Source organism: Amblyraja radiata, chromosome 4 (genome assembly GCF_010909765.2).
Source record: "Amblyraja radiata isolate CabotCenter1 chromosome 4, sAmbRad1.1.pri, whole genome shotgun sequence".
Lineage (NCBI taxonomy): Eukaryota > Metazoa > Chordata > Chondrichthyes > Rajiformes > Rajidae > Amblyraja > Amblyraja radiata.
Window position 1 is genome coordinate 101,264,058 of NC_045959.1, and position 72,089 is coordinate 101,336,146.

Sequence of the window (72,089 nt, forward strand, 5' to 3'; positions counted from 1 at the left end):
ACCCAGGAGGCCAAAGGGTCTACAGTATTTCCATTGTGCATCTTTAAGCTAAGATACCTAAAGAAATTTTGCAATCTTTTGCAATTGTTTGCCAAATTTGACCAGAGTTGGAATAACTCCACAACTCTAGATCATGTGGAAAGCAGGAATTGCTAACATTATTGACGTTGATGCAGATATTAGGACCGATGTTTCATAGAAACAGAGAAAGTCATGCCCATAATATTTGAAAGCCATTCAACAGGATTTTGGAGCATGTCATCTCCAATAATTTAATGACATTTTATGGGATGAAGTTGTATAAGAAGAAAACAACACAATATTGTACAATGAGTTCGTAAGTTAGAGGGTATATTTGGGAGAGAGAGAGGAACCCATTGCCACAGAGGACTGTGGAGGCCAAGTAAGTGGATATTTTTAAGGCAGAGATAGACAAATTCTTGATTAGAACGGGTGTCAAGGTTTATGGGGAGAAGGCAGGAAAATGGGATTAGGAGGCAGAGATCAGCCATGATTGAATGGTGGTCGACTCGATGGGCCGAATGGCCCAATTCTACTCCTATAACTTGTGAACGTGGCATTTTAAACTAATTCTCTGTTAAAATTACACTATTCTAATATATCTCTACAAAGAACTCATGGGTACTTAGTTACTTAGTTTTGCTCTAACAGGTATTATTACTGGAAATAGATCTGGGATTTACTGTTCAAGAAGGAACTGCAGATGCTGGAAGATCGAAGGTACACAAAAATGCTGGAGAAACTCAGCGGGTGCAGCAGCATCTATGGAGCGAAGGAAATAGGCGACGTTTCGGCCCGAAACGTCGCCTATTTCTTTCGCTCCATAGATGCTGCTGCACCCGCTGAGTTTCTCCAGCATTTTCGTGTACCTCTGGGATTTACTCATTTTTTTTAAAGGTGAAGAACAATATATTTTCTTCATTTCTCTTCAATACACTTCATAACAGTTTATTAACATCAATGACTTCCTGGTTGGGTATAACAACCAGGCACAATACCAATTTTATCACATTCATCCACAACATGCCGTGATTACAATAATGAAATATCCAAATGGTGAGCTTCATTATCTTTACTCACTCTGTCATAAATACACCCACTATCGTACAAACTCACTCTAAAATATTATCAATTCAACATGGACGAGTTCTGAACCCCTGGCAGTTTTCATGCCGGGGTTATTCATTGAGCATCGATTGCTCCAAACTCTTCTTCTGGCACCTTCGAGGATTCAGAGGAAACCCGAATTCTTCTGGTTTAGGAGATCATAAGGGGCAACTCCATTCTGTTTCTATACTGAATGCTTAAGGTGACCACTGTGATGAAACGTTCCGATGATAACGTTTATGTTACGTTAATAGATTTTCCTCCAAGAACGTATATACAGGTAGAAAGGAAGCATTGTATTCCTCTTCTGAAGACTAGGATGAAATAGATCGAAATCCACTTTACGAATTTTGTTCAAATAATCATCAAGAATAACCTATGAAAAAGAAGTTCGATGTGTTAAAAAAAAAATCCAAGTTCTCGTCGAAAGTACAAATCATCCCCGAACCTCCTCAACAGGTAGCACAGTAGCACAGCAGAAGAGTTGCTGCCCTACAGCGCCAGAGACCTGGGTTTGATCCCGACTACAGATGCTGTCTGTACGGAGTTTGTACGTTCTCCCTGTGACCGTGTGGGTTTACTCCAGTTGCTCTGGTTTCCTCCCACACTCCAAAGACGTAGAGGTTTGGAGGTCAATTGGCTTCTGTAAATTGTCCCTGGGGTGTGGGATAAAACTAGTGTACGTGTGATCAGGGTCAGTTTGGACTCGGGACGAACAGCCTGTTTCCACGCTATATCTCTAAACTAAACTAATGATACCATGACAATACCTTCACTTGAACAGCTGCAGTTAAAAAGACACCTCATGACTATCTGCCCAAGAGCAATTCCAAGCAATATCTACATTCTGTGAGCAAGTTATTAATAATACATTGTTTATAAGACTTTATTGGAATCCATCATGCACTTGCAACGTAAAGTTGACAAAGCTATATAAATGAGCATACAACAGCTAACACGAACTTGGACAAAGAGGTAGGCTTTATGAGCACAGCAAAGAATTGGAGATGAAGTGGTTTAGGAATGTAATTCTAAACCTTTGTCAGTTAGAGTCATTGAGTCATAAAGTGTGGAAACAAGTCCTTTGGCCCAACTTGCCCACACCGGCCAATATGTCCCAGCTACACTATTCCTGCCGACGTTTGGTCCATATCCCTCCAAACCTGTCCTATTCATGTTGCTGTTCAACTGTTTCTTAAATGTTGGGATAGTCCCAGCCTCAACTACCTCCTCTGGCAGCTTGTTCCATACACCCAGCACCCTTTGTGTGAAAACTTTACCCCTCAGATTCGTGTTAAATCTTTTCCCATTCACCTTGAACCTATGTCCTCTGGTCTTCAATTCCCCTACTCAAGGCAAGAGACTCTGTGCATCTACCCGATCTATTCCTTTCATGATTTTATATACCTCTATAAGATCACCCCTCATCACCAAAGTTCCTAACGGATAAATAAAGTTCATTGAATTGAATTGAATCCACCTGCGCTCCAACAAATAGAGTCCCAGCCTCCCAGCTCAACCTCTCCCTCTAGTCTGAAGAAGAGTCTCACCCCGAAACGTCACCTTATTTCGCTCCATAGATGCTGCCTCACCCGTTGAGTTTCTCCAGCATTTTTGTCTACCTTTGATTTTTCCAGCATCTGCAGTTCTTTCTTAAACATCTCCCTATAGCTCAGACCCTCGAGTCCTGGTAACATCATCGTAAATCTTCTTTGTACCCTTTCCAGCTTGACAACATCTTACCTCTAATATGGTGCCCAGAACACAATACTCTAAATGCGGCCTAACCAATGTCTAAAGAAGGGCCTCGACCCGAAACGTCACCTATTACTTCGCTCCATAGATGCTGCCTCACCCGCTGAGTTTCTCCAGCATTTTTGTCTACCTAATCAATGTCTTATATAACTGCAACATGACCAACATAATTCGAATTCCACAGTACCTTAATTGGTACATGTGACAATAAACTGACCTTGAAACCTCCCAAGAGGTAAACAAGACCACGAATAATAAATCAGATTGAAGGGCAGAAATTTTAAAGGATATCATCGGATGCCAGGCAGCTGCTTGTTGGCAGTTAGGGATGATCATCAATTTGAAATTGAAAAACAGAATTTCAAAAATCATGCCTCTGTTTACCCAAGTGTGGACACAGGAAGGAGAAAGCAGGTGGTGGTTGAGTGAGCGGAACTTACAACAAAGACAGACACAAAATGCTGGACTAACTCAGCGGGTCAGGCAGCATCTCTGGAGAAAAGGAATGGATGGATGACGTTTCGGGTTGAGACCGTTCTTCAGACTGAGTCAGGCGAGGGGGAGATACAGAGATAAGGAAGTGTAAGGTGTGAGAATGAGACATCAAAGGGGATGGAGATCGAGGAAAACGTTGAATAGATCATTGTTGGCTAGGAGAAGGTAACAACAAAGCAAGCAGAGATGAAGTAATCAGGGATAGTCAGACTGGTTGAAGAACTGGGAAGGGGAGGGGATGGAAACAGAGGAAAAGCAAGGGTTACTTGAAGTTAGAGAAGTCAATATTCATATTGCCGGGGTGTAACACGGGAAGGTAAAACAAAGCAGCAATGAGAGTGCAATAGGATTAGCCTGGAGGAATCTGTAGACTTAGATGAAGATTTCAGTGGAAGGTCGTGGGATGGCGGAGTAACAAATATGGAATTAGACTATATTAGATACATATATACATGGTGTATAATTCAGTTCAATAAGAGACAGTTGGCAGGAAGGGAGATGAGAATCAGCAGCCAGGGAAGAGAAACTGTCCTAGGCACTTAAAATGGCCTCCTGATATTTCTGAAGAAGGGCCTCGACCCGAAACGTCACCTATTCCTTTTCTTCAGAGATTCTGCCTGACCCGCTGAGTTACTCCAGATTTTTGTGTCTGACTTTGGTTTAAATCAGCATCTGCAGTTCGTCCCTCCACTCCCTGACATTTAGGTGAGATGAGCAATTTGATCATTTAAACAGTCAGTGGAGGAGGCAAGAGGGATGGTGATGAGGTCGAGTTGGAGGTCAGTGCTCGTTTATGATAATGCGCTCAAGCAGCGGCACTTGAACAGGAGAGCAATGACAGTTTTCTGACACCAGAGTTAACAGTTTATAAATGAAAATGAGAAGTTATTGCAGGTAAAAGTAGAAACAAAGAACTGCAGATGCTGGGAGTAAAGAAAGAAATAGATACTCCATAGATGCTGCTGCATCCACTGAGTTTCTCCAGCATTTTTGTGTGCCTTCGATTTTCCAGCATCTGCAGTTCCTTCTTGAACACTGGGAGTAAAGAAGTTGGGAGGTCATGTTGCAGTTGCATAAGACTTTGGTGAGACCGCATTTAGAGTATTGTGTTCAGTTCTGGGCACCGTGTTATAGGAAAGATATTGTCAAGCTTGAAAGGGTTCAGAGAAGATTTACGAGGATGTTGCCAGGACTAGAGGGTCTGAGCTATAGGGAGAGGTTGAGTAGGCTGGGTTTCTATTCCTTGAAGTGCAGGAGGATGAGTGAGGGGCTTGAGGTGTATAAAATCATGAGTGGAATAGATCGGGTAGATGCACAGAATCTCTTGCCCAGAGTAGGTGAATCGAGGACCAGAGGACATAAGTTCAAGGTGAAGGGGAAAAGATTTAATAGGAATCTGAGGGGTAACATTTTCACACAAAGGGTGGTGGGTGCATGGAACAAGCTGCCAGAGCAGGTCGTTGAGGCTGGGACTGTCCCAACATTTAAGAAACAGTTGGACAGGTACATGGATAGGACATGTTTGGAGGGATATGGACCAAGGTGGGACTAGTGTAGCTGGGACATGTTGGCCAGTGTGGACAAGTTGGGCCGAAGGGCCTGTTTCTGCATTTTCTCACTCTATGACTCTATGCTGTTTAATACACAAAGAAAGACAAAGTGTTGTCAAGTTCCATTGTCCGTACAACTTGTCGTTACCACAGCCAACAATGGACCATTGTGGGCTCCAGCTTTCCTTGATTATCGTTTTTTTTGCATATCTTCCATTCATTTTTCCTAGTACCATCTTTATCTCTTATTCCCCTCTCCCCTCACTCTCAGTCTGAAGGGTCTCAACCCGAAACATCACCTGTTCCTTTTCCCCAGAGATGCTGCCTGAGTTACTCTAGCTTTTTGTGTCTGCGTGAGCAACTCAGCAGGTCAGGCAGTATCTCTGGAGAACATGGATTTTCTGCAAATAACTTTGGCTACCACTAAATTGGTAAGAATAGAACAATCCCTTAACATTGCCCAGTTAGTTTAGTTTAGTTTATTGTCACGTGGTACAGTGAAAAGCTTTTATAGCTTGCTAACCAGTCAGCAGAAAGACAAAACATGATCACAATTGGACAGATACGTGATAAGGGAATACCGCTTCGTGCAAGATAAAGCCAGTAAAGTCTGATGAAGGATTAGTCAGAGGATCACCAATGAGGTAGATGATAGTTCGGGACTGCTCTCTGGTTGTGGTCGGATGATTCAGTTGCCTGATAACAGCTGGGAAGAAACTGTCCCTGAATCTGGAGGTGTGCGTTTTCACACTTCTATACGTTTGGGAGAGGGGAGAAGAAGGAGTGGCCAGGGTGCGACTCGTCCTTGATTATGTTGCTGGCCTTGCCGAGGCAGTGTGAGGTAAAATTGGAGTCAATGGAAGGGAGGTTGGTTTGTGTGATGGTCTGGGCTGCGTCCACAATTTGTTACAATTTCTCGCGGTCTTGGATGGAGCTGTTCCCAAACCAAGCCGGGATGCATCCCGATAAAATGGAGCATCTATGGAGCATCTGTAGAAGTTGGTGAGAGTTGGAGGGGACATGCCAAACTTCCTAAGCCTTCTAAGGAACTGATGCCTGCTGAAATGACACTGGAGAAGAATGATACATCCTGATTGCTTCAAAGGTTCCAAACTGGATCAAGGTGACAAACAGATCTTGACAAAGGTTATTAGTTATCGCGGCAAGAGCAGAAAACTGATTGGACTTTCAGGAAAGATCGGAACAAACATTTAAAAGATATCTGGATAAATCCTTAAAGTGTACAAAGCACAGGACAGTGGACCACTAGCTGGGATGTAGATGTGTGGCATAGTGGCACGGCTGGTAAATCTGCTGCCTCACAGTGCCAGAGACCCAAGTTCAATCCTGACCTAGGGTGCTATCATTGTGGAGTTTGCACGTTCTCCCTGTGACTGCCTGGGTTTCCTCCCACATTCAAAAGACGTGCGGGCTTGCAGGTTAATTGACCTTTTAAAATTGCTCCTAGTGTTAGGGAGTGTACGAGAAAGTGGGATAACACGGCAGTGTGAACGGCTTGGTGATCAGCGGTCGGCATGGACTCAGTGGACTGAAGGGCCTGTTTTCGTTCTATATCACTAAAGTGTACCTTTCATTGAAAACAAGAGCTTATAACTATGTATCTTTCAATCAATTGGACCTGGGAGCTGTGGCACATACGAGGAACAATAAAATGAAGTAGAGAAATAATTTGTTTAAGAAAAAACTGCAGATGCTGGAAAATCGGAGGTAGACAAAAATGCTGGAGAAACTCAGTGGGTGAGGCAGCATCTATGGAGCGAAGGAATAGGCAATGTTTCGAGTCGAGACCCTTCTTCAGACTGATGTGAGGGTGGGGGCGGAAAGAAGAAAGGAAGAGGCGGAGACAGTGGGCTGAGGGAGAGCTGGGAAGGGGAGGAGAAAGTAGGGACTACCTGAAATTGGAGAACTCAATGTTCATACCGCTGGGGTGCAAACTGCCCAAGTGAAATATGAGGCGCTGCTCCTCCAATTTACAGTGGGACTCACCATTATAGAATTAATGGTCAGAGATAAAAAACTTACCGTTTGTATAAATGCCGGGCAAGCCCTCAAAGGGACATTTTTACAGAAGGATCTGGCCTGTAACAAATAAAGTTATTCAGGAATATTTCATCTGTTAGTGATAACAATTACAGTAGATTCAATCAAGTTAAATGGAAATAAAGAAAAAAGTAAGGAAAGAATAAATTGAGTGATTGAAAAAACTGATTTGGGAAGATATTGAAAGGGGGGGGATAGAAAGTGAAAACCAGAAATACATGGCAATATCAGTGATAGGAGTAGAATTAGGCCATTCGGCCCATCAAGTCTACTCCGCCATTCAATCATGGCTGATCTCTCTCTCTCCCTCCTAACCCCATTCTCCTGCTTTCTCCCCATAACCCCTGACACCCGTACCAATCAAGAATCTATCTATCTCTGCCATAAAAATATCCACTGACTTGGCCTCCACAGCCGTCTGTGGCAAAGAATCCACAGGTTCATCACCCACTGACTAAAGAAATTTCTCCTCATCTCCTTCCGAGAAGAAAGTCCTTTAATTCTGAGGCTGTGCCCTCTAGTCCTAGACTCTCCCGCTAGTGGAAACATCCTCTCCACATCCATTCTGTCCAAGCCTTTCTCTATTCTAAAGAGTGTCCCACAACCAAAGGCAGGGAGAGATAAAAATGAATAATATAACAAAGGTAAGAAATACATACGTGTTCAAGGTGAACATGAGCCTGACTTGCCACGTCAAATACCACATCCCTCACATGCTTTCCACGATTCCCTCGAATGAAATCCTCTTGCGATGCACCATGCTGGAAGAATTAAATCAAAGCAAATGGAACAGTAAGTAAAGTCAAATTAGAGCACAATAGACAATAGGTGCAGGAGTAGGCCATTCGAACCTTCGAGCCAGCACCGCCATTCAATGTGATCATGGCTGATTATCCCCAATCAGTACCCCGTTCCTACCTTCTCCCCATATCCCCTGACTCCGCTACCTTTAAGAGCACTATCTGGCTCTCTGTTGAAAGTATCCAGAGAACCGGCCTCCTGAGGCAGCGAATTCCACAGACTCACAACTCTGTGAGAAAAAGTGTTTCCTCGTCTCCGTTCTAAATGGCTGCTTACCCCTTATTCTTAAACTACGGCCCCTGGTTCTGGACTCCCCCAACATCGGGAACGTGTTTCCTGCCTCTAGCATGTTAAAACCCTTGATAATCTTATATGTTTCAATAAGATGCCCTCTCATCCTTCTAAACTCCAGAGTATACAAGCCCAGCCACTATATTCTCTCAGCATATGACAGTCCCGCCATCCCGGGAATTAACCTTGTAAACCAACACAGTACTAAGAATATTCTTCTGATAAGTGGTCACTGATCTTAAGTACTGTTTCTCGTTCCACAGATGCTCCCTCATCTGCTGAATCCCAACAAAAGTGAGATAAAATAGAACGAGTGTGAATAGGTGAATGATGGCCTGTGTGGACACAGTGGGGCCCAAGGGCCTGTTTCCATCCTGTATCTCTAAACCAAATTAATCCAGAGACTATTTCCTTACGATTCTTGTAACTAGAGGTGTCCTGAGATGAATTTAAAATCCACGACCCATTGATCTGTAAGTAAATACGGTCCCCTTGAGAGAATGAAACTAATTATTTGTACAGAAGATAGACAGAAAATGCTGGAGTAACTCAGCGAGGCAGGCAGCATCTCGGGAGAAAAGGAATTAAGCCATTTAGAACGGAGACGAGGAAACATTCGCACAGAATGGTGTGTGGAATTCTCTGCCTCAGAGGGCGGTGGAGGCCGGTTCTCTGGATACTTTCAAGAGAGAGCTAGATAGGGCTCTTAAAAATAGCAGAGTCAGGGGATAAGGGGGAGAAGGCAGGAACGGGGTACTGATTGGGGATGATCAGCCATGATCACATTGAATGGCGGTGCTGGCTCGAAGAGCCAAATGGCCTACTCCTGCACCTATTGTTCTTTTGTCTATTGTATAAGTGTCGTTTTGGGTCAAGACCCTGAACGTCATCTTCGGTGAAAACCAGCATCTGCAGTTCCTTCTCACACAAATTATTTGTACCATTCTTTCAGCATTCATCTTGCTCAAAATACTAAGATGATGAATTATTTTCCAAAAAGTGAAACTATGTAAATTTACCAGCAGACAAATGTCCAACGGAAGGTAAACTTTGCGTCGCATACAGTGATGGGGAGCTGCCCGTAGACACGTCACTATTCCCTGAGCTTTTCCAATATGGCTGGCTGCGTGGTCAGCATGGATATCCCTTACACCTGCAAGAGAAACGGATACAGTCACGTACTGACATGAATCACCAAAGTTGGGTGCAGTTGAAAACAAAGTCTGATAACTTCCAGACAGAGACTGTAACTTCCTTCTGCAGTTGTACAGAGCCCTAGTGAGACCACACCTGGAGTATTGTGTGCAGTTTTGGTCCCCTAATTTGAGGAAGGACATTCTTGCTATTGAGGGAGTGCAGCGTAGATTTACAAGGTAAATTCCCGGGATGGCGGGACTGTCATAAGCTGAGAGAATGGAGCAGCTGGGCTTGCAGACTCTGGAGTTTAGAAGGATGAGAGGATATCTCATTGAAACATATAAGATTGTTAAGGACTTGGACACACTCGAGGCAGGAAACATGTTCCCGATGTTGGGGGAGTCCAGAACCAGGGGCCACAGTTTAAGAGAGTGGCGAGTCTGTGGAATTCTCTGCCTCAGAGGGCGGTGGAGGCAGGTTCTCTGGATGCTTTCAAGAGAGAGCTAGATAGGGCTCTTAAAATAGCTGAGTCAGGGGATATGGGGAGAAGGCAAGAACGGGGTACTGATTGGGGATGATCAGCCATGATCACATTGAATGGCGGTGCTGGCTCGAAGGGCCAAATGGCCTACTCCTGCACCTATTGTCTATTGAGATAGTTTCTTCCCAGCGCAGGATCAGACAACTGAACAGTCTTCTTCAACTTGACAACAGCAGGTACAACTGCAACGTTTAAGAAACATTTAGACAGGCACATGGATAGAACAGGGTTAGAGGGATATGGACCAAATGCAGGCAGGTGGGACTTGCGTAAATGGGACTTGTTGGTCGGTGCAGGCAAGTTTGGTCAAAGGACCCGTTTTCACGCTGTGCGACTCAGACGCTAAATATCAATCCTGACCTCCCATCTACCACAGTGGAGACTTTCAAACTTTCTTTAATTGGACTTTACCTTGCACTAAACGTTAGACCTTTTATCCTGTATCGGTACACCGTGGATGACTTGATTGTAACCATGTATAGTCTTTTCGCAGACTGGATAACATGCAACAAAACGCTTTTCACTGTACCTCGGTACCCGTGACTATAATACATAGATCCATAGACAATAGGTGCAGGAGTAGGCCATTCGGCCCTTCGAGCCAGCACCGCCAATGAATGTGATCATGGCTGCTCATTCTCAATCAGTACCCCGTTCCTGCCTTCTCCCTATATCCCTTGATTCTGCTAGCCCAAATCTATCCAACTCTCTTTTGAATAATAAATTAAAATATAACTTAATATAATAATATAATACAATACAGAAGTTTAGTTTAGTTTACTGTCACGTGTACCGAGGTACAGTGAGAAGCTCTTTTGTTGCGTGCTAACCAGTCAGCGGAAAGACAATACACAATTACAATTGAGACAATTGTATCTCCTCCCGCCTAGATTACTGCAACTCTCTTTACATCAGCCAATCTTCCCTGTCCCGCCTGCAACTGGTCCAAAATGCCGCAGCGAGACTCCTGACGGGCACCCGAAAAAGGGACCACATCACCCCGATCCTGGCCTCTCTCCACTGGCTCCCGGTGCGGTTCTGTATACATTTCAAGTCCCTCCTCTATGTCTACAAAGCCCTCAATGGGCTTGCCCCCTCCTACATTAAAAGTCTTCTCACCCACCACTCCACCTCCAGGTCCCTCAGATCGGCCGACTTGGGGTTGCTGAATATCCCACGGTCTAGGCATAAGCTTAGGGGTGACTGCGCCTTTGCGGTTGCAGCTCCTAGACTGTGGAACAGCATCCCCCTTCCCATCAGAACTGCCCCCTCCATCGACTCCTTTAAGTCAAGACTAAAATCTTATCTATACTCCCAAGCCTTTCCTGACGTCCACTGAGCGAGGGTTATATGTATATATGTATGTAGTTTGTTTGTTTATACTATTCTTATAACAAATGTAAAGCACTTTGGCCAACGAGAGTTGTTTTTTAAATGTGCTATATAAATAAATGTGACTTGACTTGACTTGACAATACAATAGGATAGCATGCCCTGAACATTTTATAAGTTTTCCTGTATCAGTTTTACAAATAAAGTTGTAAATGACTTGGGTATGCTTTTGCCTTCAGTAGATGAAGGCACCGCTATAACATCTGCCTTTCCTTTTTCTTCTTGGCAATCAGTGGTTGCATAGACAAGGCGAGACTATTACAATGGTCCAAAATGTCAGGCGTCTAGATTGTACTAAGGATTTGTTTTTTTTTGTTCCCGCTAGTATTGGGGTTACCGGCTTTGAGTTTATTTGTTTTTTTATATACTTTTCTACGGGTATTCTGTTCACAGTACTGTTGTGCTGCTGCAAGTATGAATTTCATTGTCCCGTTAACAGTACATGTGATAATTAAACACTCTTGACTCTCTTGCAAGGGCAGCGCGCAGATACTCAAGTCTGCGTCGCAACACGTACAGAGATTTGATTCTGACCGTCGGTTTTGTGTGCGGTGCTTGTCTCCGTGTGGGTTTGCTGTGGACGTACCAGTTGTCCAAAGAAGTGTCGTTTGTTAAGTTAATTGGCTAATGCAAATTACTCAAGTATAGGTTTTAAATAGATGAGGTTCAGCAACACAAGCACAATCAGGCTGCAAACGACTTTGTTTTTATACAAAAACAATTTTATCTAGAAAATTGGGTGGCACAGTAGTAGTGATACTGCCTCGCAGCGATAAGAGACCTGGGTTCGATCCTGACTACGGGTGCTGTCAGTACGGAGTTTGTACGTTCTCCCCGTGACCAGGTACATTTTCTCCGGTTTCCTCCCACACTCCAAAGACATACTGTTTGGTAGGTTAATTGGCTTTGGTAAATTGTAAATCGACCCAAGTGTGTAGGATAGTGTTAGTGTGTAAGTTATCACTGGTCGTCGCGGACTTGGTGGGTTGAAGGGTCTGTTTCCGCGCTGTATCTCCAAAGTCTAAAATTTGGTCTCCTTACATAATAAAAAAACTCAGTCAAATAATCAGTGCACCAAAGTTGTAAACAGTATCCTTACCTAATACTTCCAAGAGGAGGTAGATGAATGATGACTGAGTATTCTCTGCAGAGGCTTCTAGCTCTTGGATATTTTTATAAGCTTTCTCATTCAGGTTCTTTTCCTGAAATTTACAGTTGAGGAATACACTTAATTTGAATGATTCTGTCGTTCACCTAAAATAAAAATACATTGCTACAGACTATCACAGTAGGCCCCCCTCGGTCATGACTGACCATGGGTGATGCATCCCGGTCGGATGCAAGCCTGGGCGATGTCATATGGAGGACAGGCTGTTGCCCATGCAGCACGTCCCCCCCTCTCCACGTCGCTGATCGATCCAAAGGAACAGCAGGGCCGTTACAGTTTGGCACCAGCGCCGTCGCAGGAGCTGCCAGAGCGAGGTTGTAGACAACGACTAACTGCCTTAGGGGCTCCGACCCCGGATTTTTCTTGGTTTACTCCTGGAGCCTTTTCCATGACTGGATATGGCCACAAGGCAGTGGAGGTTTTAAATCAGAGTTTTCCCTCTCCTAGATGGACTGCCTTCCCAGGCTGACGAGCCCCAGACTGGTGGGGGCGGGAGCGTCTACCTTCCCGTGCAGGTCTACAGCACCTGCCCACTGCCCACACAGACTATCAATTTCTTATTATCAATATATTATTCTGTCCAAGCCCCAAATTACTTACAGTTGGCATGCCATTTTTACCCTTAGTTGTTGAGCTTAGAGCATGAACAATTTGCAACAGTGAAGCAGTTCATTAATTATTTGGTATTTGTTTTAGCTGCACACACGTCAAAGTGAGGCAATTATCCTGCCCCTCTATTTATGATCCAATGACTTGGCCGCCAACGTCATCTGTGGCAATTAATGAGTTTGAACGTTCATTATATGCTAACCCACTCATTCCTGGATTCATTGTAAACTATGCTTTACTCACCACTCCCTCAGCATGTCCTGCCACCTTCAAAACAACTCTGCACATATTCATGCAGATCTCTGTATTCCCAATGAAACCTGAGCCATTCAATCTGGACCTTGCCACTTTTCTATCAGTATCCTTGTCAATGTTAATTTGGCATCTTTGCCGCTTTTAAAATATCTTCCTCCACTCTCAGGCATCAAAAGAGCAATCAATTGAAATGTTCTTCTCTGTGCTATTACCAAAATGCTTTAAAATGTTCTCTATTTCCATCCTGGGATAAATAAAGTTCTATCGTATCGTTTTGTGTCGTCATATCCGTGACAGATTAAAAAGAGCTGTGTGTGTGTGTGTATGTGTGTGTGTGTGTGTGTGTGTGTGTGTGTGTGTGTGTGTGTGTGGGTGTGTGTGTGTGTGTGTGTGTGTGTGTGTGTGTGTGTGTGGGGTGTGTGTGTGTGTGTGTGGTGTGTGTGTGTGTGGGGGGTGTGTGTGTGTGGGGGGTGTGTGTGTGGGGGTGTGTGTGTGTGTGTGTGTGTGTGTGTGTGTGTGTGTGTGTGTGTGTGTGTGTGTGTGTGTGTGTGTGTGTGTGTGTGTGTGTTGCGGCGGCCGGCTCACCGACTTACTTGCTCATGAGGACGAGATTAAGGACGAGCTAGAGGTCCTCCATTTCGTGGCATAGCAGAAGATGTCATCAGACTTGAAGACTCAGGAACATAACTTACAACCTTTAACTATTCTGTCGCATCAAACACGAGGTTCATCTTTCCAAAGGTACATCAAGGTAAAAATATCGTTCAGACCGTAAGGTCCGAATGACAATAAAGGTATTCAATTCAATTCAATGAAGGTAAAAAGAGGACTTACCCGCTCATCTATAATTCTCAGAAACCATCGCTTGGTCAGCTTGTGTTTTCTTATTGCCTGGCAATGGCAAAAACAGACATCTTAAGGGTGCAAGCATAATAACTTCCTTTTCTAAAGTAATGGCAATAAATGTGTGCAATTTTCCTAACATCGTGCATACACACCAATGCTGAATTTTCCACCTTTATTATTTTGCACTGGCTAACATATTAAGGAATTTAATGAAGAAAAATCTTCATCAAGTTTTTGTCAACAACATCCACATTACACGTAAAACGGGTGGAACGCTGGCACAGCGGTAGAGTTGCTGCCCTACGGCGCTAACAGCACCAGAGACCCGGGTTCGGTCCCGACTACAGGTGCTGTCTGTACGGAGTTTGTACGTTCTCCCTGTGACCTGAGTGGGTTTTCTCCAAGATCTTAAAAATAGGGTTCTTAAAAATAGCGGAGTCAGGGGATATGGGGAGAAGGCAGGAACGGGATACTGATTGGGGCTGATCAGCCATGATCACATTGAATGGCGGTGCTGGCTCGAAGGGCCGAATGGCCTACCTATTGTCTATTGTCTATCTTCAGTTTCCTCCCACACTCCAAAGACGTACAGATTTGTCGGTTAATTGCCTTGGTATAATTCTGACTGTCCCTAATATGTGTAGGATAGCGTTAATGTGCGGGGATCGCTGGTCTGGGCGGACTCGGTGGGCCGAAGGGCCTGTTTCCACGCTGTATCTCTAAAATAAACTAATCTAAACGTGCCACATTGTAGGAATAGTTAATTCACTGGATGATAGAGCTTTTTTATTGTTTACAGGGTATGGATTATCCTGGCAATGCCAGTACTTATTGTCAATTCCTTGTCACCCCTGAACTGAGGAGACAATACAGGGACAATACAGAGGTGTGTCTAGAGTCTGCAGTGACTAGTGGGGTGCCGCAAGGATCAGTGCTGGGACCCCAGTTATTTCCAATATATAATAACGATTTAGACAAAGGAATTAACTGTAACATCTCCAAATTTGAGGATGACACAAAGCTAGGTGTCAATGTGAGCTGCAAGGAGGATTTTATGAGGCTGCAGGATGACTTGGATTGCTTGGGCAGTGGGCAGAAGCATGTGGATAAATGTGAGGTTATCCATTTTAGTGGCAAGAACAGGAAGGCATATTGTTATTTGAATGCTTGCAGATTAGGAAAATGGGAGGTGCAACAAGACCTAGGTGTCCTTGTACATCAGTCACTGAAAGTACCCATGCAGGTAAAGCAGGAAGTGAAGAAAGATAATGATATGTTGGCCTTCATAGTGAGAGGATTTGAGTATAGGAGCAAGGAGGACCGATTGCAGGTGTGAGACTGCGCCTGGAGTATTGTGTGCAATTTTGGTCTCTTAATTTGAGGAAGGACTTTCTTGCTATTGACGGAGTGCAGAGCAGGTACATCAAGTTAATTCCCGGGATGACGGGACTAACATATGATTAAAGAATAGATCAACTGGGCTCATATACACTGGAGTTTAGTAGGATGAGAGGATATCTTACAGAAACATTAAAAATTCTTAAGGGATTGGACAGGCTAGATGCAGGAAAAATGTTCCCCATGTTGGGGGAATCCTGAACCAGGACTCCGCCAACAATTTAGGAATAAGGGGTAGGCAATTTACGACTAAGACGAGGAAAAACCTTTTCAGCCAGAGAGTTGTGAATCTATGGAATTCTCTGCCACAGATGGCAGTGGAGGCCAATTCACTGGATGTATTCAAGAGAGAGTTACAGTCCATTCAGAAAGTATTCAGGCCCCTTCACTTTTTCCACATTTTGTTACGTTACAGCCTTATTTTAAAATTGATTAAATTATTTTTTTCTTATCATTAATCTACACACAATACCCCAGAATTAAGAAGCAAAAACTGGTGTTCAGAAATGTTTGCAAAGTAATTAAAAAGAAATAACTGAAATATCACATTTACATAAATATTCAGACCCTTTGCTATGACACTCAAAATTGAGCTTCGGTTCATCCTGTTTCCATTGATTATCCTCGAGATGTTTCTACAACTTGATTGGTGTCCACCAGTGCTAAATTAAATTGATGGGACATGATTTGGAAAGGCACACACCTGTCTATATAAGGTCCCACAGTTGACAGTGCATGTCAGAGCAAAAACCAAGCCATGAAGACGAAGGAATTGTCCGTAGACCTCCGAGACAGGATTGTGTCGAGACACAGGTCTGGGGAAGGGTATAAAGCAATTTCTGCAGCATTGCAGGTCCCGAAGAGCACAGTGGTCTCCGTCATTCTTAAATGGAAGAACTTTGGAACCACCAGGACTCTTCATAGAGCTGGCCGCCCGGCCAAACTGAGCAATCGGGGGAGAAGGGCCTTGGTCAGGGAGGCGACCAAGAACCTGATGGTCACTCTGTCAGAGGTCCTTTGTGGAGATGGGAGAACCTTCCAGAAGGATAACTATATCTGCAGCATTCCACCAATCAGGCCTTTATGGTAGAGTGGCCAGACGGAAGCCACTCCTCAGTAAAAGGGACATGACAGCCCGCTTGGAGTTTGCCAAAAGGTGCCTAAAGGATTCTTAGACCATGAGAAACAAGATTCTCTGGTCTGATGAAACCAAGATTGAACTCTGGCCTGAATGCCAAGCGTCACGTCTGGAGGAAACCAGGCACCACTCATCACCTAGCCAATACCATACCTACGGTGAAGCATGGTGGTGGCAGCATCATGTTGTGGGGATTTTTTCAGCGGCAGCAATTGGGAGACTAGTCAGGACCGAGGGAAAGATAAACTGAGCAAAGTACAGAGAGATCCTGGATGAGATCCAGAGCGTTCAGGACCTCAGACTGGGGCGGAGGTTCACCTTCCAACAGGACAATGACCCTAAGCACACAGCCAAGCCAACACAGGAGTGGCTTTGTGACAAGTCTGTGAATGTCCTTGAGTGGCCCAGCCAGACCCCAGACTTGAACCTAATCGAACATTTCTGGAGGGACCTGAAAATAGCTGTGCATCGACGCTCCCCATCCAACCTGACAGAGCTTGAGAGGATCTGCAGAGAAGAATGGGAGAAACTACCCAAATACAGGTGTGCCAAGCTTGTAGCATCATAACGATGATGACTTGAGGCTGTAATCGCTGCCAAAGGTGCCTCAACAAAGTACTGAGGAAAGGGTCTGAATACTTATGTAAATGTGATATTTCAGTTATTTCTTTTTAATTACTTTGCAAAGATTTCTAGACACCTGTTTTCACTTTTTTATTATGGGGTATTGTGTGTAGATTGATGATTTAAAAAATTGAATTTAAACCATTTTAGAATAAGGCTGTAACGTATGAAGGGGTCTGAATACTTTCTGAATGCACTGTAGATATAGCTCTTAGGGCTAACGGAATCAATGGATATTGGGAGAAAGCAGGAACAGGCTACTGATTGTGGATGATCAGCCATGATCATATTGAATCGCGGTGATGGCTCGAAGGGCCGAATGGCCTACTCCTGCAACTATTTTCTATGAGTCACTGTAGGCCAGACCAGGAAAAACTTGCAGCTGCTGTTACTATGGTACCACAGTTCATGTTCTAGGAGCAGAATTAGGCCATTCGGCCCATCAAGTCTACTCCGCCATTCAGTCATGGCTGATTTATCTATCCCTCTCAACCCCATTCTCCTGCCTTCTCCACATAACCCCTGACACGGGTACAAATATCCTCCAGGCCTTGCTGCTGCAGCCACTGTGGAAAGCAAAGCAGTCTGAGTCACTACAATGCAGCAAGTCCCAAGTGCTGGCCCACTGCCTTTTTCAAAGATTGTTAATGTCAATAGACATTGAACTTGTTAGTGTCAATAGACATTGAACTGTTTTTAAACTCCTCTAATAAGTGACATCAAATGATTGAAATAGATTTAATTTCAAAAACTGTTCTTAATTGCTATCACATCTAATACGTTTTAAGTAAAATAAAGAAACCTCCAATTCACAGCAGCTGTGCCTGGTCCTAAATGGGAAATGGTGACAAGCAGAATCCAGAAATCTTGTGTCTTGTATTTTAAAATTGTATATATTTCATGAAAAGTTTTGAAAGACTCGGCCCAGAACAGCTCAAAAAATTAATCAAAGTAGCCAAAGCAAGGAGACGCTGTCCTTTTAGCTAATCACAGGCAGAGAAATAAGAGCTATTCTACTTACTAAAAAAACCTATGCAGAACATGTTAATTAAAAATGGATTTACCTTCCATAACTCTAAGGCAATAGGCTGGTGAGGAGGGTTATCATTATAAACATCCTCTATGAGTTGCCTCCAAAACTGCATCCTCATGAGACCCATTGTATTCTGGGATACAACATCTTGCACCTTACAGGAGGAAAGCAAGAAACAAGGAATTAGGAACATTTGTGTTGCACAGGGTGACGTTTTTATTTAAGTAAACCACATTCTTGTGTTTTTTTTATATACTGTTTACAAACTGCCACACATTGAGCACAGGAAGTCATCATCAAGTATACTCAACCTTACATGACCTCTAGTCCTAGACTCTCCCACTAGTGGAAACATCCGCTCCACATCCACTCTATCCAAGCCTTTCACTATTCTGTACGTTTCGATGAGGTCTCTCCTCATTCTTCTAAACTCCAGCGAGTCCAGGCCCAGTGCCGACAAACGTTCATCATATGTTAACCCACTCTGTGGAATTCTTGGTGGAGGCTGGTTCTCTGGATACTTTCAAGAGAGAGCTAGATAGGGCTCTTAAAAATAGCTGAGTCAGGGGATATAGGGAGAAGGCAGGAACGGGGTACTGATTGTGGATGATCAGCCATGATCACATTGAATGGCGGTGCTGACTCAAAGGGCCGAATGGCCTACTCCTGCACCTATTGTCTATTGTCATTCCTGGGATCATTCTTGTAAACCTCCTCTAGACCCTCTCGAGAACCAGCGCATCCTTCCTCGGATACGGTGCCCAAAATTGCTCGCAATTTTAGTTTATTGTCACTTGTACACAGGTACAGTAAAAAGCTTTGAGGGAGTGCAGCGTAGGTTTACAAGGTTAATTCCCGGGATGGCGGAACTGTCATATGCTGAGAGAATGGAGCGGCTGGGCTTGTACACTCTGGAGTTTAGAAGGTTGAGAAGGAATCTTATTGAAACATATAAGAATATTAAGGGTTTGGACACACTGGAGGCAGGAAACATGTTCCCGAGGTTGAGGGAGTCCAGAACCAGGGTCCACAGTTTAAGAATAAGGGGTAAGGTATTTAGAACGGGACGAGGAAATACTTTTTCACACAGAGAGTGTTGAGTCTGTGGAATTCTCTGCCTCAGAGGGAGGTGGAGGCCTGTTCTCTGGATACTTTCAAGAGAGAGCTAGATAGGGCTCTAAAAGATAACGGAGTCAGGGGATATGGGGAGAAGGCAGGAACGGGGTACTGATTGGAGATGATCAGCCATGATCACATTGAATGGCGGCGCTGGCTCGAGGGGCCGAATGACCTACTCTTGCACCTACTGTCTATTGAAAGCACATCTGAAGGAACATCATGCTATTCGTAAAACACCACTCCGAAGGGAGAATCATGTGTTTTACAAACACACACATTTGCAGGAGCTATTCGGATCACTTGCCTGAGCCAACTCCACATTGAAGGCTCGCAGTGCAAAAACTGAGCGGCGATATTCTGAAGAGAGCAGCAGAGACGATAGGAAACCTTCATGGTCTCGATTTCTACGTGAGGAAATAAAAACATTGATTCAATCATTAGAAAATCAAGGAAATGCCACCACAAAAGTTATGATGGGACCTGAAGTTCTGAACAAAAATAGAAAATGCGGGAAACACTCAGTCGATCGGGCAACATGTATGGGGTGAGAAAATGAAGAGCGAATCCTTCGGATCAAAGAGCCTTCATCAAGACAGGGAAGCCAGAGGAACAAAAGTCTTCCAGTTTTATTTAACTCACTCCCCGCGCCCCAGCTGAACTTGCACCCATTCTTCCCATCTCACAAAATGTCATCCTCTGCAATCCATCAATCCTTCTGTCTCCCATCTTGCTTTCTCTGGCCTTTCTACCAACCATCTGCCTATCAAACCCCGTCCCCTTGCCCGTGTCCACCTATTACTTGCCATGGTTAGTCCTAACTTTCCCCTCTCTTCCAGCTTTCTTCCCCCTCACCAGTCTGAAGAACGGTCCTGACCCCATGTTCCCGATGTTGGGGGAGTCCAGAACCAGGGGCCACAGTTTAAGAATAAGGGGTAAGTCATTTAGAACGGAGACGAGGAAACACTTTTTCTCACAGAGAGTGGTGAGTCTGTGGAATTCTCTGCCTCAGAGGGCGGCGGAGGCCGGTTCTCTGGATACTTTCAAGAGAGCTAGATTGGGCTCTTAAAGATAGCGGAGTCAGGGGATATGGGGAGAAGGCAGGAACGGGGTACTGATTGGGGATGATCAGCCATGATCACATTGAATGGTGGTGCTGGCTAGAAGGGTCGAATGGCCCACTCCTGCACCTATTGTCTATTGTCTAAACCAGCATCTGCAGTTCCTTCCAACACATTCCGAGCTGGAGGTTGCATTTGGTGCAAGTGGCTGCACCTCTGCTCTGGGGAACACTGGCCAACAGAGACATTGCGACCTCTGCCTCTTATGCCTCGACTTCCTGGATGAAAGAATCATGAATAGAAAATAAACTGCAGATGCTGGTTTAGACAATAGACAATAGGTCTAAAACATGATCTTCAGCGATGCTGCCTGACCCAGAGTTACTGCAGCAGTTTGTGTACTTTTGTGTAAACCAACATCTGCATTTCCTTGTATCTACCTCCTCCTGCAACTCATTCCATATACCCTCCACCATCTGAGTGAAAAAGTGGCCCCTCAGGCTCCCATTAAATCTTCCCCCTCTCACCTTAAACATACACCCTCTTCATTCTGAAGAAGGGTTTCGGCCTATTTCCTTCGCTCCATAGATGCTGCTGCACCCGCTGAGTTTCTCCAGCATTTTTGTCTACCACCCTCTTCATTCCCCTACTCTAGGTAAAAGACTCTGTGCATTTACCCTATTTGTTACTTGCGAGCAGAATACTAAGGCAAATTAAGGGAGGGGGGGTGAAGGGTGAGGGGTGTGGGGGTGAAGGGTGTGGGAGGGGTGTGGGGGGTGAAGGGTGTGGGGTGTGGGAGGGGTGAAGGGTGGGGGGGTGAAGGGTGTGGGGTGAGGGGTGTGTGTGGGGGGTGAAGGGTGTGGGAGGGGTGAAGGGTGTGGGGGTGAAGGGTGTGGGGTGTGAAGTGAAGGGTGTGGGGGTGAGGGGTGGGGGGGTGAAGTGAGGTGGTGGTGAGGGGGTGAAGGGTGGGGAGGGGTGAGGGATGGGTGGGTGGGGGGAGTGATGTGGGAGGGAAGGGTGGGGGTGAGGGTGGGGTGGGGGTGGGTGGGTGGGTTGGGTGGGGGGGTGAGGGGTGGGGGTGGTGAAGGGTTGTGAGGGTGAGGGATGGTGGGTGAAGGGTGGTGAGGGTTGGGGGTGGTGAAGGGTGGGAGGGTGAGGGGTGAGGGGTGGGGTGGGGGGTGGGGGGGGGTGAAGGGTGAGGGGTGGGGGGTGAGGTGTTGGGGTGAGGGGTGAAGGGTGAGGTGTTGGGGTGGGGGGTGAGGGGTGGGGGGTGAAGGGTGGGGGCCGGGTGCCCTGGTCCTGACCTGACCAGCTGCAGGCAGTAGCTGTGCTCGTGCTCGCGCGCCGCCGCCGCCGCCCCGGTGTTTGACGCCGCGAGCACGCGCGCCGCCCCGGCCCCGCCCCCGCCCAGCAGCCGGTGACGTAGTGCGAGGACGCGCCCGGGCCTCCCGCGCGCCGCCGCCGCCGCCGCTGCCATCGTCCCGGCCCGCCGGTCAAACCCCTCCCCTGCCCTGCCCTGCCCCCGTGGTCCGTCCGCTCCAACCCTCCGCACGGAAACAAGAGGCGCTCACAAAGATTCCCTTCTCCTTTTCCCCTTTATCCCTCCTTCTTCTCCCCACTTCATCTCCCCTCTTCTTCTCCCCCCGTCTCTCCTCTTCTCCCTCACCTCCTCCTTCCCTCTCCCTCCTCCTTCCCTCTCCCTCCTTCTTCCCTCCTTGTTTCCACACTGTATGACCCAAAACATTAATTATTTTTCTATCCACAAATGTAAATTAATTGGCTTCAGTACAAATTATAAATTATCCATAGTGTATAGGATAGTGCCACTGTGTGGAGATCTCTGGTCGGTGCGGACTCGGTGGGCTGAAGGGCCTGTTTCGATCTGTTTCTCTAAACTAAACACTGGAGGACGGAACTGCGAATGCTGGTTTACACCAAGGATAGACACAAAGTGACGGAGTAACTCAGTGGGACAGGCAGCATTTCTGGAGAGACCCTTTCGGGTTGAGACCCTTCCTCAGACTGAGAATCAGGGGAGAGACACAGAGATATGGAAGTGGAACGTGTGAAAACAAGACATCAAATGGGACGAGATTCAATGAAAATGTAGAATAGATCATTGTTAGCAAAGCGAAGGTCATAGAGTGATACAGTATGGAAGCAGGCCCTTCGGCCTACCGCTACATTCGGTCCCAGCTACATTAGTCCCACATGCCTGCGCTTGGTCCATATCCCTCGAAACTTGTCCTATCCATCTTCTTCTTTCGTGTGGCGTGCACAGCCTAAAGTTGTTGGACAACTTGTTCTATTTGATCTTCCGTCTGTGCACGTCGAGTTGATTGCATTAGTCGAAACAGGGCGGACCACGTGAAGGTTGCAATCTTCCACCCCGTCCTATCCATGTACCTGTCTAACTGTTTCTTAAATGTTGGGAAAGTCCCAGCCTCAACTACCTCCTCTGACATCTTGTTCCATACATCCACCACCCTTTGTGTGGAAAAAGTTACCCCTCAAATTCCTATTAAATCTTTTCCCCTTCACTTGAACCTATGTAATTTGGTCCTTGATTCTCCTACTCTGGGCAAGAGACTCTGTGCATCTACCCGATCTATCCCTCTCATGATTTTGTACACCTCTACAAGATCACCCCTCCTCCTCCTGCGCTCTAAGAAATAGAGACCCAGCCTACTTAACCAGTCTGAAGAAGGGTTTCGGCCCGAAACGTTGCTTATTTCCTTCGCTCCATAGATGCTGCCTCACCCGCTGAGTTTCTCCAGAATTTTTGTCTACCTACTTAACCTCTCCCTGTAGCTCACGCCCTCTAGTCCTGGCAACATCCTCATAAATCTTCTCTGAACCCTTACAAGTTCGACTATGTCTTATCGAAGGTGAGAACGAAGCAAACAGATAAAATTTAATCAGGGGGACAAATCAGGCTGGACGGAGAACTTGCATGGGGAAGGGATGGAGAGAGAGAAGTTAAAGAAGTCAATATACTGAACAGGGGTCTCGACCCGTAACGTCACCCATCCCTTCTCTCCACAGATGCTGCCTGTCCCGCTGAGTTACTCCAGCATGTTGTGACTGCCTTCAGTGTAAACCAGCATCTGTAGTCCCTTCCAAAGATAATCTTTGGTCCCTTCCCAACAGTTGCTTTGATACTGGGGGCCACGTGACACCAGGGACTGTCAGTGATCACGTGACGACAGGACAACGTCTGTGGTCACGTGACACCAGGGACTGTCAGTGATCACGTGACGACAGGACAACATCTGTGGTCACGTGACACCAGGGACTGTCAGTGATCACGTGACGACAGGACAACATCTGTGGTCACGTGACGGGGGTGGGTGGAGCTGGTGCTGCGGCCGTGTGACGTTGGGCATTGCGGCCACGTGATGGGGCGGGTTTGCGGGCGATGCGCCCACGTGATGCGGGGGCGGGGCGTGCGATGAGACCACGTGACGGGCGGCGGGCGCCGCGGGCACGTGACGGGGGGGGGGGGGCGGAGGCGGACTGTCGGGGACGAGCGAGGCGACGCGACGCGAGGATGGCGGTTGGCGGCGGCCGCGCGGCTGCCGTCCGCTGTCGGTCCTCACCGGCGAAGGGCCGTCGCCGCCGGCCGTGCGTCACCGGGCTGGCCTTGGGCCTGCTGTCCGTCTTCTGCACCGGCGGCGGGGTTGTGAACGGGTGAGTGCTCCTCCGCCCCCCCACACTTGTTGAAGTTGGGTGAATGAAGTGTGTGGGCGGCCCCGCGGGTGGTCAGTCAGTGGCTCAATGGGTCACAAGTTCACAATTAGACCATTCGGCCCATCAGTAGACAATAGGTACAGGAGCAGGCCATTCGGCCCTTCGAGCCAGCACCGCCATTCTATGTGATCACGGCTGATCATCCCCAATCAGTACCCTGTTCCTGCCTTCTCCCCATATAGAATAGAATAGCCTTTTATTGTCATCCAGACCGAAGTCTGAACGAAATTTAAGCAGTCATACATATAATATAATACAATACAATAAAAAACAACAATAAACACATATTAACATCCACCACAGTGAGTCCACCCAACATCTCCTCACTGTGATGGAGGCAAAAGTCTTAGGGCTGCAGTCTCTTCCCTCCTCTTCTCCTTCTGCGCTGAGGCGATACCCCCCGGGCGATGTTAAAACCTGTCCTCGCGGCTCAAACACCGCGGCCCGGGGTAGTCGAAGCTGCCGCTCATCAGACCTGCTGATGCAGCCGCTGGCCCGCGGCCGAACCCCCGGTCTCAGGCCACCGCCGCCAGAACTGCCATCCCAGCCCCCGGAGCATCGTTCCAGCCCCGAGCCGGATCGCCCTCACGTGAGTGCTGCCACCGTCTCAGCCTCGCGCCATGCCGCCGCTCCTCCCTCGCGCCAGGCCACCCCGACCGGGCGCCGCTCCTTCCTCAGGCTGGGCCGCCCCGACCCGCCCCTGACTCCGCTATCTTTAAGAGCCCTATCAAGCTCTCTCTTGAAAGCATCCATCGAACCGGCCTCCACCGTTCTTGATCTGACCTATAAGGTCTGTTGTCCTGGCGGCATTGTGGATAGGATAGGTTTAGAGGGATATGGGCCAAAACAGCATGTGGGACTGGTATAGATGGGACATGTTGGTTATCTAAAGTGAAACTGAATTGTATTGTATTCAAATTTATTGTCATTGTCTCAATTAGAGACAACGAAATGAATTTCCCTTTACAGTCAGTATCATAAAAATTAATAAATAATAAAACATATTAAAAATAAAATAGAATTTAAAAAAAAGCACAAACACAGAAAGTCCACGACACAACATAACACAATGGCACCAAGGTGAGGAAGGCACCATAGTCCAGCAAGCCTCCCCTCCGATCTCCCCAGATATTCACCCGTGGTCGGGGTCTTCCAAGCACCCGCAGTCGCCACCCCGGGCGGCCCGATGCTCAGGCCCTCTCGCCGGGCTGATGAACTGGGCATGTGAAAGTTGGGCTGAAGGGCCTGGGTTTGTGCTGTTTACTCTAATACATTACACTAAGATAGTACACAAGAGTTGCCACATTTCTGACACCAATTGCAACCTTCAAGTTCAGAGTTGTTAACAATGTTAGTCTTAACATGGCCAAAGATGGACACAAAAAGCTGTAGTATCTCAGAGGGACCGGCAGCATCTCTGGAGAGAAAGAATGGGTGACGTTTTGGGTCGAGGCCCTTCTTCAGACTGATCTTTCGAAACGTCACCCATTCCTTCTCTCCAGAGACGCTGCCTGTCCTGCTGAGTTGCTCCAGCATTTTATGTCTACCTTCGATTTAAACCAGCATCTGCAGTTCTTTCCTACACATGTTATTCCTGGCAGCGCGGGAGGCTGTGGGATGATCTTGTAGTTGAGGTAGTTGCTATCGCAACGCTTAAGAAATAAGGCATGTGGGACTAGTGTAGATGGGGCATGTGGTTTGGTGTGGGCAAGTTGGGTCGAAGGGCCTTAAAGGTGTACTGAACTGGTGGTCAACACTACACATTATCCAAAATATGGATTAGCATTTTTTTTAAATAACTAAAATCAGGTGCAGTAAACTGAAGCATCAGGTATGAAGAAAGTTGAGACACAATGAACTGCAGATGCTAGAATATTAAGCAAAGCAAAAAGCGCAGTTCCTTGTGCCTCTGTCACCTAACTGTTTGTAAATTCTATATACTGATGCATGAAAATGTGCTCTTGGTATCACGGCGGCTTAATCGAATGTTGTTGAATTTTGGCTACTTATTACATATGCATTGATGATTTTACTTTACACGAAAAAATCATTATTTATATAAAGCTTACAAATATGGAATACAGAAGATTCAAGTGAGTATGTTTTATAACAAGTCATGTTTCCTTGATGTTAAGTTATCATTTATGGACACACAAGCAAGTGCAGATGATTGGATTTTGAGCATCGGTAATTTTCATTTACAACTTTAAAACAAAAAGATCATGGGGTTTTAACTGATTTTTTCAAATCAATCAGTGCTCAAATCCTGCAAGGTACTAAACTGTGGGCCTTTTTTGTAAATGTAAATGTGCGTTTGGAGCACCAAACTAAGTTCCACCGAGGCATGAACCCTCGTCACTTGCTTACTTTGTCCCACACATCCCACCTCCCTAGTCTTATCTAGCCAGTCAACCTTTTCTCCAGAGATGCTGTCTGGCCCGCTGAATTACTCCACCTTTTTGTGTCTGTCCCTGATTTTTCTTTCTTCCCTTCCAGCCACTATCCTTTTAGCTTCATGGAGAGATACAGCTTGGAAACAGGCCCTTCGGCCCAACTTGCCCACACCGGCCAACATGTCCCAGCTACACTAGTCCAACCTGCCTGCGCTTGGTCCATATCCCTTCAAACCTCTCCTATCCATGTACCTGTCTAACTGTTTCTTAAACGTTGGGATAGTACCAGCCTCAACTACCGCCTGTGGCAGCTTGTTCCATACACCCACCACCCTTTGTGTGAAAAAGTTACCCCTCAGATTCCTCTTAAATCTTTTCCCTTTAACCTTAAAGCTAAGTCCTCTGGTCCTCGATTCACCTACTCTGGGAAAGAGATTCTGTGCATCTACCCGATCTATTCGTCTCAAGATTTTGTACTATATAAGATCACCCCTCATCCTCCTGCGCTCCAAGGAATAGAGACCTAGGCTACTTGACCTCTCCCTATAACTCACTCTCTCTAGTCCTGGCAACATTCTTGTAAATCTCTTCTGAACCCTTTCAAGCTTGACAATATCTTTCCTATAACATGCCCAGAACTGAACATAATATTCTTAATGCGGTCTCACCAAAGTCTTATACAACTGCAACATGACCTCCCAACTTCTCTACTCAATACTCTGACTGACGAAGACAAATGTGCCAAAAGCCTTTTTGACCACCCTTATCTGCCTGCGACTCGACCTTTAAGGAACCATACACCTGCACTCCTAGATCCCTCTGCTCTACAACACTCCCCAGAGGCCTACCATTTACTGTGTAGGTTCAGCCCATGTTAGATATCCCAAAATGCAACACCTCACATTTCTCTGTTTTAAATTCCATTAATCATTCCTCAGCCCACCTGGCCAATCGATCCAGATCCTGCTGCAATGTTTCACAACCATCTTCACTTTCTGCAAAACCACTCACTTTTGTATCATCAGCAAACTTGCTAATCTTGCCCTGCATGTTCTCATCCAAATCATTGATGTAGATGACAAACAGTAATGGGCCCACCCTGAGGCACACCACTAATCACAAACCTCCAGTCCAAGAAGCAACCATCCACCATCACCCTCTGCTTCCTTCTATGGAGCCAATTTGCTATCCATTCAGCTATCTCTCCTTGGATCCCATGCGGTCTAACCTTCCAGAGCAGCCTACCATGCAGAACCCTGTCAAATGCCTTACTGAAATCCATGTACACAACAACTACAGCTCTGTCCTCATCGACCTTTTTGGTCACGTCTTCAAAAAAATCTATCAGGTTTTCTATATTTCATTCCCCATTTTTCTTGTCAGATTCCACATTTAGTCTCCACTTCACCAGTCTTCGCTACTATCTCCACCCATCTGGCAGTCAACATCCTCACTTGAATCCACCAATCGCTTGCCAATTCCTGCTCTGTCCCTTCCCTAGACTCTCCCAGCTTCCTTACCTCTCCTGCATTAGTCTGTGGAAGGATCCTTCATGAAACATCATCTATCCATTTCTCTCCACAGATGCTGCTTGACCCGCTGAGTTCTTCCAGCACTTTGTTATGCTCAAGATAACAGTGTCAGCAGTCTCTTGTGACTCCATTTTGGTTATCTGTTTAACTGAATTTTTTCCAGCTGTTCCAGCGATCTGTCTTAACTAAAGGCTCAAGTAATTTTCTGACTTGGTTAAACAGACTGCAATTTCCAGTTTCCAGTCCCCCACCACCATTCTGAGAGAACCTGCTTCCAAATATAGAATGTTTTCAGCATCCTGCAATATTTATTAACCTAACTCTGCTCCATAAGCAGAGGGAACTGCTTTCCTTTAAAGTAACTGCTCCCTCTAGTATTATTGTCGCACTCCTCTCAAACAAAAAAAGTTTTGAACACCACTTTTACACTAACTTCACCATCTGCCAGAAATTATACAAATCCATTTCCGGCAACTGAACTGAGTGCCACCTTTAATCCGGAAGGAATTACGAAAGCACACTTGAAATTATCTCCCCCCCCACCCCGAACTCCCCCTGAAAATGCAGTTCCCAGGCTAGGTGAAACGGCTGATTACCTCCGGGGACTTTCGCGGTAGGTCAAATTTGCCAGCTGGGCCGGGGCTCTGAATCACCGGCAGACCCCTTCCCATAGCCGACTTCCGCGGCCGACTTTGCGGGCCAGTATCTCGGCCCCCCCAAAGCCATGACCTCTATTGATCACAATAGACAGGCTCTGGGACCAAGGGTGCCGGAAAATCAGCGATGGACCAGGAAAAGAACAAGGTTTTTGTTTGACATAAAATCCACACTCTGGAGGCGTGAAAAGGTTCCCGAAATCTAAGAGTAAGCAGCAAATAATTGAACTGAATGGGAAAGAAAAGGAGAAAACTGCTAATCATATTTAATCTAAATCTCCTTGTTCTCTTCATTTCTTTCCAATCTTGTGATTGGATTGAAACAGTTTATTTTTTATCTCTAACCTTGCAGCCATCCTCAGAAGGCACAGTGTAAATTTATTTTGATAAATGTATCGCTTGTTTTGACATAAAACAATTTTTTTAGTCATAACATATTTTTATCTCCTTTGCAGGACATACTTAAACGATCTGTTTCCGTATTACCCTTTGGAACATGGCTCACGGCATGCTCATCGATACATCAGAGATTTCCAGCCTGTAATATTTGGGAACGTTACACATGAGACGTGGCCTGCAGATAAATCCACTGATCTTCCGGTTGCTCAATCGACTGTGTTCGTGTCAAAGTTTCACACCAACGAGGGAAAGCCTAAAACAGTCACCGGCTACTTCACCTTTGTGAATAGTCCACTGAAAACCGTCTCCATTTTGGAACCACTGAAACCTGGAGGGTGCAGTCACCCGTACATTGCAACAGTGCAAGAATCCGCAAGATCCAGGAAGTGTTTAGTGGCACAAAATGGTGGCTTCTTTGACACAGACACGGGACGGTGCTTGGGTAATGTTGTGAGTGATGGAAAACTCGTACAAAACGCAATGGGAATTCAAAATGCACAATTTGGAATCAAGAAGGATGGCACTTTAGTATTTGGGTAAGAAACAAAGTAAATCTGATGTGGTATTCATTAAATGTATTATAACTAACAGGAGCAGAATTAGGCCATTTGGCCCATCAAGTCTACTCTGCCATTCAATCATTGGCTGATCTATCTCTCCCTCCTAACCCCATAATATGTACTATGACGTTACAGTATGTTAGAATATATTTATATGATAATATACATTTTGATATAGGTAGACACAAAATGCTGGAGTAACTCAGCGGGACAGGCAGCAAATCTGGAGAGAAGGAATTGGTAATGTTTCGGGTCGAGACCCGAAATGTCACCCATTCCTTCTCACCAGAGATGCTGCCTGTCTCGCTGTGTTACTCCAGCATTTTGTGTCTACCTTTGATTTAAACCGGCATCTGCAATTCTTTCCTACACACTATGATATAGGTACACATGTCTGATTTTACACAATTATATTTATTGGGTTGTTACATTTTCAAGTAGTCAATGTTTTTCAAGAAGCCAGCGATAGCATGTGTGTGTTAAAATACTGATGGAACCTAAGTACCAGAGGCAGAAGTAGGACGTGGTCATAAGGAATAGGGGTAGAATTAGACCATTCGGCCCATCAAGTCTACTCTGCCATTCAATCAAGGCTAATCTATCTCTCCCTCCTAACCCCATTCTCCTGCTTTCTCCCCATAACCACTGATACATGTACTAATCAAGAATCTATCTATTTCTGCCTTCAAAATATCTACAGCCTTCTATGGCAAAGAATTCCACAGATTCACCAGCCTCAGACTAAAGACCATGGTTAGACAAAAATGCTGGAGAATCTCAGTGGGTGAGGCAGCATCTTATGGAGCGAAAGAATAGGTGACGTTTCGGGTCGAGACCCTTCTTCAGACTGATGTGGGGGTGGGGCGGGAAGAAGAAAGGAAGATGCGGAGACAGTGGGCTGTGAGAGAGCTGGGGAGGGGAAGGAAGGGGAAAGCAAGGACTACCTGAAATTGGAGAAGTCAATGTTCATACCGCTGGGGTGTAAACCACCCAAGCGAAATATGAGGTGCTGCTCCTCTAATTTCCGGTGGGACTCACTGGTCATGGTGGAGGCCCAGGACAGAAAGGTCTGATTCGGAATGGGAGAGGTAGTTGAAGTGCTGAGCCACCGGGAGATCAGTTTGGTTAATGCGAACTGAGCGGAGGTGTTGGGCGAAGCGATCGCCAAGCCTGCTCTTGGTCTCACCGATGTAGAGCAGATGACACCTAGAACAGCGGATGCAATAGATGAGGTTGAACGAGGTGCAGGTGAACCTCTGCCACACCTGGAAAGACTGCTTGGGTCCTTGGATGGAGTCGAAGGGAGAGGTAAAGCGACAAGTGTAGCATTTCCTGCGGTTGCAGGATCACCAAGCCTATGCATGGTCTCACCGATGTAGAGCAGTTGACACCTAGAGCAGTGGATGCAGTAGATGAGGTTGGAGGAGGTGCAGGTGAACCTCTGCCACACCTGGAAAGACTGCTTGGGTCCTTGGATGGAGTCAAGGGGGGAGGTAAAGTGAAGTGTAGCTTTTTCTGCGGTTGCAAGGGAAAGTACCTGGGGAGGGGGTGGTTTGGGTGGGAAGGGACGAATTGACCAGGGAGTTACCGAGGCAGCGGTCTCTGCAGAAAGCCGAAAGGGGAGTAGATGGGAAGATGTGGCCAGTGGTGGGATCCCATTGGAGGTGGCGAAAATGACGGAGGATTATGTGACGGCTGGTAGGGTGGAAGGTGAGGACAAGGGGGATTCTGTCCTTGTTACGAGTGGGGGGATGGGGAGTGAGAGCCGAACTATGGGATATGGGAGACCCTGGTGAGAGCCTCATCTATAGTCGAAGAGGGGAACCTCCGTTCCCTAAAGAATGAGGACATCTCCGATGCCCTGGTTTGGAACACCTCATCCTGGGTGCAGATGCGGCGTAGATGGAGGAATTGGGAGCAGGGGATAGAGTCCTTACAGGAAGCAGGGTGGGAAGAAGTGTAGTCCAGATAGCCATGGGAGTCAGTGGGTTTGTAGTAGATGTCGGTCAGTAGTCTGTTACCTGCGATGGAGATAGTGAGGTCTAGAAACGATAGGGAGATGTCAGAAATGGCCCAGGTGAATTTGAGTGCTGGATGGAAGTTAGTGATGAAATGGATGAAGTCAGTGAGATCTGCATGGGTGCAGGAGGTAGCACCAATGCAGTCGTCAATGTAGCGGAGGTAGAGTTCGGGGATAGGGCCACGGTATGCCTCGAACAAGGATTGTTCGACGTACCCTACAAAGAGGCAGGCATAGCTGGGGCCCATGCGCGTGCCCAAAGCTACGCCTTGGATTTGGACGTTGTAAAGACCATGGTTAAGTCTGTGCCTCATGCCCGACTTTGCTCTCCGATCTTCATCCCCTTTAATCCTCTTGGTATTTGTAAATCCAGTGATCTCAGCCTTGAATATGTTCAATGATTGAGAATCCACAGTCCCTCAATAGAATTTCAAATATTTATAACTTGTGTAATTACATTTTCATTCACCTCAGTCTCAAACATCAATGTATGGCACAACACGGTGGCGTAGCAGTAGAGTTGCTGCCTTCCAACGCCAGAGACCCAGATTCCATCCTGACCACGGTGCTGTCTGTAGGGAGTTTGTACGCTCTCCCCATTGCCTGCGTGAGTTTTTCCCGGGTGCACCTGTTTCCTGCCACACTCCAAAGACGTACAAGATTGTAGGTTCATTGGCTTGGTATAATTGTAAATTGTCCCTAGTGTGTGTAGGATAGTGTTAGTATTGTTGGTCGGCATGGGCTCAGTGGGCCGAAGGGCCTGTTTCTGCACTGTATCTCTAAACTAAACCATCATCCTGAGGCACAGCCTGCTAGTTGTGGATTCGCCAACCTGAGGAAACGCCTCTGAGTTGATGAGGTCACATATTCTATTTGAACAGTGGCAATTTTTCACCGTCTTGTGTTATGTAAAATATGTTTGTTCTAATTTGACTATCTTCATTTACTCTGCATTTTCCCTCTCATAAGCAATCTAGTGGGGTAACATGTTTCACCATAGTATTGGCAATCTTGAAGGAGAATCAGATTGCATATTTCCGATATTGATAATACATTGCTTGATGTATTAACAGAAGAAATAGCATGATCTCATCTCTACCGTCCACGTCAGTATCATTTTTCTGCCTTAACCAATTTTTTGAGTTTAGTTTCATTTATTTTCTTGTGTACCTTTGTTGGTGCTAAGAAAAACCTTTGTTGCGTGCTAACCAGTCAGTGGAAAGACAGTACAGAATTACAATCGAGCAATTCACATTGTACAGATACATGATAAAGGGAATAACATGAATAACGTTCAGTGCAAGATAAAGTCCAGTAAAGTCCGATCAAAGATCGTCCGAGGGGCTCCAATGAGGTGGCCGGTAGCTCAGGATCATTCTCTAGTTGATGATTGGACAGTTCAGTTGCCAGGGTGTGGTTTTGTACAATTTCAATGAGACAACTTTATACTTGTACTCAGATTCTTTGCAATAAACTCCATTGTATCATTTGTTTTTCAAATAGCTTCTTGAATCTGTGTGTTAACTTTTTAAGTCATGTGCAATAACATCCAGGTCCCTTTAAACCCTTACAAACTTTGCAAACTTGCACAGATTATGAAAAATGCTTTTACTATGACTTCACTCTATCCCTTTCATATTCTATCTTCTGTGCCTTCAATCACTCACTCAGCTATCTGTTTCACCTTGAAGCCACTCTGCATCAATTTCTCAACTCGCACTGCCATCCGGCTTTAGAAACATAGAAAAATAGTGCAGGAGTAGGCAATTTGGCCCTTCGAACCAGCACCGCCATTCAATATGATCATGGCTGATCATTTAAAATCAGTACCCCGTTTTATATGTTTCTATAACATCCCCTCTCATCCTTCTAAATTCCAGTGAAAACAAGCCCAGTAGACCCATTCTTTCATCATATGTCAGTCCCACCATCCCGGGAATAAACCTGGTGAACCTACGCTGCACTCCCTCAATAGCAATAATGTCCTTCCTCAAATTAGGTGATCAAAATTGCACACAATACTCCAGGTGCGGTCTTGCCAGGGCACTGTACAACTGCAGTAGGACCTCCTTGCTCCTAAACTCAATATGCAATTAGCTATCGTCACTGTCTGCTGTACCTGCATGCTTACTTTCAGTGACTGATGTACAAGCACACCCAGGTCTTGTTGTACCTCCCCTTTTCCTAATCTGACACCACTCAGATAATAATATGCCTTCCTGTTCTTGCCATGAAAGTGGATATCCTCACATTTATCCACATTATACTGCATTTGTCATGCATCTGCCCACTCACCCAACCTTTCCAAGTCACCCTACAGCCTCATAGCATACTCATCGCAGCTCACACTGCCACCCAGCTTTGTGTCATCCGCAAACTTGGACATGTCACATTTGATTCCCTTGTCTAAACCGTTAATATATATTGAAAATGACTGGGGTCCCAGCACCGAGCCTTGCGGCACCCCACTAGTCACTGCCTGCCATTCTGAAAAGGACCCGTTAATTCCTATTCTTTGCTTCCTGTCTGCCAACCAGTTCTCTATCCATTTCAATACCCTACCCCCAATACCATGTGCTCTAATTTTGCACACTAATCTCTTGTGTGGGACCTTGTCAAAGGGTTTTTGAAAGTCCAGATACTGGCTCTCCCTTATCCATTCTACTTGTATCAACAGCAACCTTGGGCACATAACACGTCCCCCCCCCCCCCCCGCATCCAAACAGTGATATTTTTTATGAACAGCATAGATAAAATACAATGCAATTATACTTTATTAGCCTTACAACTACTTTATAGATCCTGGCAACGCTACATAATATAATCTACAAATTTAAAATCACCCCATTAATTACTTTTTACTTTATCCATTAATCAATGCTTAGTTCATGACATTATGTTGCCCTTAATCTTAAGGGTGAATGGAACAGTGTGAGTTCTGACATAAGCAACAAAATCCTGGTTGACTACAACTTTTTGTAGAATACTGGGTGCACTGTGCGGCACGGTGGTGCAGCGGTAAAGCTGCTGCGTTACAGCGCCAGAGACCCGGGTTCAATCCTGACCACGGGTGCTGTCTGCACGGAGTTTGCATGTTTTCCCCGTGACCTGCGTAGGTTTTCTCCTGGTGTTCCGGCTTCCTCCCACACTCCCAAGACGTACAGGTTTGTAGGTTAATTGGCTTCGATAAAATTATAAATTGTCCTTCGTGTGTGTATGTAGGATAGTGTTCGTGTGATGGGATCGCTGGACGGCGTGGACTCGGTGGGCCGAAGGGGTTGTTTCCACGCTGTATCTCTAAACTAAACTAAATAGAATGAAGAAAGCCAGCCATGCCTTGGAAAGAATGAATGTAAAGGGACAAAAACATGGATGAGATTTTCAGCAAAAGATAAGCTGGCTAACTGTCGAGTACTGCATTGTTATGGAGGTGTTGTTAATGGCATGTGAATATAACATATTCATCCACAGTAAAAAATATATCTGCTGATTTCCTCTTTTTGCATATCTGCTTATTACTTGATATTTTCAGACCATGAGACATAAAGCAAAATTAGGCCATTCAGCCCATTGAGTCTACTCCACCAATCAATCATGCCTGATCTATTTTTTTTCTTTTCAATCCCATACTGCTTCTTTCTCCATGTAACCTTTGAAGCCATTCCTTAATCAATAACTTATCAATCTCTGCCTTAAAATACCCACTGTTATATTGTCAAGTTTTTATCATCTGTAAACTGAAATTGTAATCCCACTTTCTAGATCCAGGTCATTTCAATACATATCTAACAAAAGCAACATTCTTACTGGGGCACCCCACTGCCAATTGTCCTGTCTGAAAATCACCTTTCCAGTGTTTGTTCTCTGCCTTCTGTTCCATTAGATCATTTTGTAATGAAATTGTAATGTCCTACGTCCACATAGGATTAAATGTCCCTTTAACGGCTAGATGCAGGAAATACATTCCTGATGTTGGGGGAGTCCAGAACCAGGGGCCAGAGTTTAAGAATAAGGGGTAGGCCATTTAGGACTGAGATGAGGAAAGACTTTTTCACCCAGAGAGTTGTAAATCTGTGGAATTCTCTGCCACAGAAGGCAGTGGAGGCCAATTCACTGGATGCTTTCAAGAGAGAGTTAGATAGAGCTCTTAAAGGTAGTGGAGTCAAGGGATATGGGGAGAAGGCAGCATCTGGGTACTGATTGTGGATGATCAGCCATGATCACAGTGAATGGCGGTGCTGGCTCGAAGGACCGCATGGCCTACTCCTGCACCTATTTTTCTACGTTTCAATGTTTCTAATCCTATGTGCTTCTATTTTTCAAATGTCTTATGAGTCGCCTAATCAGATTTATTTTGGAAGTCAAGATATATGACTTGTATATTCTTTGCACCACCACCTTCAACTACCTCCTCTAGCAACTCGTTCCATACACATGCCACCATTTGTGTAAAACAAAAGTTGCCCCTCAGGTTCCTATTAAATATTCCCCCATCAACTTAAATCTATGTCCTCTGGTTCTCGATTCCCCTACTCTGGGCAAGAGACTGCATCTATCCCATCAATTCCCTTCATGATTTTATACACCTTTATAAGATCATCCCCTCATCCTCCTGTGATCCAAAGAATAACGTCCTGGCCTGTTCAACCTCTCCCTATAGCTCAGACCCTCGAATCTGGGCAACATCCTCGTAAATCAGCCCAAGCCTTTGAGTCCTGAACATGTTTCATCACCCCAGACTTGAACCCACAATCCCAGGCTTAGGGCCCAATGTCTTATCCATTAGGCCACTGGGGCAGTTTCCGCACTTCAGCCTTTAACAGACCATGGGCTTCCCAAGTTGTTTTGTGATTGCATTGAATGTTGTTCGCCCTAGTGTTTTGTATTTGCCTTACACTATTCATATGCGTAGCGTGGGTAGAAAAAGAAGCTGTTGTACAACATAAGAAATGTTCATCGTAATGCTCCTCATCCTGACAGATATCTATCGGAGGCGGATGTCCTGGATAAAGAGAATCCATTTGTTCAACTGGTGAGTGGGGTAGTATGGCTCCTGCGAAATGGCACAGTTTATGTTAATGAGAGCCAAACAGCTGAGTTTTCAGGCGCTCAGGAAACAGGTACAGTACAAGAGTTAAAACTTGTGACTTACTGAGTAAAGCAAGTAAACTTAAGTCGAGACGCTGGAATGAAATACCAATTTATTGCACTGTCCTGAAACCAAATCATAAATTCATACAACACAGAAACAGGTCCTTCAGCCCAATTTGTCCATGCCAACCAAGGCATCTGTAGGCAGGGGTTGTGGGTTAGTATTGCAAATAGTACGGTTCATTTGTAGGAAGAAGGATGGAGTTGGTGATTGAGAATGAAAGGTTGGGCAGGTATTTGGCTTTGGAGAAAGTTTCTAATCAGCCAGTACAAAATGCCAAATAAATAACCTAGTATACAGGGGTGCAGCGGTAGAGTTGCTGCCTCACAGCACCAGTGACCCAGGTTCATTCCTAACTTCAGATGTTGTCTGCATGGAGTTTTGTACATTCTCCCTGTGACCACCTGGGTTCTCTCCTGGTGCTCGGGCTTGGCGGGGTACTACCAAGCAGTATTAGAGGTAGAAGCAAAGAACTGCAGGTGCTGGTTTATGCCACCATAAGGTATAAAGTGCTGGAGTAACTCAGTGTGTCAGGCAGCATCTCTGGAGAAAAAGGATGGTTGACATTTCAGATCGGGACCCTTCTTCAGACCGAAAATAGGGGATGGAGAGGGGTGGTGTGTGGAGCTGGAGGTGACAAAAGACAAGGACCAATCAGGGCGGCAACAAATGACCTGGGGCAGGGCGGTGGGTGGTAGGCTGATTGTTGGCTTGGGAAGGTGTGATCCCGAGCGATACCATGTGGAGAACTGGCAGAAAAAGAATGGGTGATTTCGGGTCGGGACCCTTCAGACTGAAAGTAAGGTGGGGGGGGGGGTGAAGATGCTGGATGCAAGTGCTGTTCCTCGAGTTTGTATGTGGCCCCACTCCAGCCAAGAACAGAGATTAGTATGGTAGACACAAAATGCTGGAGTGACTCAGCGGGACAGGCAGCATCTCGAGGGAGAGAAGGAATGGGTGACATTTCGGGTCAAGACCCTTCTTCAGACTTTGACCCCACTGACGAGCACCAGACCTTAGTATCACAAACCAACTCTATGAGATTGGTATGGGAATGGGAGTAATTAAAGCTAGTAACTGGGAGCTCCAGCAGGCCTTGGTGGGACAAACACAAGTGTTCCAGTAAACGGTCACCTTGTCTAATCCAATAAAGGAGGTTGGAAGAGATGTGGAAGAACCTCCGTCTCATCTGCAAGGGCTGCTCCGGTCCCCGGATGGAAATGAGAGTCGAGGTGTCTAGGGATGGGTGTTACATCCTCTGCAGTAGCTGGGGAAAGTACCCCCAGAGGAGGTGGGTTGGGTACAAAGGGATGAGCGGACCACGGAGTTGCGGAGAGAATGGTCTGCAGAAAGGCGGGTTGAAGGTGGCGGAAATGTCGGAGAATGATGTGTTGGCTGCGGAGGCTGGTGGGGTGGAAGTGAGGACCGGGGAAACTCTTAAATTGTTTAATCCACGTTAAATGCAAATGTTTTGTTGAGTTCATAACAAGTTGAATGCTTTTCAATGTTTTATTTCAAATAGGATCTTTTGAATACTTTATTAATGTGGTATCTGCACGAACTGCTGTAGGACATGATAAATACGGGAGGCTCATTTTATTCCACGTTGATGGGCAGACTGGCGACAGGGGGTAAGATGCATTTATTTATTAACCTTACTTGAATTGGTATTATAGGTTTAATATGTCGTCAGAGCCAATTTATTAACCAATTTACGCATTTTCTGTTTTCTTTTGCAAGTGTCATTTTTCCTATTACTGCCTTGTTATGAGTTACATTATTAATTTTACTCAATACACTGTTGTTCCGAGTAATAGAACTGCTGTTCAGTGTAATCAGAATTTGGTTGTAATGTAATTGGCAAATACGTGTAGTAAGTATTATTAAAACTGACAAATTAAAAGTTGTTCAATTTTTCATATCTTTAAATTATATTTGGAAAAAAATGTTTTCCATATAAAGGAACTGCAGATTATACCAAAGTTAATCACAGAAATGCTGGAGTAACTCTGCGGGTCAGTCGGCATCTCTGGAGGAAATGGATAGGTGATGTTTTGGATCTGAAGGAGGGTCCCAACCTGAAATGTCAGCAATCCATTTTCTCCAGAGGTACTGCCTAGCCTGCTGAGTTACTCCGGCATTTTGTTTATTTTTTCACAAAGTGTGAATCGACGAACAAAAAAAAGGGCCTTCATATTGTTGGGTGTGTACTCTGGACCTCTAAACAATCAGAAGCAGACAGAAGAGCAAAGATATAGGAATGTGTTTAAGAAAGAACTGCAGATGCTGGAAAAATCGAAGGTGGACAAAAATGCTGGAGAAACTCAGCGGGTGAGGCAGCATCTATGGAGCGAAGGAATAGGTGACGTCTCCTTTTTGTCTACCTAAAGAAATATGAACATATTTTACAGAAGTCGTTAAGTGAAAGTAGGGAATTTCAATGATCCTAAATATTAATAGGGGTGGTAACACAGGATATACTGTAAACGCGCAGCATTCTTGAAACAAGATCACGAGTAAGTACAAAGCCTAATGAGAGGAAGCAGTACAATGATGCAATTGAGGAGAGCTACTGGAATGGCTGCAGCAACCTGTCTTGTAAAAGGGAGAATTTATTTGTGGAGGTTTTAAAGTTTCAAGAAAATCAGCAATTTAGTTCTTGCAACCATTCTTACCTATACTGTTGGATTGTGTTTCTTCTGTTTAAAAAAAAAAAAAAAAAACAAGATGTGAAAAGCATTGGCGCAGCGGTAGAGTTGCCGCCAGAGAGCCAGGTTTGATCCTGACTACGGATCTGCTGTTTGTGCCGAGTTTGTATATTCTCCCTGTGACCCCCCATCGGTTTTCCCCGGGTGCTCCGGTTTTCTCCCGCACTCCAAAGACGTACAGGTTTACAGATTAATTGGCTTTGGTAAAATTGCCCCTAGTGTGTAGGATAGTATTAGTGTGTGGGGTGATCGCTAGTCGGCGCGGACTCAGTGGACCTGTTTCCGCGCTGTATGTCTAAAGTCATTACAACATGCCTCAAATGCTGAGGGAGATTTGAGAGGGTCGTCTTTGGCAAACATTGACAGTGGGGTGTATTCTGTGGCAGCTTTGCCACCACCCCTTCTTAAACTGGAGAGCTGACAGGTTGAATTTGCGAACCAACAAGTGTCCTAGTGAGGAAAGCGTCCATGACAAGGAGCCAAAGGGCCACTGAACTGTTTGTCATGTGTGTGAAACTTGGGCAACTAATGCTGTCATCGACCGGAAAATAAACAGCAGCTTCTTTAAACTTTCAGATCTACTTTTCACAACCAAAGATCCGTGGGTCTGTTTGTCAATTGTCAAACAATATTTTTGATTCAGTTAAAATTAATGTTTGTAGTTTTGTGCAGTCATTCGTGCTTCCTTGACAAGGTTGTTATTCTTTCCATATTTATTTTGGCACAATTATTAAAGAGAGGATATTTGTTCGCTTTGAATGAACAAAGTTGCTGAAGTCTCGGTTCCCATGCACCCTGTGCTCTTGAATCTCTTTGTTCGGTGGTCCTTCAGACAGGGACATTGCTGCAGACGTCACAATTAGGCAATAGATTGCGTCATATAATCATGAACATGCCTCATATCCAGCAGCATCATCACTTTGTTTTGCAATTTGGCATTTAGTTGTTTTAGTAGATTTGGAAATGCCCGCATTCCAACAGCACTGTGAACGTAGAATGCAAAATTATTGATCTGTGAGTTGACAGTGTAATCCTTTGCAACAGGCGAAGGGGAGAAGAAGGGTTTCGACCAGAAATGTCACCCATTCCTTCTCTCTGTCCTGCTGAGTTACTCCAGCTTTTTGTGTCTATCTTCGTTGTAAACCAGCATTTGCACTTCTTTCATACACTTTAGGCCACTTCCAGGATCTTTTAGAAATGCTTAGAATTCAAACAAGATATTTAATTTACAAACAAGACACAAAATGCTGCTCAGCGTGTCGGGCAGCCCCTCTGGAGCACATGGATTGGTGATGTTTCGGCTTGGGACGCTTCTTCAGACTGATTGGGTGGGATGGGGGAAGAAAGCTGGAAGAGAGGAGGGGCAGGACAGACTGATTGTAGGGTTGACTGATTGAAGGGTCCCGACCCGAAATGTCACCCATCACGTCCTCCAGGGATGCCACCTGACTCGCTGAGATAGTTTAGTTGAGATATTATCACGGTACACCAAGATACTGAAAATCCTTAGTTACTCCAGTACTTCCTCTTTTTTTTCTTTTTTTTGTAAAGCAGCATCTGCAGTTCCTTGTTTCTATAAGATATTTAAGCATGTAGATTTTCCAAGTATCCGATAGAATTGAAACCATATTTCCCAGTCGCCACAAAATACTGAATTGATAACATTCCCTATGGGTAATCAACATACAACACTGATACACAAGTACAAAACACAAACTGCGGGACTAAGGCAACGGGTCGGGCAGCATCTGTGGAGGGAATGGATAGGTGACCTTTCTGGTCGGGACCCTTCTTCGGACTGTGTTAAAGGGAACCAGTCTGAAGAAAGGCCCTGACCCAAAATGTCACCTGTTCATTCCCTCCCGGATGTTGCCTAATCTGCTGAGTTCCTCCAGCACTTTCTGTTTTGGACATGCTAGCAATGTCTCTTCTGAAGTTTAAAAAAAACATGAGGGAATCACATGAAATGCAGTGAATACTGAGCGGTCTTAGAAGGGTGGCAAGAGATTTTGAATGAGACAGGAATTAAAAATTAAAGGTAGAATTGAGGTTATAATAGCCTTGATATTATTCAGTAGAATAATTGGAGAAATGGGCCTGTCCCACTTAGGCCATTTTTTCAGGCAACTACAGGCGACTAGTGTGTCGCCACGTGTTCGCCGGTGGTCGCCGGGAATCGTCTCCTCAGTCGCGCAAAAAGTCGTAGCGTCTTTCTGGTCGCCGCTAAATTTTCATCATGTTGAACATTTTTCAGCAACAGTAGATTTGACGCCAATGAGCGTAGCTTGACGTGGGTGCTGTCATAGGTTGTCGCCAGGATGATGTAGGTTGTCGCCAGTTTTTCGGCGGCCTGCTACGACTATGACAGTCGCCGGCATTTGCCTAAAAAACCGCCAAGTGGGACAGGCCTAAAAGCTTAAGAGGTCAAATATCCTACTCCTCCACAAAAAGCTGGAGTAAGTCAGCGGATCAAACAGTATCTCTGTAGAAAAGGAATGGGTGACGTTTCATGTCAACCAAAACATCACCCTTTTCTTTTCTCCAGAGACGCTGTCTGACCCACTGAGTTACTCCAGTTTTTTGTGCATCTTCAGTTACAACCAGCATCTGCAGTTCCTTCCAACACATCCTACTCCTATTTCTGTGCCATTTGATTTTTGAAATCTCTTGCATGACATGCTGGTGGAAGCTATTTTAACAACTTCGATATTGGTATAACTTGCACCGTTGATGGATAGTGTTGAAAAATAAATTTTGGTTGAATTAACAGTATTTCAAACTTGCATTACAGGCTAAGTCTCTGGGAGGTTGCCACATTTTTAAAGAGCCAAGGGGTTATTAACGCCATTAATTTGGATGGAGGGGGATCGTCTACTCTGATATTGAATGGAACACTTGCAAGCTATCCTTCTGATCACTGGTATGTATTGAACAAAGGTGCCGACCTGAAACATCCCCCATTCTTTTGCGCTAGACATGCTGCCTGACTCACTGAGTTACTCTACCACTTTGCGTCCTGCTCAAGTGTTCCCAGTAATCTGGGATAAAAAGTAATGATTTCAATTTTCAATTTCAGAGTTTTAAATTTACCTTGATTTCCTTATTAAACTCGCATGAGAAAATCTTAGGAAGCCACACAATGTCATGCAGTTGTCAGACCCTATCCCTGTAAATCTGCCACAATAGTCGCGGATACTTCAGCTATACTTGTCGCAGTGCTGACTCCAGGTATAACACTGATGGATTTTTAAGCACTTTGAAAGGAATCATTCAAATCCGCACCAATTTTGTTTATGCATCTGCACAGTGAATTACTTAATATCTTTGATGAAATGAGCAATTTTCAAAATCTTATGCTTCTAAACTCAATTATTGTTGCAATCGGATCAGTCCATGAACATCTGCATTTAGTTTAGATTATTGTCGCATTATTGTACAGTGAAAAGCTTTTATTGCGTGCTAACCTGTCAGCAGAAAGACAATACATAATTACAATTGATAACGATTTCGAGCCATTCACAGTGAACAGATACATGATAAATGTAGCTGTACACGGTGAATAACGTGTTGTGCAAGGTTACGTACGATTAAAGATAGTCCAAGGGTCTCCAATGAGATAGATAGTAGTTTAGTATAGCGATACCATGGAATCAGGCCCTTTGGCCCACCGAGTCCACCACGACCAGTAATCTCTGCACACTAACGCTATCCTACACACATTAGGGAGAATTTAATTACAATTATACCATGCTAAGTAACCTACAAACCTGTACGCCTTTGGGGCGTGGGAGGAAACTGGAGATCCCAGAGAAAACCCCCTCGTGTCACAAACTCCGTACAGACAAGCACCCGTAGTCAGGATCGAACCCGAGTCTCTGGCGCTGTAAGGCAGCGACTCTACTGCTGCGCCACCGTTACTGCCCCTGGAGAGTAGCTCAGGACAGCTTTCTAGTTGTTGGTATTCAACTGCAACCCAAATGTTGTTTCCTGTCAATTGATAAAGATGACTTCTTGAGTGAGAAACCTTTTCCTTTAACAGTTCAAGTGATCCCATGTGGCGGTGTCCTCGAGCTGTTTCCACCATCGTGTGCGTTCACGAGCCTGAATGTATACCTGCTGACTGCAGCGGACATGGGGAATGTGTACTCGGAGATTGCCACTGCAAAGGTGTTTGGTCAGGAGCAGCATGCAACCTGCTTAATTGTGGATCTTTAAACTGCACTGTTCATGGAATCTGCTCTGAGGGTAAGTGCAACCTATCACCACCAACTACTGTGCTATGAAGATTAGTATGCGTGGAAACAGGCCCTTCTGCCCAACTTCTCCACATCGACCAACATGTCGCATCTACATTAGTCCCACATGCGTGTGTTTGGCCCATATCCCTCTGAACCTGTCCTATCCATTTTGCTGTCTAATTGCTTCTTAAACGTCACGATAATCCTTGCCTCAACTACCTCCTCCGGCAGCTTGTTCCACACACCCACCACCCTTTGCAGACACCCACCTACTCTTTTGAACATTTGGCTTTTCTGTTTCAGTCCTTCTCCTACTAAGGTTGTGACGTTACTAGATGGAGGGGGTGGAGAAGTGAGGACGAACTATTCCTAGAAAGCGGCAGAGAAGTAGCTGCCCTGAGGGTGGTTGAAGCAGAGACTATCAACAATTTTTTTAATGATAGTGAGGGGCGCAGGTGAAATAAACTCGCAGGCTTTAGGGATAGAGAAATAAATGGGACTGACTAGATTAACCTACAAAGAGGTGACGTATTTATTGAACTTTTTCTTCTTTTTCTCTTCTCCCATTATGTACTATGTTTACATATTCACATATTCTGTTGTGCTGCAGCAAGTAAGAATTTCATTGTCCCATCCGGGACATATGACAATAAAACACTCTTGACTCTTGGACCGAACCTCTTCGGCCATTGTGATTTTAGGATTTGCAATGTTAAACAACTTTACTTCTGCCACTGATCAGCTGTTTATCATGCAGATGGGTGCCTGTGTGACGCTGGATGGATAGGAGCCAACTGTACAGATGGTGAGTGATTGTGTCTGTTTATTCTCCGTCCCATTGTCTCCAGAAAACTGCGTAAAGTCTATAGTAACACAGCGGGTCAGGCAGCCTCTCTGGAGAACATGGATGGGATGGGTCCCGGCCTGAAACGCCACCTGACCGTGTTCGCCTGACCCGCTGAGTTACCCCAGCACTTTGTATATTAACCAGCATCTGCATTTCTTTGTTTCTTCATTTTTTTTAGTTTCCTTTTCCTCCTTTTGTTTAGTTTAGTTTAGAGATACTGTATAGCCTGCATCTTATTTTATGCTAGGTAGCCAAAAGTGCTGGAGAAACTCAGCGGGTGCGGCAGTATCTATGGAGCGAAGGAAATAGGCGACGATTCGGGCCGAAACCCTTCCTCAGACGGATGCTGCCGCACCCGCTGAGTTTCTCCAGCACTTTTGTCTACCTTCGACATTCCAGCATCTGCAGTTCCTTCTTGAACATCTTATTTTATGCTAATTGTATTTACTTTCATTTAGAAGTTAATTTACATGAATTAATGGAAAATTATTTTAGAAAATTATTTTTAGACGGAAGATTGGTCCCGGTCCGAAACGTCACCTATCCCTGTTCTCCAGAGATGTTGCCTGACCTGTTGAGTTACTCCAGCACTTTGTCTTTGTAACCCAGCATCACTGTTCCTTATGTAACCAAAATAATATTTGAGTTTAGTTCAAAATATGCTAGCAACTTAGCAAGAATTGTATACCAGATATTTAAATACAATGAAAGGTTTTATAATGACCTTATCCTTGAATATTTGTTTAAGAAGGAAAAATCGAAGGTAGATAAAAATGCTGGAGAAACTCAGCGGGTGAGGCAGCATCTATGGAGCGAAGGAATAGGTGACGTTTCGGGTCACCTATTCACTGAAGAAGGGTCTCGACCCAAAACGTCACCTATTCCTTCACTCCATAGATGCTGCCTCACCCGCTGAGTTTCTCCAGATTTTATCCTTGAATAATGTAACACACATACTCTCGACGGCCAAAAGTTAGCAGTGGATAAGTGGGGAAAAGGTGCCAAATTCTACAAAGCCGTCAATTAAACATGATGGCATTGAACAGAATGGGATATGACAATGAGTTAATGGCATCCAAAGGCAGTAGATAATTTAATTTAGTTTATTATTGCCACGTGTTCCAAGAAGCTTTTGTTTGCGTGCTATCCAGTCAAAGCAAAAACTACATTCAAACTGTTCACAATGCACAGATAATGGGCACAACATTTAGTGCAGGACATAACATTGAAGTAGAAATTGTTCAGAGGTCTCCAATGAGGTAGTTGGGAGGTCAGGACGACTCTCTAACTGATAACAGTTGCCTGATAACGGCTGGGAAGAAACTGTCCCTGAGTCTGGAGGTATGCATTTTCACACTTCTGTACCTCTTGCCTTTTGGGAGAGCAGAGAAGAGGGAGTGACTGGGGTGAGACTGGTCATTGATTATGCTGGCGGCCTTCCTGAGGCAGCATGAAGTGTAGATGAAGTTAGTGGAAGGGAGACTGGTTTGTGTGGAGACCAGATATCGATTTTTATGTTCTACTTGTACCGTAATTAAAGTTTCTCTCGTCTAGACTTCCATCGCAAAAGACAATGATGGGTAATACAATACAGTTTATTGTCATTTCAATGTTCAATTTCACCGTTTATTGTCAAGACAATGGCACAGCTCGTGTAGCTGCTGCCTTGCAGCTCCAGCGACCTGGGCTCAGTCCTGGCCTTCGATGCTGTCTGTGTGGAACTTGCGCATTCTCTCTCTGCCACACATAGGTTTCCCTCCAGGTTCTCCGATTTCCTCCAGCATCCCAGAGTGAGTGGTAGGCTAAAATACCCCTCGTGTGTGGATGGGTGATGGAATCTGGGGCAGGAAGAGAGTGAGAGGGGGGTAGAGGAGTTGGGAGATGAGTTAGACACAAAAAGCTGGAGTAACTCAGCGGGATAGGCAGCATCTCTGGAGAGAAGGAATTGGTGAGGTTTTGGGTCGAGGCCCTTTTCAGAGCAGATGAGTTGTTGGGAAGGTTGGTAGTTATAAAATAGGTGAGACTAGGCTTCGTATATATGATGATGGGAAGCAACTGGATGGGCCGAAAGGCCTATTATGTGCTGTCACTGTATTAGAACAGTTTATTTGTATTGATCGGTGAAACGCTAAAAGGATGTCATTACTTTTTTCTCCTCTCTCTTGGACAGTGTGCCCTCTTGACTTCTATGGAGATGGCTGTAGGCAAAAATGCCACTGCATGAAGGGTGGGATTTGTGATCCTGTTAGTGGAGCCTGTACTTGCCAGCCAGGCTCCCATGGAGAGTTCTGTGAACAAGGTGAGTTCACCCAGCTGGAGACAAACCTCAACCCCAAAGAGTATTTCGAACGTATACGGTTTCATGCAGAGTGGCAATTTTGAGTTCCATTGACTGATGCTGACAACTTTGTTTTTGTTGCATTACTTTATAAAGTGCATTCACCAAAATTTTAGTTTTATTGATATGCTCAAAATTAAAAGCCAAGAGTGTTATATTGTTACACGTCCCGAAACGGGACAATGAAATTCTTACTTGCAGCAGCACAACAGACATCTTCTTCTTCATCTTGCGTATGGCGTGCACAGCCTAAAGTTGTAGGACAACTTGTTCTATTTGATCTTACTTGATTGTGCACGCCAGGTTGATTGCATTCGTCGAAACAGGGCGGACCATGTGAAGGTTGCAATCTCCCACCGCACAACAGACATGTAAACATGGTACTCTGCAAAGCCCATAATAAACAACAAAAGAAAGCTCAGTGTATATATAAATAATGCTGTGTATATATAAATAATATTAATTATTATTAATAATAATTAAAGATTTTTAATTTTTTACGAGGATGTTGCCAGGACTAGAGGGTGTGAGCTACAGGTTGAGTAGGCTGGGTCTCTATTCCGTGGAGCATAGGAGGATGAGGGGAGATCTTATAGAGGTGTACAAAACCATGAGAGGAATAGATCGGGTAGATGCACAGAGTAACCCGGAGTAGGGGAATCGAGGAGCAGAGGACATAGGTTCAAGGTGAAGGGGAAAAGATTTTATTGGAATCCGAGGGGTAACTTTTTCACACAGAGGGTGGAGGGTGTATGGAACAAGCTGCCAGAGGCTGGGACTGGGACTATCCCATCGTTAGGTGAGGCTGGGACTATCCCATCGTTTAAGAAACAGTTGGACAGGTACATAGATAATAGACAATAGGTGCAGGAGTAGGCCATTCGGCCCTTTGAGCCAGCACCATTCAATGTGATCATGGCTGATCATCCCCAATCAGTACCCCGTTCCTGCCTTCTCCCCATATCCCCTGACTCTGCTATTTTTAAGAGCCCTATCTAGCTCTCTCTTGAAAGCATCCAGAGAAGTTATCTTGAAGTTAGAGAAATCAATATTAATACCGTTAGCGAAATGTGAGGTGCTGTTCCTCCCAATTTGGAGGGATATGGACGAAGTGCAGGCAAGTGGGACTAGTGTAGCTGGGACATTGTTGGCCGGTGTGGGCGAGTTGGGCCGAAGGGCCTGTTTCTATTCTGTACACTCTATGACTTAATTATTCACATGTATTTCAAGAAATTTTGTTATTAAAGTAGCATTTTGAAATTTGGCCGTACAAGGGGTTTTTTAAGCCACAGATGTAAAATATGATTGCTTTCTTTAGATTGTAGTTTTGTATATTGATATAGAGGGAAGCAGTAAAATGATTTAATTGAACGGAATAATATTATTTTGCTTCATTTCAAACAGAATGCTCCCTTGGATGGTATGGGTGGAAATGCCAGCAGTCTTGCCACTGCCATAATATGTGCCCCTGCCACCCAGTGACTGGTAGCTGTAACATCACCCATGATTCTAGATATAATGACTCTTTGTACAGAGGTATTTAAACCAATTTTATTACAATCAGAATTATTGCAGTATGTTGTCAACACAGTGGTTTCCTTTATAGCTGCCTGGATGTGGAGAGTCTAGGACCAGAGGGCATAGCCTCATAATAAAAGGACGTTCCTTCAGGAAGGAGATGAGGAGGAATTTCTTTAGTCAGAGGGTGGTGAATCTGTGGCATTCATTGCCACAGACTGCTGTGGAGGCCAAGTCGTTTGATATTTTTAAGGTGGAGATTGACAGATTCTCGATTAGTAAGGGTGTCAAGGGTTAGAAGGATAAGGTAGGAGAATGGGGTTGAGAGGGAAAGGTAGAATAACCATGATTGAATGGCGTAGATGGGCCGAATGGTCAAATTCTGCTGCTATGATTTATAAAATTAAGAAGATGCAGGGGCTGTCCTTTTTGTGTGCTTTCGATTCGGATATTGTTTGCAAAACCATTGTTACTCTGAGTGTGTGCACTCTTGATTTACAGTGCCCTCCATAATGTTTGGGACAAAGACCCATCATTTATTTATTTGCCTCTGTACTCCACAATTTGAGATGTGTAATAGAAAAAGTCACATGTGGTTAAAGTGCACATTGTCAGATTTTAATAAAGGCCATTTTTATACATTTTGGTTTCACCATGTAGAAATTACAGCAGTGTTTATACATAGTCCCCCCCCCCCCCCCCCCCCATTTCAGGGCACCATAATGTTTGGGACACAACAATGTCATGTAAATGAAAGTAGTCATGTTTAGTATTTTGTTGCACATCCTTTGCATGCAATGACTGCTTGAAGTCTGCGATTCATGGACATCACCAGTTGCTGGGTGTCTTCTCTGGTGATGCTCTGCCAGGCCTGTATTACAGCCATCTTTAGCTTATGCTTGTTTTGGGGGCTAGTCCCCTTCAGTTTTCTCTTCAGCATATTAAAGGCATGTTCAATTGGGTTCAGATCATGTGATTGACTTGGCGACTCAAGAATTGTCCATTTTTTAGCTTTAAAAAACACCTTTGTTGCATTAGCAGTATGTTTGGGATCATTGTCTTGCTGTTGAATGAACCACCAGCCAATGGGTTTTGAGGCATTTGTTTGCACTTGAGCAGATAGGATGTGTCTATACACTTCAGAATTCATTATGCTACGACCATCAGCAGTAGTATCATCAATGAAGATAAGTGAGCCAGTACATTCAGCAGCCATACATGCCCAGGCCATAACACCCCCACCACCGTGTTTCACATATGAGATGATATGCTTTGGATCTTGGGAAGTTACTTCTATCTTCCATACTTTGCTCTGTCCATCACTGATAGAAGTTAATCTTTGTCTCATCTGTCCACAAGACCTGTTTCCAGAACTGTGGTTGCTCTTTTAAGTACTTCTTGGCAAACTGTAACCTGGCCATCCTATTTTTGCAGCTAACCAGTGTAGCCTCTGTATTTCTGTTCATGAGGTCTTCTGCGGACAGTGGTCATTGATAAATCCACACCTGCTAAAGAATTTCTGATCTGTCGGACAGTTGTTTGGGGATTTTTCTTTATTATAGAGAGAATTCTTCTGTCATCAGCTGTAGAGGTCTTCCTTGGCCTGCCAGTCCCTTTGTGATTAGTAAGCTCACCAGTGCTGTGTTTCTTCTTGATGATGTTCCAAACTGTTGATTTTGGTAAGCCTAAGGTTGGGCTGATGTCTCAAACAGTTTTATTCTTGTTTCTCAGTCTCATAATGGCTTATTTGACTTTCATTGGCACGACTTTGGTCCTCGTGTTGATAAACAGCAATAAAAGTTTCCAAAGGTGTTGGAAAGACTGGAGGAAAGACTAGGTGCTGAGTGCTCTCTTATACCCGCATTAAGGAGACATTTAAACACACCTGAGCAATTACAAACGCCCATGAGGCCATGTGTCCCAAACATTATGGTGAACTGAAATGGGGGGGACTATGTATAAACACGCTGTAATTTCTACATGGTGAAACCAAAATGTATAAAAATATCCTTTAATAAAATCTGACAATGTGCACTTTAACCACATGTGATTTTTTTGTTTTTTGTTTTCTATTACAAATCTCAAATTGTGGAGTACAGAGGCAAATAAATAAATGATGGGTCTTTGGCCCAAACATTATGGAGGGCAGTGTGGGTAGTTCATAAGCCTTACAGGTCTCTGGCGCTGTGAAGCAGTAGCTACCCCTGCGCCACCGTGCAGCCCGTTAATGCCTTAGAGCAGACCATTACTGAAAATCTGATTATTTGAACTTTTACCTTGCCGCTTGCCTGAAATAAAAAAGTGTTGCAGTTTGAATGCTCAATCGTTTAATGATTTAAAACAAAAGAGAGTTCCCACAGGTTGAAAGAACATTTATTATTAATCAACATCGCCAGTGAGTTAATTTGTAAACTGCACAATTCCAGAATGAATAGAACTCATTCAAAGCTCTTTACAGCTTTGAGATTACCTGGGGGGGGGGGGGGGGGGGGGAAGGTACCTGCTTCTATTATTACCTTTCACTTCCTTAACATTTTGGTGAACTTTTGTAACTTTGTAGGCGCCAAAATGTGGTGACACTTGTCTACTGCCTCGGTGACGTCTGCTGCATGATCTTACCAGGTTATTTGCAAAACAAAGCATTTCACTGTGCCTAGGTACATAGAGTGTGGAAACAGGCCCTTCAGCCAAACCAGCCAACAATGTCCCAGCTACACTAGTCCCACCTGCCTGCGCTTTTCCATATCCCTCCAAACCAGTCCTATCTATGTACTTTTCTAACAGTTTCTTAAATGTTGGGATAGTCTCAGCCACAACTTTGTTTTAAAAGGTTACCCCTCAGATTCCTATTAAATATTTTTCCCTTCACCTTGAACCTATGTCCTCTATGTCCTACATGTGACAATAGAGTTTCATTGAATCATTGAAATATTCCAGACAATGTACTATTGTGATTATAGAAACATAGAAAATAGGTGCAGGAGGAGGCCATTCGGCCCTTTGAGCCCTTAAGAATTTTATACGTTTCTATATAAGATTGTGATCATGGCTGATCGTCCCCAATCAATAACCCGTGCCTGCCTTCTCACCATATCCCTTGATCCCACTAGCCCCTAGAGCTCTATCTAACTCCGTTTTCATCCATTTCATTGTGTGAAAACATGGCAGTATTTTGTGTTAATAATTTGCACATTGATAAAAATCCACTTTAAACCTGAAGAAAGCAAATGGCATGTTGGCCTTTATAGCGAGATATTTGAGTATAGGAGCAAGGAGGTCCTACTGCAGTTGTACAGGGCCCTGGTGAGACCACACCTGGAATATTGTGTGCTGTTGTGGTCTCCTAATTTGAGCAAGGACATTCTTGTTATTGAGGGCATGCAACGTAAGTTCACCAGGTCAATTCCCGGGATGGTGGGACTGACATGATGAAAGAATGGATCAACTGCGTTTATATTCACAGGAATTTAGACAGATGAGAGGAGATCTTATATAGAAACATATAAAATTCTTAAGGGATTGGACAGGCTTGATGCAGGAAAAATGGTCACGGTATTGGGGGAGTCCAGAACCAGTGGTCACTGTTTCAGAATAAGGGGGAGGCCATTTAGGACTGAGATGAGGAAAAACCTTTTCACCCAGAGAGTTGTGAATCTGTGGAATTCTCTGCCACAGAAGGATGTGGAGGCCAATTTACTGGATGTATTCAAGAGAGAGTTAGATTTAGCTCTTAGGGCTAACGAATGAAGGGATATGGGGAGAAAGCAGGAACAGGGTACTGATTTTCGATGATCAGCCATGATCGTATTGAATGGCAATAGACATGTGATCATGGCTGATCATCCCCAATCAGTACCCGGTTCCTGCCTTCTCCCCATATTCCCTGACTCCGCTATCTTTAAGAGCCCTATCTAGCTCTCTCTTGAAAGTATCTAGAGAACCGGCCTCCACCGCCCTCTGAGGCAGAGAATTCCACAGACTCACAACTCTCTGTGTGGAAAAAGTGTTTCCTCGTCTCAGTTCTAAATGGCTTACCCCTTATTCTTAAACTGTGGCCCCTGGTTCCCCCAACATCGGGAACATGTTTCCTGACTCTTGCGTGTCCAAACCCTTAACAATCTTATATGTTTCAATAAGGTACCCTCTCATCCTTCTAACCTCCAGAGTGTACAAGCCCAGCCGCTCCATTCTCACAGCATATGACAGTCCCGCCATCCCAGGAATTAACCTTGTAAACCTACGCTGTGATACTGGCTCGAAGGACCGAATGGCCTACTTCTGCACCAATTTTCCATGTTTCTAAGACAATGTCTTTTGTCTTTATATTACAGTGCGTCAATGTGTAGCTTCAGAGAAGTCTGAAATCTGGAAAAACAAACATGGTTTTGAAGAAGATTTACACTTACTCAAACAGTATGTCTAGTTTTTTTTCTGCCTTGTTTGCGATTGTTTCTTGACATTCAGCAGTATTAACAATAACTACATGTGTCTCACTATTTGGGCAAAATGATTATCATTTTAACCCTGGAGAAACTCAGCAGGTGAGGCAGCATCTGCGGAGCGAAGGAATAAGCGACGTTTCGGTTCTTCACCTGAAATGTCGCCTATTCCTTCGCTCCATAGATGCTGCCTCATCCACTGGGTTTCTCCAGCATTTTTGTCTACCTTTGATTTTTCCAGCATCTGCAGTTCTTTCTTAATCATTTTAACTCTCAATACTTTGCCTTTGGAAGTGGAGAAGGTCTGTAGTCAAACAAAACTTTAGGTTGGAAATACAGGGACAATCAATCCCTGGTTTAATTACTCGGCAGTATACTTTCTTGTTACATTTGAGGTATCCTAAAATGTATGCTGGCTAGACATCCCACTTACCCAGTCTAAAGCTTAAATATAGTTTGCAGTGTCAAAGATTTTAAAATGATGGGTATTTGTTTTCATTTATGGGTTAAGATTAATAGAATATCTGAAAAGGAGAAGATCTTTAGGACGGCACAATGGTAGAGTTGCTACCTTACAGCGACGGTGACTCGGGTTCAATCCTAACTACGGGTGCTTTCTGTAGGGAGTTTGTACGTTCTCCCTGTATCCGCGTGGGTTTTCTCCGGGGCTCCGGTTTGCTCCCATACCCCAAAGACGTACAGGGGTGTAGGTTAATTAGCTTCTGTAAATTGTCCCTGGTGTGTAGGACAGAGCGAGTGTGTGGGTGATCGCTGGTCGGCACAGACTCGGTGGGCTAATGGTTTCCAGGCTGTGTCTCTAAATTAAACTAAACTTTGTAGTTCAAAGATGAACCTTCCATTCAGATTCCATTCGAAGCACTGTGACCCTTTCCACAAGTTTCAGATTAGCCCTCATTGAAGTGTATAACAAATTCACAGAACAGTGAGATTTAGTTTTTGTAACTTAAGATCCCTACATAAATAAACCAAATTCTATTCAACTGAAGAAGGTATTTCCACGGCAAGTCGTAGAATCATACAACATGGAACCATGCCCTTCCAGCCAACTTGCCCATGCCAACCAAGAAGCCCCATCTATACTCGTCCCACCTGCATGCGTTTGGCCCATATACCTTTATACTTCTCCTATCCATGTCCAAATGTGTTTCAAATGTTGTTTTAGTAGCTGCCTCAATTACCTCCTCTGGCAAATCACTCATCCGTATCTGTTAAGAACATTTTGGACCTTCCAACATGAATTCACCCTCTTGAAATGGTTTGAAAATAGGCATTTGTTTCCTTTTGTTGCGGGGCGTGATCTCATGGAAGATTCCATTGTGGCTTTTACAAGGTAGATCTGGTAAGGATGATTCTTCTGGGAGCATCTGGCATGGGCTCACGATAAGATATTAAGTCAAAAAGATTGCAATAGGAGGAATTTCATGAATATTTGTATTTCACTATCTCTAGTCTTTGGAGATTTGGCGCAGAAACAGGCCCATCGGCCCACCGAGTCCACGCCAACCAGCGATCACCCTGTGCACCAGCACTATCCTACACACTACAGGCAATTTACAGAAGCCAATTAACCTACAAACGCGTACGTCTTTGGAGTGTGGGGGGACCCAGAGAGAATTCACGCGGTCATAACGAGAATGTGCAAACTCCGTAAAGACAGTACCCTTAGTCAGGATCAAACATAGAAACTAGGTGCAGGAGGAGGCTATTCGGCCTTTCGAGCCAGCACCGTCATTCATTGTGATCATGGCTGATCGTCCCCTATCAATAACCCGTGCCTGCCTTCTCCCCATATCCCTTGACTCCACTTGCCCCTAGAGCTCTATCTAACTCTCTCTTAAATCCATCCAGTGACTTGGCCTCCACTGCCCTCTGTGGCAGGGAATTCCATAAATTCACAACTCTCTGGATGAAAAAGTTTTTTCTCACCTCAGTCTTAAATGGCCTCCCCTTTATTCTAAGACTGTGGCCCCTGGTTCTGGACTCGCCCAACATTGGGAACATTTTTCCTGCATCTAGCTTGTCCAGTCCTTTTATAATTTTATATGTTTCTATAAGATCCCCCCTCATCCTTCTAAACTCCAGTGAATACAAGCCTAGTCTCTTCAATCATTCCTCATATGACAGTCCCGCCATCCCAGGGATCAATCTCGTGAACCTATGCTGCACTGCTTCAACTGCTTGCCAAAGAAACCCGGGTCTCTGGCGCAGTAAGGCAGCAACTCTACCGCTGCGGCTCTGCGTGCCGCCCGTCTCTAAAGACTCTGCATGTTGTTTCAATAGAGAGACCCATTGCTAGACTGTAGGGGAATCCAGGGCTACTTAGATCGTGCAGGAAAATGGAAATGAGGGAAAGGAATAGTACGGCCCTGTTTGTGTTGAATGGCGCTGCAGGTGGCGGGGTCTTTATGACCCACGAGTATTTTTGTTCGTTGCTGGTTGAAAGCGCATTAAAACAAAAGACTGGTTTGAAATTTTCTGCAATTGTGTGACTTTTGGAAACAAATGCCTGTTTATTATACTAAAGAGATGCATGCTAATGTGTTTGTGAACAATGAGAAAAGTAATGGAGCCTCTTTCTATCTTGAACAGGAAAAGTTGGCTGATCATGACAATCACCCTCCTCGTCTTCCTGTTACTGAGTGCGGCGGGAAATCTTTTCCAATTTTGCCAAAGAAATGGATTCCACGGCGAGTATTCCTATCAAAGACTAAAAGAATTCAACGGGCAATTAAGTTGTGTTGACATTCCCGAAATAACCCCTTTGAAACAGAATGAAACGTCGTTTGAAGAGGACGACGGGAATTCGGAATCTATGAATTTTTAGCAACATTTGCACTTCCATACCAATGTGGTCTTTTTGCTGCCTTGTTCTACTTTTGCCAAAGCAGCTGAATTTTTTCAATTAAAAGAAAATGGGGAAACTTGAATAGATTTCACGTGAATTACGCTCTCTGTTGAAGGTCATCACCCTCAGGTATTGCAGCACCGTGTAAACCAAATATACTAATGTGGAAGAGTGTAACTATGTGCAAGTATACTTCAAGTATACCCAGTATACTTCATGTGCAGAGTTGCCAAGTTGAAGACAGTGATGATTTGAATGTTGTCCTCTTGACATATTTGTATCCGCCTTTTCATTTCTACCTTAACATACTTCCTTTCCCTCCAGACCCACCAGCCTCCCAGAATGACCAGTGCAAATACAAAGACGAGGGTTGCAGCCATTGAGATGTGAACTTTGTAAGACGTTAAGGGGAACTGATAGGCTATCAACTACTTGACTTGTTGGTCAGCAAGTCTGGACTAAAATTCGGAGCCAGTCTTGTTTGGAATGAGGTTAGGAATACTTATTAACATGCAAAGAATGGTGGAAGTTTAATCTTCCACAGACAAAACTAATGCTTAGTCAGCTGTTAATTTATATACACGATAAAAGTATTCTTTGTTGACCAAAGCTGTATAGGCAATTGGGGCACTGATTATTAGGGCACCTACGCAAGGGAGCAATGAAATTAGATGAAAACTGTGCATTTTTGAACATTTAGGCACTTCTTATTTGTAGTTTAGGTGTATTTGTGCTTTACAACTCTTTGCGCAATCATTTGACCTGATCCAAAGAAAATGAAAATCAACTTAATACATCATGTGTAAATTGGGACAAAATATTCTATTAAGACTTGGTAATGAATGAATGAATGAATAAGTTTATTGACTAAGTATTCACATACAAGGAATTTGCCTTGGTGCTCCTCCACGCAAGTGACAACATGACATAGTGCCAGTGAGGAATGACACATAAAATATTAAACATTAATAATACAACATTATCGATTAAACATGTGAATGAAATAAAATACCAGAGCGAAAGGAGGCTACAGATTTTTGGTTATTGAGTAGTGCTACTACTTGTGGAAAAAAACTGTTTTAATGTCTGGCTGTGGCAGCTCTGACAGTCCGGAGTCGTCTTCCAGAGAGAAGTGATTCAAAGAGTTTGTGGCCAAGGTGAGAGGGGTCAGAGATGATCTTACCCGCTCGCTTCCTGGCCCTTCCCGTGTACAGTTTGTACACTGGCCTCCTCTTTGAGATTTTGTCCTGTCACCATGCTTTCTTGATTTAAAAAGAAAATATTTGTACACACACTGGATTGCACAATAATGAACGATTGATTTTAGCTATAACCATAAATTATGCTTGTATTTAAATTCCCCTGTAAATGGCACAAAAATACAACAGTATAAGGAATTACCACCACAAGGGAAGGTTCCACAACATATTTTCCAATTTACTTTGAAGATATATATTCATAACTTATTTTAATATGTCTGACATGTATTTGTGAAATGGTACTGCTGCGCTTTTTCAATCAATTTGAGGCAACTAAAACTCATGAGCGGATGTCTAGATAAGGACTCGCAAATTGTACGGTACCAAATAGAGGAAAAATTGCGGTAATCTGTGTTGTACCCACAGATATACTCAATGTGCTTGCTAAATATGGCGCAAGATTCCATTTTATGCACTAAGTATTTTTGCCAATGGAAAAAAGTGCAATAAATTCTATATTCTGCCACTATCTGTTTTACAGGTGAATGTAATTTTAAGCGTATTGCTCATCTACAAAAATAACTTTATCCATTGATTGTGTATTGCTATAAGTATGCAGCATTTCTTACTGCAAAGATGATTGCCAAGATTCCATGGTCAGCATAGTGGCACAGCTGGTAGAGTTGCTTTCTCGCAGCACCAGAGACCCCAGTTCGATCCTGACCTCGGGTGCTGTGTAGAGTTTGCACGTTCTCCCATTGGATTTCCCCCGGGCGCTCCGGTTTCTTCCCACATCCCAAAGAAGTGGGTTTCCAGGTCAATTATCCGCAGTAAATTGCCCCCGGTATGTAGGGAGTGACTGCAAAAGTGGAATGACATAGACCTAGTGTGATTGATGGTCGGCGTGGACTCAGTGGGCCGAAGGACCGTTTCCATGCAGTATCTTTCAATCAATATCTTTCAATCAATCATATCTAAAAATAATCATTAATGCATGAAAAGGCGCAGGCACATCATGGACCAGCAGCCAAAGTTCTGGACATTCCAGCGATCCAGGTTTTAATCCCACCAAGGCAGCAGGGGATTTTTAATTGAAAAAAATTATTGAATACATTTGGAATTAAACCTGGTCTCTGTCAAATAACTTTAAAACTTCTGGATTGTCATTAAAAACCCATCTAATTGACTAGTGTCCTTCAGATACTAAATTTAGTGGATTGTCATAAAAATCCACTAACATTGTCAACTTCAAATAATTCCCTAGTTGGGAATAGACATGCAAAAATGTGAATATTAAAAAGGGAGAAATTATTCTGATAGTAACTATCCCATATTGTATCCAAGTATAATCCTCGGCTGGGATCTATAGAAACATGAGTCGTGTTTTAAATTTGTTTACATTTACTACTTTTGGACTGGAACATTTTAGATGAAAAATGAATGAATGACATTTCTGCAAAAAAAAACTATCAATGTCTTTTGTGGAAGCGATTAAGATGGTTTATATTTTAGCTGTGATTCTGTATTAAAATATACTTAATGAACACATTTTGGAAAATGGATATGTGGTCTTTTCTTAATAATATATTTTAAAATCTTTTAATTGAATTGAATGAATGTAAATTCCATTTTCTGTCTTCATAAGTTCAGGTGGTGTGGCGGCGCCTATCGGTAGCGGCTCGACTACAGACCGTCTGTCTTTTTTTTAATTTTTGCCTCGTTAAATGTATGTCTTGACCCTAGTTTTATTATTTTTCTTTAGCTGTGTGTGTGTGGGGGATGGGGGAAACCGTTAATCTCTTCCCTGTACGGGGACCCGACTTTTTCCCTGTCGGGTCTCCGGTGTTGTTGGGCCTAACATCTTGGATCCGGCGGCGGCCTCCAACCAGAACCAACCTGAGGGCTCTAGACGCGGAGCCTGTGGACCTGCCATCGCGGAGCTGGCCGTCTTCGAAACGGGAAGAGTTGCAGTGGCGCGCGGCTGCGACCCGACTTCGGAGCTTCGGAGGCTCCGGCCGCAGGCCCTGTGGACGATAACATCGGGAGCTCCAGGTCCCTGGTGGGAGATCGCTTTACGGAGCTCTTCTTCTGCTGAAATCGCGGGGTTTAAAGGACACGGAGCGGGGCCTAACATCGCCCGGCGTGGTTTAAACTGCTGCAGGACTTACCATCCCCCGCCAAGAGCCCCAGTTCGTCTCGACGCTGCAGTTGAACTGCTGGACCGTGGGAGAAGAACAATGGGAAGAGATAAGACTTTGCCTTCCATCACAGTGAGGAGGTGTTGGAGATTCACTGTGATGGAGTTTATGTAAACTGTGTTAAGTGTGGGTCTTGTGGGGTTTTTTTTGTAATGTAAGACTAGAAAATGCAATTTCGTTCAACCAAGCTGTTTGAATGACAATAAAAGGCATTCTATTCTATATTCTATTCATAAGTGATAGGAGCAGAATTAGGACATTCGGCCCATCAAGTCTGCTCCGCCATTCAATCATGGCTGATCAATCTCTCTCTCTTAACCCCATGCTCCTGCCTTCGCCCCATAACCCCTGATACCCGTACTAATCAAGATTAAAATTATTTTCTGCCTTAAACGCAATACTCTGTAATGTTCAGAATGCCTCCATTTTCACTCTGTTGCTCAGCATCCATTTCTTCAGCTGTTGTCTGTGAAGCAATGGATATGTTTTTGTCCCCTTTTACTATAAAAAGTGAACACCACCACCCTCTGTGTTAAATAACATGTCCTGCATGTATTTTTAAATCCCCTCTCACTTTAAAGCTATGCCCTCTACTCTTTGACATTTCCACCCTTAGAAAAAGGTTCTGAATATCTACTCCATCTATGCCTCATACTTTTATGCACATCTATGTCTCCTGCAATGTACCAGAGCAAAACAATCCATCATTTGTGCTCCTCAGGAACTCTCATTTCATTTTCTGGATTAAATTAATTTGACACTTCCACCCAACTGATCAGACCATCCTTGTCTTTCCTTCACACTATCAGCCACATAACCAGAGTTTATATCTAATACACCTGTACATTTAGAATCACAGAGTCATGCAGCACAAAAACAGGCTCTTTTGAGTCCACGTTGATTATTAACAGTCATTTAAACTAATCCCACAGGAGTTTGAACGCACACCTCCGCGGTTCTCCCGGTTGCTAAACACTTTAATTCTCCCTCCCATTCCCACACTGACCTTTCTGTCCTGGGTCTCCTCCATTGTCCGAGTGACGCCCAGCGCAAATTGGAGGAACAGCATCTCATATTTCGCTTGGGCAGCTTACACCCCAGTGGTTTGCACATTGACTTTTCTAACTTCAAGTAACCCTTGCTTTCCCTCTCTCTCCATCCCTTACACCTTCCCAGTTCTTCGACCAGTCTTACTATCTCCGACTACATCTTATCTGTTTGCTTTGTTGTTACCTTCTCTCAACTAACAATGATCTATTCTACATTTCCCTTGATCTCTGTTCCCTTTTTCTTGTTTTCACACCTTACACTTCCTGATCTATACACTTCCTTATCTATGTTCCTTCCACTCCCCTGACATCAGTCTGAAGAAGGGTCTTGACCCGAAACGTCGCCCATTCCTTCTCTCCAGCGATGCTGCATGTCCCGCTGAGTTGCGGCAGCATTTTGTGTCTATCCTCCAGATTCAGGGACAGTTTCTTCCCAACTGTTATCAGGCAACAATCGTCCTCTCACCAACTACAGTGTGGTCCTGACTTCCCATCCACATCATTGGAGACCTTTTGAGCCATCGGGCTATTAAACACGACAACCTCCATGAAGCTCTGAACTACATACACTATTATTGCACTCTTATTGTTTGTGTGTGTGTGTGTGTAAAATAATGATGGTCTTTTCCCCGGTTGGATAGCATGCAACAAAAACTTTTCACTGTATCTTGGTACATATGACAATTATAAACTAAAATAAGCACCCAGAGGAAAGCCATGTGGTCACGGGGAATGTGCAAACTCCAGAGGTCAGGATTGAAACTACATTACAGGAAAGCAGCAGTTCGACTACATTATTAATATATTCAATTAATAATGTATTTCACACTGAAATGGATCAAGTATTGTGTTGTGGGAACTTTAATCTAAAAAACACCAATCAATGTTTGTGTCTGGCCGCTGGGCCTATTTTGCATCCAATCTGCCACTCTTACAATACAATACAATACAATACAATTCAATTTATTGTCATTTGGACCCCTTGAGGTCCAAACGAAATGCCGTTTCTGCAGCCATACATTACAAACAAATAGACCCAAGACACAACATAATTTACATAAACATCCATCATATTGCTGTGATGGAAGGCCAAAAAAACTTATCTCTCCACTGCACTCCCCCACCCCGATGTCAGAGTCAAAGTCAAAGCCCCCGGCGGGCGATGGCGATTGTCCCGTGGCCATTAAAGCCACGCCGGGTGATGCAAGGTCGCACACCGGGTCTTGGTGTTAGAGCCCCCGGCGCGCGCTCGCAGTCCCGCAGCCATTCCAAGCCGCGCGGGGCGGTGATGTAAGGCCCCGCTCAGATGCTCTTCAACCCCGCAACTCGGGCGGGAGAAGTTGCCGTTGCGGGAGCCCCGAAAAGCGGACTCCCTCCAGGGACCCGCGGGCTCCCGGTGTCACTGTCCGCAAAACCCGCAGTTGCAGCCACCGAATCTCCGGGGGTCGGGTCGCAGCAGCGTCCACCACCGCTCCACCCGCTCTGGACTCGGCCAGCTCCGCGACGGTGAGGTGAGTAGTCGGCACCACAGCCCCCGGTCTTCCTGTTGGAGGCCGCTCCTCGTTGCAGCCCCAACGACAACGGAGACCCGACAAAGAAAAGGTCGGGTCTCCCGTGCAGGGAGAGATTTTTATCTTATCTTGGATTGCAGGGGCTTTTGTTTTTTGTCCTTGCAGCTGTGGGATCCTGTAAAAATCTTTGCTAAAAACCATATAGAATACATCTAATGAACTGCTTTCATTGATCATCATTCACACCGTAAAAAATTAAATTAGGTTGTTCAGACATGATATGGTCATTAAGGATTGGAGTAGAATCAGGCCATTCGGCCCATCAAGTCTACTCCGCCATTCAATCATGGCTGATCTATCTCTCCCTCCTAACTCAATTCTCCTGCCTTCTCCCCATAACCTCTGACACCCGTACTAATTAAGGATCTATCTATCTCTGCCTTAAAAATATCCACTGACTTGGCCTCCACAGCCTTCTGTGGCAAAGAATTCCACAGATTCATCATTCTCTGACTAAATAAACTTCTCCTCGTCTTCTTCTTAAAAGAATGATCTTTAATTCTGAGCCTATGACCTCCAGTCCTAGATTCTCCCACTAGTGGAAACTTCCTCTCCACATCCACTCTATCCAAGCCTTTCACTATTCTGTATGTTTTAATGAGGTTCCCCCCTCATTCTTCTAAACTCCAGCGAGTACAGGCCCAGTGCCGACAAAAAACGCTCATCATAGGTTAACCTACCCATTCCTGGGATCATTCTTGTAAACCTCCTCTGGACCCTCTCCACAGCCAGCACATCCTTCCTCGGATATGGTGCCCAAAATTGCACACAATATTCCAAATCCGACCTTCCCAGTGCCTTGTAGAACCTTGGCATTACATCCATGTTTTTGTATACAAGCCCTCTTGAAATAAATGATCTTAACTTAACAGAGACATAAACTGCTGGAGTAACTCAGCAGGTCAGGCAGCGCATCTCTGAAGATGAAGAATAGGTGAAGATTCGGGTCAGAACCGTTCATCAGGTCTCGTCTCGAAACATCACCAATTTCCTTTTCTCCAGAGATGTTGCCTGACCCGCTGAGTTACTCCAGCACTTTGTGTCTCTTTGATGTAATCCAGCATCTGCTGTTCCTTCTTACACATCTTCCCTTAACAAGTCCATGTCCACTATCCTGGTTAATCATGCTCTGTACCTCGGAATGGCTTTCAACCACTGAAGTTAAAATAACTAGCCAGTAATTCATCAGTCATCAGTCAATGAAAGTAAGCATGCAGGTACAGCAGGCAGTGAAGAAAGTGAAAGGCATATTGGCCTTCATAACAAGAGGAGTTGAGTACAGGAGCAAAGAGGTCCTTCTGCAGTTGTACAGGCCCCAGTGAGACCACACCTGGAGTATTGTGTGCAGTTTTGGTCCCCTAATTTGAGGAAGGACATTCTTGCTATTGAGGGAGTGCAGCGTAGGTTTACAAGGTTAATTCCCGGGATGGCGGGACTGTCACATGCTGAGAGAATGGAGCAGCTGGGCTTGTACACTCTGGAGTTTAGAAGGATGAGAGGTAATCACAGAGAGTTGTGAGTCTGTGGAATTCTCTGCCTCAGAGGGCGGTGGAGGCCGGTTCTCTGGATACTTTCAAGAGCGAGCTAGATAGGGCTCTTAAAGATAGCGGAGTCAGGGGATATGGGGAGAAGGCAGGAACGGGGTACTGATTGGGGATGATCAGCCATGATCACATTGAATGGTGGTGCTGGCTTGAAGGGCCGAATGGCCTACTCCTGCACCTATTGTCTATAATTGCTTGGGTCATTCTTACCCCGTGACAAAGTTGCTCGTCCCATCTTCTGGCACCACTTCAGTAGTCAGGGAAGAATGAATGACTACTAGTGATTGTACATCCACAGTGATACCAACAAATCTTCTAGTTAAACGCACAGGTCACTTAGTTTAGTTTAGAGATACAGCATGGAAACAGGCCCTTCGGCCCACCGGGTCCGCGCTGACCAGCGATCCCCGTGCACTAGCACTATCCTACACCCACTAGGGACAATTTTTACATATACCAAGCCAATTAACCTACAAACCTGCACGTCTTTGGCGTGTGGGAGGAAACGAAGATCTCGGGGGAAACCCACGCAGGTCACGGGGAGAACGTACAAACTCCGTACAGACAGCACCCGTAGTCGGGATCGAACCTGGGTCTCCCGCGCTGCATTCGCTATAAGGCAGCAGCTCTACCGCTGCGCCACTGTGACCGTCACTTCTGCAATAATCTTTAAAACATGGAATCTGAGGGGTAACCTTTTTACACAAAGAAAATTTTGTAAAACATTTACACAGAAGTTCATATAGATTTTGAGATTTCCTTCCCATTAATCTTTTGGTCAGATAAAATTTGGTTGTTAAAATTATTATCGGACTTGTGATGTGTTCTGGAAAATGAAATGGTCAGATAACAGATGAGAATAGGAAGTAGGCAAAAATGCTGGAGAAACTCAGCGGGTGAGGCAGCATCTATGGAGCGAAGGAATAGGTGATGTTTCGGGTCGAGACCCTTCTTCAGACTGAGAATAGGAGAGCACCACAACAAAGATTTAATGTCTCCCACCCTCCTCCCTCATAATGATCAGTGGGCCAAACTGTACAACTCCTCCCGCTTCCGTCGTGGGGTAGACTGAGATTGTCTCCCCTCCCCAATCTTTGCACATTACCAATCCTTTCCACTCTTCACTTTAATTTCATGTATTTTGTGTTTTTATGACTGTTGGCAGATCAATTTCCCTCCTGGGATCGAGACCCTTCTTCAGACTTCAGCCTCGACCCGAAACGTCACCCATTCCTTCTCTCCAGGGATGCTGCCTGTCCCGCTGAGTTACTCCAGCATTTTGTGTCTATCTTCGGTTTAAACCAGCATCTGCAGTGTACCGAGGTACAGTGAAAAGCTTTTGTTGCGTGGTATCCAGTCAGCGGAAAGACAATGCATGATTACAATCGAGCTATCCATAGTGATAGTTTAAAGGTCTCCAATGAGGTAGATGGGTGGTCAGGACCGTTCTCTAGCTGATGAGACTACTGTTCTCACCATTTTTCGCCAACTTTTCTAATGTAAAGTTTAACATTTAAACAGTTTACATATTCAAGCGAAAAACTCAACGTACGCGATGTTATCATAGGAAGTTTAAGTAAAGGAAAATGTTTCTTTTGACATTTACTTACCATCTGCCTAGAGATTATGTCTTGGAAACAATGTACTGATTTGGTAAATGTTATTAGTTTGTTCTTAATAAGAAACCTTTATTTTCCACATGGCAGTGTCTATCTGTGGTTTGATCGGAGGTTTGTATCAAGTAGTTTTTAACAAAAAGTAGGTTATTATTTGTGGCCACGATTTGACATTTACTCTGTTTAAAAGACTTTAGCATTGGTACAGCAAGGCATGCATGCAGAAGCAGGGCAGCATGGTGGTGCAGCGGTAGAGTTGCTGCCTTACAGCGCTTGCAGAGCCGGAGACCCGGGTCCGATCCCGACTACGGGTGCTGTCTGTACGGAGTTTGTACCATCTCCCCGTGACCACATGGGTTTTCTCCGAGATCTTCGGTTTCCTCCCACACTCCAAAGACGTACAGGTTTGTAAGTTAATTGGCTTGGTAACATTGTAAACGGTCAACAAATGGTGTGTGTAGCATAGTGTAAGCGCGCGGAGATCGCTGGTCAGACTCGGTGGGTCGAAGGGCCTGTTTCCATGGTGTATCTATTATTAACGGTTTGGACACGCTAGAGGCAGGAAACATGTTCCTGATGTTGGGGGAGTCCAGAGCCAGGGGCTACAGTTTAAGAATAACGGGTGAGCCATTTAGAACGGAGACAAGGAAACACTTCTTCACACAGAGAGTTGTGAGTCTGTGGAATTCTCTGCCTCAGAGGGCGGTGGAGGCTGGTTCTCTGGATACTTTCAAGAGAGTGCTAGATAGGGCTCTTAAAGATAGCGGAGTCAGGGGATATGGGGAGAAGGCAGGAACGGGGTACTGATTAGGGATGATCAGCCATGATCACATTAAATGGCGGTGCTGGCTCGAAGGGCAGAATGGCCTACTGCCTAGTGCCTATAGTCTTATCGTATCTCTAAAATAAACAAAACGAACCATCCTTGGAGAACAGAGATAGATGACATTTCCGGTCGGGATCCTTATTCAGTCTGAAGGAGTGTTGTGAGCAGTTTTGGGCCCCATGTCTGAGGAAGGATGCCCTGGTGTTGGAGAGGGTCCAGAGGAGGTTTACGAGAATGATCCAAGGAATGTTTGGGTTAATGTATGATGAGCGTTTGTTGGCACTGGGCCAGTACTCGCTGGAGTTTAGAAGAATGAGGGTGGGACCTCATTGAAAGTTACAGAATAGTGAAAGGCCTGGATCGAGAGGATGTTTCCATCAGTGGGAGAGTCTGCGACTAGAGGACATAGAAGAAAAGAACCTACCATTAGGAAGATGAGCAGGAATTTCTTTATTCAGAGGGTGGCGAATCTGTGGAATTCATTGCCACAGACGTCTGTGGAGGCCAAGGCAATGGATATTTTAAGTTGGAGATTGACAGATTCTTGATTAGTACAGATGTCAGGCGTTATGGGGAGAAGGCAGGAGAATGGGATTGAGAAGAAACGATTGATCAGCCATGATTGAATGGCAAAGTAGATTTGATGGGCCGAATGGCCTAATTCTGCTCCTAGAACTTCTGAACTTATGATCCAAAACTTCACCTATCCACCTTCTTCCTTCTTGCGAATGAAACATAAACCACAGGAATAGTTAGATCTCAAGCTGGGTGTCAAACAGTCAGGTTGTTGTCTCTGTTGGCGTCAATGTCTGCCAGGCCCTGAGCTCCATTTGGTGGGTGGTAGAGCGGGCACCCAGAGATGACATGGTTGGCTGTCTGTTGTTCTGCTCCACATTCACAGGCTGGTCTCTGGCGGAGCCCCCGTCTCCACACGCTGGCATTGAAACGCCCAACTCCAGTATGAAGTATATGTTCCTGAGGAACATGGGTACCTCAGGAACATATGCTGCCTGGCCCACTGAGTTACTCCAGCAATTTGGGTCTTCCCTTGGTAAACCAGCATCTGCAGTCCCTTATTTCTCTACACGCAGTGCCGTGCTGTTCATTTATCTCATTTTCCAGCGATTACCCCTTAATCTTCTATACCCGGTCACGCCAAGTGCTCATTTAGATATTCGCCTTGATCGTTCCTCTTCTCCCTTGCTCCTCTCCGGCACAAGGTACAGAAACTTGAAAGTGGTGTGCCAGAGGTGACAGAAGCCATTTAACCTAGAAACCTGCAAATATATGTCGATAAAACCCACGCAGTCACAGGGAGAACGTACAAACTCCGTACAGACAGCACCTGTAGTCAGGATCGAACCTGGGTCTCCGGCGCTGTAAGGCAGCAACCGCTGCGCTACCTTGCCACCCTCTTTTAAATCTTTATCCTGTATCTGTACACTGTGGACGGCTTGATTGTAATCGCGTATTGTCGTTCCTTTGACTGGACAGCACCCGACAAATAGTTTTTACTGTACCTCGGTACACTTGACAATAATAAACTAAACTAAACTAAACAATGTGCTGCTGCCCAGAACTGTACACAATGTTCCAGCCCAGATCCAACTAATGATTTATAAAAGTTACACCATAACCTCCTGATACTCCACACCATGATTAATGAAGGTAAATATCCCACAAGTCTTGTTAACCACTTTATCTCTCTGTGCTGCCACCTGCAGGGATTATTTGGCCTTGCACATTCAAGTCAACTAGTTCTCAATATCAAGAGCAGAAAACAAAATGCTGGAGGAATGGAGCAGTAGGGTGGTGCAGCTTTCTCAGCGCCAGAGTCCCGGGTTCCATCCTGACCACGGGTGCTGTCTGTACCTAGTTTGTACGTTCTACCTGTCACCTGTGTGGGTCTTACCATCACCAGTATAGGAGTAAAGAGGTTCTTCTGCAGTTGTATAGGGCTCTGGTGAGACCACATCTGGAGTATTGCGTACAGTTTTGGTCTCCTAATTTGAGGAAGGACATCCTTGTGATTGAGGCAGTGCAGCGTAGGGTCACGAGATTGATCCCTGCGATGGCGGGTCTGTCATATGAAGAAAGATTGAAACGACTAGGCTTGTATTCACTGGAGTTTAGAAGGATGAGAGGAGATCTTATAGAAACATATAAAATTATAAAAGGACTGGACAAGCTAGATGCAGGAAAAATGTTCCCAATGTTGGGCGAGTCCAAACCAGGGGCCACAGTCTTAGAATAAAGGGGAGGTCATTTAAGACTGAGGTGAGAAAAAACTTTTTCACCCAGAGAGTTGTGAATTTTAGGAATTCCCTGCCACAGAGGGCAGTGGAGGCCACGTCACTGGATGGATTTAAGAGAGAGTTAGATAGAGCTCTAGGGGCTAGTGGAGTCGAGGGATTTGGGGAGAAGGCAGGCACAGGTTATTGATAGGGGACGATCAGCCATGATCACAATGAATGGCGGTGCTGGCTCGAAGGGCCGAATGGTCTCCTTCTGCACCTATTTTCTATGTTTTCTCCAACCCTCCAAAGACGTACAGGTTTGTCGATTAATTGGCGTGGTATACCGTAAATGTAAAATTTTCCCTAGTGCGTGTTGGTTTGTGTTAATGCGCGGGGGTCGCTGGTCCACGCGGACTCGGTGGGCCGAAGGGCCTGTTTCCGCGCTGTATCTCGAAACTAAACAAACTTAAACTGCAGTGAATTGTGTACGCAGCCCAGACCATCATACAAACCAACCTCCCTTACATTTACCCCTCCATTTACACCTCACGCTGCCTCGGCAAGGCCAGCAGCATAATCAAGGAAGAGTCGCACCCTGGCCAATCCCTCTTCTCCCCTCTCCCATCGGGTAAAGAAGTGTGAAAACGCACACCTCCATCCTCAGTCAATTGATATTTTTAAGGCAGAGATAGATAGATAGAAACATAGAAAATAGGTGCAGGAGAAGGCCATTCGGCCCTTCGAGACAGCACTGCCATTCAATATAATCATGGCTGATCATCCTAAATCAGTATCCCGTTCTTGCTTTCTCCCCATATCCCTTCATTTTTTATTAGTACGGGTCTGGGGTTATGGGGAGAAAGCAGGAGAGTGGGGTTAGGAGGGCGAGAGAGATCAGCCATGATTGAATGGCAGAGTAGACTTGATGGGCCGAATGGCCTAATTCAGCAACTGTCACTTATGAACATGATTACAAGAGCAACTCTCAGCTGCCTGCACGCACTCCATATCCCTCCGTTCCCTGCATATCTATGTGCCAGTCCCGATATTGGGGGAGTCCAGAACCAGGGGTCCACAGTTTAAGAATAAGGGGTAAGCCATTTAGAATGGAGACGAGGAAACACTTTTTCTCACAGAGAGTTGTGAGTCTGTGGAATTCTCTGCCTCAGAGGGCGGTGGAGGCCGGTTCTCTGGATACTTTCAAGAGAGAGCTAGATAGGGCTCTTAAAGATAGCGGAGTCAGGGGATATGGGGAGAAGGCAGGAACGGGGTACTGATTGGGGATGATCAGCCATGATCACATTGAATGGCGGTGCTGGCTTGAAGGGCCGAATGGCCTACTCCTGCACCTATTGTCTATTGAAGCCACTTAAGACTTTCATTGTGGAGTAGGGAGGAGAACTTCTTCAAAGTTCTCCGCTGAGTTTCCCCAGCAATTTTGTGTACCTAAGACTTTCATTGTTCCGTTTTGGGACATAGGACAATATAACACTCTTGACTCTCTCTCTTGAGATGACTCAAGTGTTGGTCTTGCTGACCTAAATATGGTTGGTTGCTAAAGGCAGGCATTTTAATTACAAATGAGATGTAAATATGAAATGAATGAGGTCAGACCAGAAAAATAAACCATGAGATACAGAACTGTAAATCTGAAATAATTTACCTGCTGGGATAAATAAAGTTCTATCGTATCGTAAGGTGAATGTTGGAAATATTCAGCAGCCGAGGCCGGGATTTTTCTTTTTCTTTAGAGATCCAGCATGGAAACAGGGCCTTTGGCCCACTGAGCCCACGCCGACTGTCGATCACACCGTTTCTATATTACGCTACTTTCCCATCCACACTAGGTCACGGGGAGAACGTACAAACTCCGCACAGACAACACCCGTAGTTAGGAACGAACCCGGGTCTCTGGCGCCGTGAGGTAGCAACTCTATCGCTGCGCCACCGTGCCGCCCTGTTATTGTTTGGATGGAGTGTGGGGGGGGGAAGCGGAGGAAACGGAGAAAACCCACGCGCTTGTGTTACTGAATAACAGTGGATTTATATGATGAGAGACACTCTGATCACTACATACATCCACAGTACGTTTGATTGCATGGTAATCAAGGGGATGTGGGGAAGGCTTCTGAAAAGCTGCCAGACCTTTACGCCCAGTGATTAAAGATCACTCCTTTGTCATTTGGTCATGTTGTCATGGTACCTCATGTTGTTTCATAAGGTCGTAAGGAATAGGAGTAGAGTTAGGCCCATTAAGTCTACTCTGCCATTCAATCATAGCTGATCTATCTCTCCCTCCTAACTGCATTCTCCTGCCTTCACCCCGTAACCCCTGACACCTGTACTAATCAAGATTCTATGTATACATTGACAGCCTCCACGGCCTTCTGTGGCAAAGAATCCCACAGATTCACCACCCTCTGACTAAAGAAATGTCTCCTCATCTCCTTCCTAAAGATACTTTCAAGAGAGAGCTAGATTGGGCTCTTAAAGATAACGGAGTCAGGGGATATGTGGAGAAGGCAGGAACGGGGTACTGATTGGGGATGATCAGCCATGATCACATTGAATGGCGGTGTTGGTTCAAAGGGCCAAATGGTCTACTCCTGCACCTATTGTCTAAAAGAACGTCCTTTAATTCTGAGGCTATGACCTCTAGTCCTAGCCTTTCCAAAGTTGTTCATTACCCTCTGAAAGCGAATATATCAAAAATAGTAAGTTCAGGCGTCAATAATACTGTGCTACTCTAAAATTTTAGACTTTTGATGAGAGATACAGCCCGGGAACAGGCCCTTCGGCCCACCGAGTCCGTGCCGACTAGCGATCCCCGCACATTAACACTATCCTACACACGAGGGACTATTTACAAGTTTACCGAAGCCAATTAACCTACAAACCTGCACACATTTGGAGTGTGGGAAGAAACCGGAGCACCCGGAAAAAACGCACGCGGTCACAGGGAGAAGGTAAAACTCCGTTCAGACATCCGAAGTCAGGATCGAACCCGGATCTCTGGCACTGTGAGGCAGCAATTCTACCGCCGCGCCGCCCAGTCTTGAAACAGTCACGGGTTCACTATATATATAAGGAGATTCTAAGTTCCCTGTGTTTCCAGTTGGAAAGTTTGACACAATTAAAAAATTGTCCAAATGGTAAAAATCACAAAGTGCTGAAATCACTCATCGGGTCAGGCTGCATCTCTTATCCATGTTCTCCAGAGATGCTGCCTTATCCGCTGAGTTACTCAGTCCAACACATTGTGTTTTTTGCTCAAGATTCCAGCATCTGTAGTTCTTGTGTCCATCCAAATAATAAATGCATGTTAAAGTTCCACCGAAAATAAAAAATTCCCAGAATTTTTTTCCGGGGTTGGTAGTAGCATATTATTTTTTATTTATTTCAAAAATTGACTTTATTCCAAATAAATAAACATATATAAATGTACTAACATTTGCATTTTGGCCGAAGGGCCTGTTTCCATGCTGTGTTACTCTGTGCATTCACTATTGCTAGTGTTATACCCTATGCAGCATTGTAGCCCCAGGTTGCTGTGCACCTATACCCAGCATTGCAGCCCCAGCTTGCTGTGCAGCAATTCAGCTCTGCCCAGCATTGCAGCTCTAACTTGCCGTGCACCTATACCCAGCATTGCAGCCCCAGCTTGCTGTGCACCATTGCATCTCTGCCCAGCATTGCATCCTCAGCTTGCTGTGTCGCAATTCAGCTATGCCCACCATTGCAGCTCTAGTTTGCTGTGCAGCTATTCTCAGCATTGCAGCTCTAGCTTGCTGTGCAGCAATTCAGACATGCCCAACATTGCATCTATACCCTATCTTGCTGTGCATCATTGCATCTATGCCCAGCATTGCATCTATACCCTATCTTGCTGTGTATCATTCCATCTGTACCCTAGCTTGCAGTGCATCATTGCATCTATGCCCAGCATTGCATCTATACCCATACCCTAGCTTGCTGTGACCAATACAGCCGCTCGGGGTCGTGCCGCTGCTGCTGCCGCCGCTTCCGGGCTCCGG

General features: G+C 44.9%; 2 protein-coding genes across 2 annotated transcripts; one reads left to right on the forward strand and one right to left on the reverse strand.

The window, feature by feature from the left end:
* Positions 1–953: 953 nt before the first annotated feature.
* Positions 954–21,825, reverse strand: ndufaf6 (NADH:ubiquinone oxidoreductase complex assembly factor 6). Its single transcript, XM_033020073.1, has 9 exons — positions 21,704–21,825; positions 19,646–19,745; positions 18,254–18,376; positions 14,018–14,074; positions 12,251–12,353; positions 9,101–9,234; positions 7,649–7,750; positions 6,972–7,028; positions 954–1,504 (listed from the first exon to the last, which is right to left on the reverse strand). The coding sequence occupies exons 3-9, from the start codon at positions 18,347–18,349 to the stop codon at positions 1,376–1,378; spliced, it is 678 nt and encodes a 225-aa protein (XP_032875964.1). The 5' UTR covers positions 18,350–18,376; positions 19,646–19,745; positions 21,704–21,825; the 3' UTR covers positions 954–1,375.
* Positions 21,826–23,933: 2,108 nt separating this feature from the next.
* nagpa (N-acetylglucosamine-1-phosphodiester alpha-N-acetylglucosaminidase) lies at positions 23,934–56,759 on the forward strand. Its single transcript, XM_033020074.1, has 11 exons — positions 23,934–24,089; positions 29,186–29,665; positions 36,690–36,829; positions 38,384–38,492; positions 42,361–42,489; positions 43,609–43,814; positions 44,565–44,612; positions 46,825–46,953; positions 48,397–48,528; positions 52,842–52,923; positions 55,560–56,759. Exons 1-11 carry the CDS (start codon positions 23,950–23,952, stop codon positions 55,792–55,794), a joined length of 1,830 nt encoding a protein of 609 aa, XP_032875965.1. The 5' UTR covers positions 23,934–23,949; the 3' UTR covers positions 55,795–56,759.
* The last annotated feature ends 15,330 nt before the right edge of the window (positions 56,760–72,089 follow it).

Coding starts and splice junctions, on each gene's coding strand:
- ndufaf6 (XM_033020073.1), bottom strand. CDS start 18,349: ATGGGTCTCATGAGGATGCAGTTTTGGAGGCAACTCATAGAGGATGTT. Junction 9,235..12,250: donor CCTCCTCTTGGAAGTATTAG/GTAAGGATACTG, acceptor TTTCTCTTGCAG/GTGTAAGGGATATCCATGCT. Junction 1,505..6,971: donor GCCCGGCATTTATACAAACG/GTAAGTTTTTTA, acceptor TCTTTTTCATAG/GTTATTCTTGATGATTATTT.
- nagpa (XM_033020074.1), top strand. CDS start 23,950: ATGGCGGTTGGCGGCGGCCGCGCGGCTGCCGTCCGCTGTCGGTCCTCA. Junction 38,493..42,360: donor GGGCAGACTGGCGACAGGGG/GTAAGATGCATT, acceptor CTTGCATTACAG/GCTAAGTCTCTGGGAGGTTG. Junction 44,613..46,824: donor AGGAGCCAACTGTACAGATG/GTGAGTGATTGT, acceptor TCTCTTGGACAG/TGTGCCCTCTTGACTTCTAT.